At 37.5% G+C, this 72,089-nt stretch overlaps 1 protein-coding gene across 1 annotated transcript; it reads left to right on the forward strand.

The window, feature by feature from the left end:
* Nucleotides 1–22,816: 22,816 nt before the first annotated feature.
* On the forward strand, nt 22,817–30,774 carry CDX4 (caudal type homeobox 4). Its single transcript, XM_007188186.1, has 3 exons — nt 22,817–23,315; nt 29,259–29,404; nt 30,568–30,774. Exons 1-3 carry the CDS (start codon nt 22,817–22,819, stop codon nt 30,772–30,774), a joined length of 852 nt encoding a protein of 283 aa, XP_007188248.1.
* Nucleotides 30,775–72,089: the final 41,315 nt, after the last annotated feature.

The following is a 72,089-nucleotide window of genomic DNA, read 5'->3' on the forward strand; positions in this document are numbered from 1 at the left end:
GGAGAAAGCCCTCACACAGAAACAAAGACCCAACACAGCCAAAAATAAATAAATAAGTAATTTTTTTTTAAAAAAAGAGGAGACATTGCAACTGAAACCACAGAAATACAAAGGATAAAAGAGAATATTATAAACAATTATACACCAGAAGATTGAACAACCTAGAAGAAATTGATAAATTCCTAGAAAGTTATAGCTACCAAGACTAAATCATGAAGAAACACAAAATCTAAACAAACTAGTAATGAGTAACAAGATTGAATCAGTAAACAAAAACATCCCAACAAAGAAAAGCCTAGAACCAGATGGTTTCACTGCTGAATTCTTCCCAACATTTAAAGAAGAATTATATTAACCCTTTTCAAGATGTTGTGCAAAAAATGAAGTGGAGGGAACTCTTCCTAACTCATTTTATAAGGCCAGCATGACCTGATACCAAAGCCAGATAAGGACACTAAAAGAAAATTATAGGCTATAATCCCTGATGAATATAGATGCAAAAATTCTCAACAAAATAGTAACAAATAGAATTCAACATTATACTAAAAGATCCTGTACATGATCAAGTGGGATTTATCCCTGGGATGCAAGCGTGGTTCAACATACACAAATCAATAAGTGCAATACACCACATAAACAAAATGAAGGATAAAAACCATATAATCATCTCAATAGATGCAGAAAAAGCATTTGACAAAATACATCTTCCATTATTAAAAACTCTCAACATATTGGGCATGTAATGAATCTACCTCAACATAGTAAAGGCCATATATAACAAGCCCACAGTTGACATCATACTCAAAGGTGAAAGATCGAAAAACTTTTTCTTTAAGATAAGATGGTACCCACTCTCACCGCACCTATGCAGGAAAGTACTGGAATTCAGAGCCAGAACAATAGAGCAAGAAAGAGAATTAAAAGGCATCCAAATAGAAAAGGAGGAAGTAAAATTGTTTCTGTTTACAGAAGACATAATCTTGTATATGTAAAATGTACCTTACTTATAGACAATAATAAAGAAGCCACCAAAAAAACTGTTAGAACTAATGACTGAATTCAGTAAAGTTGCAGGATACAAAATCGACACACAAAACATAGGCATACTTCTATACACTAAAAACAAACTATCTGAAAGAGAAGTAAAGAATAAAATCCCATTTTCAATAGCATTAAAAACAGTAAAATGTTCAGGAATAAATTTATTCAAGGCAGTGAAAAATCTGTACAATAAAAACTATGACATTGATGAAAGAAATTGAAGAAGACACAAATAAATGGAAAGATAATCTGTGTTCATAGAATGAAAATTAATATTCTTATAATGTCCACACTATCCACAGCCATCTACATTTTCAACACAATCCCTATGTAAATTCCAATGGCATTTTTCCCAGAAATAGAAAAAACAAAAATAAAATATGTATTTAATCACAGAAGACCTCAAACAGCCAAAGCAATGCTGAGAAAGAAGAACAAAACTGGAGGCATCACACTTCCTGATTTCAAACTATGTTATAAAGCTACATTAATCAAAACTGTATAATACTGGCACAAAAATAGCTATAGAGACCAATGGAAAAGAACTGAGATCCCAGATATAAAGCCATGAATATAGAGTCAACATATTTGGGGGGAAGGGATAAGTTAGGAGGTTGGGATTAACATATACACACTACTATATATAAAATAGATAATCAACAAGGACCCACTGTATAGTACAGGGAAGTCTACTCAATATTCTGTAATGTTCTGTATATGGGAAAAGAATCTGAAAAACAATGGATATATGTATATGTACAAGTGAATCACTTCACTGTACACCTGAAACTAACACAACATTGTAAATCAAGTATACTCTAATATAAAATAAAAATTTAATTTAATTTAAAAAACCATACTTGACAAAGGAGCCAATAATACTCATGAAGAAAGAATAGTTTCTTCAATAAATAGTGATGGGAAAACTGGATATTTACATGCAAAAGAATGAAATTGGCCCCTATTTTACACCACTCACAAAAATTAATTCAAAATGGAGTAAATACTTAAATGTAAGAGCTGAAATCATAAAACTCCTAGAAAAAGTAAAGGAAAAATCTCCTTGACATTAAGTTTGGCAATTACTTATTAGGTATGACAACAAAAGCACAAACAACCAAAGCAAAAGTCAAGTGGAACTAACACATCAAACTAAAAAGCTTCTGTACAGGGAAAGAAACAATCAACAAAATGAAAAGGCAACCTACAGAATGCGAAAAAATGTTTGCAAACCATATATTGGATAAGGGATTATGTTCAAAATATATAAAGAACTCATACAACTCAATAGGAAAATAATACAAATTATCTGATTTTAAAATGGGCAGAGGAATTAAAGAGATATTTTTCCAAAGAAGACATACAAATGGCCATACATATGGCCAACAGATACATGAAAAGGTATTCAACATCACTAATCATCAAGGAAATGCAAATAAAAACCACAATGAGATAACACCTCATACCTGTTAGGGTGGCTATTATCAAAATGGCAAGAGATAAGTGTTGGTGTGGACAGGGAGAAGAAGGAATTCTTGTGTACTGTTGGTGGTACAGCCATTATGGGAAACAGCATGTCAGGTCCTCAAAAAATTAAAAATAGAATTACCATATGATTCAGCAATTCCACTTCTGGGTTTATACCCAAAGAAAATAAAATCATGATCTCAAAGCGATATCTGTACACCATGTTCATTGCAGCATTATTCACAATAACCAAGACATGGATACATCCTCATTGTCCATTGATGGAAAATGAATAAAGAAATATGTGGTATTCATACACAGTGGAATCATATTCAGCCATAAAAATGAAGGAAATCCTGCTATTTGCCACAACATAGATGAATCTTGTGGTTTTTATGCTAACTGAAATAAGCCAAACAGAGAAAGACTAATAGTATATGGTACCACTGAGGTGTGGAATATAAAAGAAAAGAAAGCTAATTTCACAGAAACACATAAAAGAATGGTGGTTGCCAGGGCCTGGGGTGAGTGGAAAATGGAATATTGTAGGTCAAAGGGTAAAAACTATCAGTTGCAATAAGAATAAGTTCTGGGGAGCTAATGTACAGCATGTGACTAAAGTTAATAATACAGTAATGTATACTTGAAAGCTGATGATCTTAAGCATTCTCACCATACAAACACACACTAAAGTTAACTATGTTAACTGTGTGCAGTGATAGATCTGTAATTATCTTGATCTTGGTAATCACTCTACAATGTATATGTATAACAAATCATCATGTTGTACATTTTTTAAATTTTATATTGGAATATGGTTGACTAACAATATTGTGTTAGTTTCAGGTGTACAGAAAAGAGATTCAGGTGAGGGATTAACCAAGATGGTGGAGTACAAGGATGTCCTCTCACTCCCTCTTGCGAGAGCACCAGAATCACAACTGGCTGCTGGACAATCATTGACAGGAAGACACTGGACTTCACCAAGGAGGATACCCCACGTCCAAGGACAGAGGAGAAGCCACAGTGAGACGGTAGGAGGGGCGCAATCAGAGTAAAATCAAATCCCATAACTGCTGGGTGGGTGACTCACAGACTGGCGAACACTTATACCACAGAAGTCCAACCACTGGAGTGAAGGTTCTGAGCCCCACGTCAGGCTTCCCAACCTGGGGATCCGGCAACGGGAGGAGGAATTCATAGAGAATCAGACTTTGAAGCCTAGTGGGATTTGATTGCAGGACTTCAACAGGACTGGGGGAAACAGAGACCCCACTCTTGGAGGGCGCACACAGAATAGTGTGCGCATTGGGACCCGGGGGAAGGAGCAGTGACCCTGGGGAAGACTGAAACAGACCTACCTGCTAGTGTTGGAGGGTCTCCTGCAGAGGAGGGGGCTGGCTCTGTTTCACCGTGGGGACAAGGACACTGGCAGCGGAGGTTCTGGGAAGTACTCCTTGGCGAGAGCCCTCCCAGAGTCTGCCATTAGCCCCACCAAAGAGCCCAGGTAGGCTCCAGTGTTGGGTTGCTTCAGGCAAAACAACCAACAGGGAGGGAACCCAGCCCCACCCATCAACAGTCAAGTGGATTAAACTTTTACTGAGCTCTGACCACCACAGCAACAGTCAGCTCTACCCACCACCAGAGCCTCCCATCAAGCCTCTTAGATAGCCTCAACCACCAGAGGGCAGACAGCAGAAGCAAGAAAAACTACAATCCTGCAGCCTGTGGACCAAAAACCACAGTTGCAGAAAGATAGCCAAGATAAAAAGGCAGAGGGCTATGTACCAGATGAAGGAACAATATAGAAACCCAGAAAAACAACTAAATGAAGTGGAGATAGGCAACCTTCCAGAAAAAGAATTCAGAATAATGATAGTGAAGATGATCCAGGATCTCGGAATAAGAATGTAGGCAAAGATCGAGAAGATGCAAGAAACGATTAACAAAGACCTAGAAGAATTAAAGAACAAACAAACAGAGATGACCAATACAATAACTGAAATGAAAACTCCACTAGAAGGAATCAATAGCAGAATAACTGAGGCAGAAGACCGGATAAGTGACCTGGAAGACAGAATGATGGAATTCATTGCTGCGGAACAGACTAAAGAAAAAAGAATGAAAAGAAATGAAGACAGCCTAACAGACCGCTGGGACAACATTAAACGCAACAACATTCGCATTATAGGGGTCCCAGAAGGAGAAGAGAGAGAGAAAGGACCAGAGAAAATATTTGAAGAGATTATAGACGAAAACTTCCCTAACATGGGAAAGGAAATAGCCTCCCAAGTCCAGGAAGTGCAGAGAGTCCCACACAGGATAAACCCAAGGAGAAACACACTGAGACACATAGTAAACAAAGTGGCAAAAATTAAAGACAAAGAAAAATTATTGAAAGCAGCAAGGGAAAAATGACAAATAACATACAAGGGACCTCCCATAAGGTTAACAGCTGATTTCTCAGCAGAAACTCTACAAGCCAGAAGGGAGTGGCGTGATATACTTAAAGTGATGAAAGGGAAGAACCTACAACCAAGATTACTCTACCCGGCAAGGATCTCATTTAGATTTGATGGAGAAATCAAAAGCTTTACAGACAAGCAAAAGCTAAGAGAATTCAGCACCACCAAACCAGCTCTACAACAAATGCTAAAGGAACTTCTCTAAGTGGGAAACACAAGAGAAGAAAATGACCTACAAAAACAAACCCAAAACAATTGAGAAAATTGTCATAGGAACATACATATCGATAATTACCTTAAACGTGAATGGATTAATTGCTCCAACCAAAAGACACAGGCTTGCTGAATGGATACAAAAACAAGAACCATATATATGCTGTCTACAAGAGACCCACTTCAGACCTAGGGACACATACAAACTGAAAGTGAGGGGATGAAAAAAGATATTCCATGCAAATGGAAATGAAAAGAAAGCTGGAGTAGCTATACTCATATCAGATAAAATAGACTTTAAAATAAAGAATGTTACAAGAGACAAGGAAGGACACTACATAATGATCAAGGGAGCAATCCAAGAAGAAGATATAACAATTATAAATATATATGCACCCAACATAGGAGCACCTCAATACATAAGGCAACTGCTAACAGCTATAAAAGAGGAAATTGACAGTAACACAATAATAGTGGGGGACTTTAACACCTCACTTACACCAATGGACAGATCATCCAATATGAAAATAAATAAGGAGAGAGAAGCTTTAAATGACACAATAGACCAGATAGATTTAATTGATATTTATAGGACGTTCCATCCAAAAACAGCAGATTACACTTTCTTCTCAAGGGCGCACAAAACATTCTCCAGGATAGATCATATCTTGGGTCACAAATCAAGCCTCAGTAAATTTAAGAAAATTGAAATAATATCAAGCATCTTTTCTGACCACAATGCTATGAGATTAGAAATGAATTACAGGGAAAAAAACGTAAAAAACACAAACAAATGGAGGCTAAACAATACGTTACTAAATAACCAAGAGATCACTAGAGAAATCAAAGAGGAAATCAAAAAATACCTAGAGACAAATGACAATGAAAACACGACGACCCGAAACCTATGGGATGCAGCAAAAGCAGTTCTAAGAGAGAAGTTTATAGCTATACAAGCCTACCTCAAGAAACAAGAAAAATCTCAAGTAAACAATCTAACCTTACATCTAAAGAAACTAGAGAAAGAAGAACAAACAAAACCCAAAGTTAGCAGAAGGGAAGACATCATAAAGATCAGAGTGGAAATAAATGAAATAGAAACAAAGAAAACAATAGCAAAGATCAATAAAACTAAAAGCTGGTTCTTTGAGAAGATAAACAAAATTGATAAGCCATTAGCCAGACTCATCAAGAAAAAGAGGGAGAGGACTCAAATCAATAAAATCAGAAATGAAAAAGGAGAAGTTACAACAGACACCGCAGAAATACAAGGCATCCTAAGAGACTACTACAAGCAACTTTATGCCAATAAAATGGACAACCTGGAAGAAATGGACAAATTTTTAGAAAGGTATAACCTTCCAAGACTGAACCAGGAAGAACCAGAAAATATGAACAGACCAATCACAGGTAATGAAATTGAAACTGTGATTAAAAATCTTCCAACAAACAAAAGTCCAGGACCAGATGGCTTCACAGGTGAATTCTATCAAACATATAGAGAAGAGCTAACACCTATCCTTCTCAAACTCTTCAAAAAAATTGCAGAGGAAGGAACACTGCCAAACTCATTCTATGAGGCCGCCATCACCCTGATACCAAAACCAGACAAAGACACTACAAAAAAAGAAAATTACAGACCAATATCACTGATGAATATAGATGCAAAAATCCTCAACAAAATACTAGCAAACAGAATCCAACAGCACATTAAAAGGATCATACACCACGATCAAGTGGGATTTATCCCAGGGATGCAAGGATTCTTCAATATACACAAATCAATCAATGTGATACACCATATTAACAAATTGAAGAATAAAAACCATATGATCATCTCTATAGATGCAGAAAAAGCTTTTGACAAAATTCAACACCCATTTATGATAAAAACTCTCCAGAAAGTGGGCATAGAGGGAACCTACCTCAACATAATAAAGGCCATATATGACAAACCCACAGCAAACATCATTCTCAACGGTGAAAAACTGAAAGCATTTCCTCTAAGATCAGGAACGAGACAAGGATGTCCACTCTCACCACTATTATTCAACATAGTTCTGGAAGTCCTAGCCACGGCAATCAGAGAAGAAAAAGAAATAAAAGGAATACAAATTGGAAAAGAAGAAGTAAAACTGTCACTGTTTGCAGATGACATGATACTATACATAGAGAATCCTAAAACTGCCACCAGAAAACTGCTAGAGCTAATTAATGAATATGGTAAAGTTGTAGGATACAAAATTAATGCACAGAAATCTCTTGCATTCCTATACACTAATGATGAAAAATCTGAAAGAGAAATTATGGAAACACTCCCATTTACCATTGCAACAAAAAGAATAAAATACCTAGGAATAAACCTACCTAGGGAGAAAAAAGACCTGTATGCAGGAAACTATAAGACACTGAGGAAAGAAATAAAAGATGATACCAACAGATGGAGAGATATACCATGTTCTTGGATTGGAAGAATCAACATTGTGAAAATGACTATACTACCCAAAGCAATCTACAGATTCAATGCAATCCCTATCAAATTACCAATGGCATTTTTTACAGAGCTAGAACAAATCATCTTAAAATTTGTATGGAGACACAAAAGACCCCAAATAGCCAAAGCAGTCTTGAGGGAAAAAAACGGAGCTGGAGGAATCAGACTCCCTGACTTCAGACTATACTAGAAAGCTACAGTAATCAAGACAATATGGTACTGGCACAAAAACAGAAACATAGGTCAATGGAACAAGGTAGAAAGCCCAGAGATAAACCCACGCACCTATGGTCAACTAATCTATGACAAAGGAGGCAAAGATATACAATGGAGAAAAGACAGTCTCTTCAATAAGTGGTGCTGGGAAAACTGGACAGTTACATGTAAAAGAATGAAATTAGAATACTCCCTAACACCATACACAAAAATAAACTCAAAATGGATTAGAGACCTAAATGTAAGACTGGACACTATAAAACTCTTAGAGGAAAACATAGGAAGAACACTCTTTGACCTAAATCACAGCAAGATCTTTTTTGATCCACCTCCTAGAGTAATGGAAATAAAAACAAAAATAAACAAATGGGACCTAATGAAACTTCAAAGCTTTTGCACAGCAAAGGAAACCATAAACAGGACGCAAAGACAACCCTCAGAATGGGAGAAAATATTTGCAAACGAATCAACGGACAAAGGATTAATCTCCAAAATATATAAACAGCTCATTCAGCTCAATATTAAAGAAACAAACACCTCAATCCAAAAATGGGCAGAAGACCTAAATAGACATTTCTCCAAAGAAGACATACAGACGGCCACGAAGCACATGAAAAGATGCTCAACATCACTAATTATTAGAGAAATGCAAATCAAAACTACAATGAGGTATCACATCACACCAGTTAGAATGGGCATCATCAGAAAATCTACAAACAACAAATGCTGGAGAGGGTGGGGAGAAAAGGGAACCCTCTTGCACTGTTGGTGGGAATGTAAATTGATACAGCCACTATGGAGAACAATATGGAGGTTCCTTAAAAAACTAAAATTAGAATTACCATATGACCCAGCAATCCTACTACTGGGCATGTACCCAAAGAAAACCGTAATTCAAAATGACACATGCACCCAAATGTTCATTGCAGCACTATTTACAATAGCCAGGTCATGGAAGCAACCTAAATGTCCATCAACAGACGAATGGATAAAGAAGTTGTGGTACATATATACAATGGAATATTACTCAGCCATAAAAAGTAACGAAATTGAGTCATTTGTTGAGACGTGGATGGATCTAGAGACTGTCATACAGAGTGAAGTAAGTCAGAAAGAGAAAAACAAATATCGTATATTAACGCATGTATGTGGAACCTAGAAAAATGGTACAGATGAGCCAGTTTGCAGGGCAGAAGTTGAGACACAGATGTAGAGAACAGACATATGGACACCAAGGGGGGAAAACCGCAGTGGGGTGGGGATGGTGGTGTGCTGAACTGGGCGATTGGGATTGACATGTATACACTGATGTGTATAAAACTGATGACTAATAAGAACCTGCAGTATAAAAAAACAAAAAAACAAAACAACTAATACTAAACTTTCATTGGCTTATTTGTATGGAAATATGTTAATATAAATGTTTCAGACATTACATCAAATTTCTAAAAATCTTATATGTTCTGGTATAATGTTATAAGTCATAATCCTAGTTATTACTTTAAAATGTATATCTCAGAAATAACTAATTTTCTTGTCAACTGCATTATTATGAACTTTCATCAGATCTTTAACCATGGTCATTTTTAAGTATTTTGTGATTTACAGACAGTTCTGAGTGTACTCTGATGCTTTTGCAAATATGTTCCTATAAAAGGGCTTCATCTTCAAGAAATTCATGGAAAAGACTCTGACAAGTACAGGTTTCTGGTAACTGACTGTACTGCTGAACTTAATGAATAAGTATTTTCAGAACTCTAATGAAAAACTGATGAATTTATAAAAGTGCTAACAAAAGATCAAGATGAAAAAAAAATTAATTACACGGGACTGAGTGAACTGATGAGGATGAGTATAATTTTTGTGACTTTCTGTTTGAATTTTAAAAAAATCCCACAAGGACTCAGAGGCAAAGAATATACAAATCAATTTTTACTGCAAAGTAAAGGAGCTGTTACAGTGGAGGATTACTGGACTGAATGTGAATATTATGACATAGTATGAGTGTGTTTCATGTTTGGTAATTGCAATCATTGTTGCTTTTGTTGTGGTCATCCATGTACAATGCCTGGTGTCAGTCTATTTATCTCTTGTAAAAATAAAATACAGTGTGTGTGTGTGAAAAAAAAAAGAAAAGAGATTCAGTTATACATATACATTGTACACTTTAAATACATGCAATTATATTTCTCAGTTATTCCACAATAAAGTTAATAAAGACAAAGTAAGCAGAAGAAAAGAAATGATAAATGTTAGAGCAGAAATCAAGGAAATTGAAAAGAGGAAAACAATAAAGAAAATCAATGAAACAAAATGCTGGTTCTTTGAAAAGATCAATAAAATCAATAAGGCTCCAACTAGGCTAACAAAGATAAAAAGAGAGAGAACACAAATTACTAATATCAAAAATGAATGAGGGGACATAACTATAGATCACATGTATGTTATAGGATAGTAAAGGAATATTATGAATAACTCTATGCCCACAAATTTGATAGCCTAGAATAAATGGACCAATTTCTTGAAAGACACAATCTGCCAAAACTCACACAAGAAGAAATAAATAATCTGAATAGGCATATATCTATTAAAGAAATTGAATCAATAATTAATAACCTTCCAAAAAAGAAGGCACCAGGCCCAGATTAGTTCATTGATGAAATCTACCAAACATTTAAGGAAGAAATTACACCAATTCTCTATAATCTCTTCCATAAGACAAATGCAAAGGCAACATTTCCTAACTCATTCTATGTGACTAACATTACCTCAAAACCAACACCAAACAAATACATTACAAGAAAAGAAAACTACATACCAATATCTCTCATGAACATAGATGCAAAAACCTTCAACAAAATATTAGCAAATTGAATCCAACAATGTATATAAAAATTATAATAAGCCATTACCAAGTGGGATTTACTCCAGGTATGCAAGGCTGGTACAGTATTGGAAAATCTATTACTGTAATTCATTACATCAACAGACTAAAGGAGGAAAATCACATGATCATATAAATAGGTAAAGAAAAAGCATTTGAAAAAATTCAACACACCTTCATGAAAAAAAAAAAAACTCTCAGCAAACTAGAAATAGAGGGGAACATCCTCAAATTGATAAAAATATATACAAAACACTACAGTTAACATCATACTTAGAAAAAAGACAACCCTCATAATGGGAGAAAATATTTGCAAATGAAGCAATTGACAAAGGGTTAATCTCCAAAATTTACAAGCAACTCATGCAACTCAATAACAAAAAAACAAAAACCCAATCCAAAAATGTGCAGAAGACCTAAATAGACATTTCTCCAAAGAAGATATACAAATTGCCAACAAACACATGAAAGGATGCTCAACATCACTAATCATTAGAGAAATGCAAATCAAAACCACAATGAGGTATCACCTCACACCAGTCAGAATGGCCATCATCAAAAAATCTACAAACAATAAATGCTGGAGAGGGTGTGGAGAAAAGGGAACACTCTTGCACTGTTGGTGGGAATGTAAATTGATACAGCCACTATGGAGAACAGCATGGAGGTTCCTTAAAAAACTAAAAATAGAACTACGTTATGACCCAGCAATCCCACTACTGGGCATATACCCTGACAAAACCATAATTCAAAAAGAGTCATGTACCACAATGTTCATTGCAGGTCTATTTACAATAACCAGGACATGGAAGCAACCTAAAAGTGTCCATCGACAGACGAATGGATAAAGAAGATGTGGCACATGTATACAATGGAATTTTACTCAGCCATAAAAAGAAACAAAATTGAGGTATTTGTAGTGAGGTGGATGGACCTAGAGTCTGTCATACCATGTGAAGTAAGTCAGAAAGAGAAAAACAAATACCATATACTAACACATACATATGGAATCTAAAAAAAAATGGTTCTGAAGAACTTAGGGGCAGGACAGGAATAAAGACACAAAGGTAGAGAATGGTCTTGAGGACATGGGGAGGGGGAAGGGTAAGCTGGGACAAAGCGAGAGAGTGGCATGGACTTATATATACTACCAAATGTAAAATAGATAGCTAGTGGGAAGCAGCCACATAGCACAGGGTGATCAGCTCAGTGCTTTGTGACCACCTAGAGGGGTGGGATAGGGAGGGTGGGAGGGAGGGAGAGGCAAGAGGGAAGAGATATGGGAACATATGTATATGTATAACTGATTCACTTTGTTACAAAGCAGAGCTAACACACCATTGTAAAGCAAATATACTCCAATAAAGATGTTAAAAAAATCATACTTAATTGTGAGATACCAGAAGCATTCCCACTAAGATCAAGAATAGGCACCAATGTACACTTCCACCACTGGTTTTCAACATCGTACTGTAAGTTCTAGCTAATGCAGGAAAACATATAAAGTGGAAAAGTTATACAAACTGGGAACAAAGAAATAAAAAGTTTTTGCAGATGAAATGATAGTCTATGTAGAAAAACTGAAATAATAATAATAACTCCTGCAACTAATGAGTGATTGTAGCAAGATTGCAGGATACAAGATTAATATACAAAACTCAGTCACTGTTGTATACACCAGCAGTAAACAAGTGGAATTTGAAATTTACAAATGTATTACCTGAATTTGGTAAAGTAGCAGGATACAAAATTAATGCACAGAAATCTCTTACATTCCTATACACTAATGATGAAAAATCTGAAAGAGAAATTAAGGAAACACTCCCACTCACCATTGCAACAAAAAGAATAAAATACCTAGGAATAGACCTACCTAAGGAGGGCAAAGACCTGTATGCAGAAAACTAAAAGACACTGATGAAAGAAATCAAAGAAGATGTAAACAGACGGAGAGATGTACCATGTTCTTGGATTGGAAGAATCAACATTGTAAAAATGACTATACTACACAAAGCAATCTACAGATTCAATGAAATTCCTATCAAACTACCAATGGCATTTTTCACAGAACTAGAACAAAAAATTTATCAGTTTGTATGGAAACACAAAAGACCCCGAATAGCAAAAGCAATCTTGAGAAAGGAAAACGGAGCTGGAGGAATCAGGCTCCCTGACTTCAGGATATACTACAAAGCTACAGTAATCAAGACAGTATGGTACTGGCACAAAAACAGAACCATAGAGGAACATGATAGAAAGCCCAGATATAAACCCACGCACCTATGATCACCTTACCTTTGACAAAGGAGGCAAGAATATACAATGGAGAAAAGACAGCCTCTTCAATAAGTGGTGCTGGGAAAACTGGACAGCTACATGTAAAAGAATGAAATTAGAACACTTCCTAACACCATACACAAAAATAAATTCAAAATGGATTAAAGACCTAAATGTAAGGCCAGACTCTATAAAACTCTTAGAGGAAAACATAGGCACAACACTCTATCACATAAATCACAGCAAGATCCTTTTTGACCCACCTCTTAGAGAAATGGAAATAAAAACAAAAATAAACAAATGGGACCTAATTAAACTTCAAAGCTTTTGCACAGCAAAGGAAACCATAAACAAGACAAAAAGACAACCCTCAGAATGGGAGACAATATTTGCAAACAAAGCAACTGACAAAGGATTAATCTCCAAATTATACAAGCAGCTCATGCAGCTCAATATCAAAGAAACAAACATCCCAATCTAAAAATGGGCAGAAGACCTAAATAGACATTTCTCCAAAGAAGATATACAGATTGCCAACAAACACATGAAAGAATGCTCAACATCACTAATCATTAGAGAAATGCAAATCAAAACCACAATGAGATATCATCTCACACCGGTCAGAATGGCCATCATCAAAAAATCTACAAACAATAAATGCTGGAGAGGGTGTGGAGAAAAGGGGACACTCTTGCACTGTTGGTGGGAATGTAAATTGATACAGCCACTATGGAGAACAGCATGGAGGTTCCTTAAAAAACTAAAAATGGAACTACCATATGACCCAGCAATCCCACTACTGGGCATATACCCTGAGAAAACCATAATTCAAAAAGAGACATGTACCACAATGTTCATTACAGCACTATTTACAGTAGCCAGGACATGGAAGCAATGTAAATGTCCATCAACAGATGAAAGGATAAAGAAGAAGTGGTACATATATACAATGGAATATTACTCAGCCATAAAAAGAAACGAAATTGAGTTATTTGTAGTGAGGTGGTGGTCTGTCATACCATGTGAAGTAAGTCAGAAAGAGAAAAACAAATACTGTATGTTAAGGCATATATATGGAATCTAAAAAAATGGTACTGATGAACCTAGTGCCATGGCAGGGATAAAGATGCAAATGTAGAGAACGTACTTGTGGACACTGGGGTAAGGGGAAGCTGGGATGAAGTGAGAGAGCAGCATTGACACTACCAAATGTAAAATAGATAGCTAGTGGAAAGCCGCTGCATAGCACAGGGAGATCAGCTCGGTGTTTTGTGAAGACCTAGAGGGGTGGGATAGGGAGGGTGGGCAGGAGGCTCAAGAGGGAGGGGTTATGGGGATATATGTATACATAGAGCTGATTCACTTTGTTGTACAGCAGAAACCAACACAATGTTGTAAAGCAATTATACTCCGATAAAGATGTTAAAAAAAGATTTAAATAAGGAAAGTACCTGAAATTGAGAAAAAAAAAATTTTTAAATAAAATAAAAATGCATTACCATTTACATTATCATCCAAAAAATTAAATTATCAGGTATAAATCTAACATAGTATGTACAAGATCTCTATGAGGACAACTACAGAACTCTCATTAAATATATCAAAGAAAAACTAAATAAATAGAGATGTATTCCATATTTACGTATAGAAACACTCAATATTGACAACATGTCACTTCTCAACTTGATCTATAGATTCAAAACAAACCCAATCAAAATCCCAGCAAGTTATTTTGTAGATAGCAACAAACTGATTCTAAAGTTTACATGCTGAGAAAAAAAGACCCTGAATACCCAAGACAATACTGAAGAAGAAAAAAGTTGGAGGACTGACACTACTCCACTTAAAAACTTATTATAAAGCTACAGAAATCAGGATAGTATGGTTTTGGTGAAAGAATAGACAAGTAGATCAATGGAACAGAACACAGAGCCTAGAAATAGAACCACATAAATATAGTCAACTGATTGTTGAAAGAGAAGCAAAAGCAATACAGCGGTGCAAAGATAAGCTTTTGAACAAATGGTACTGGAACAACTGGACATTCACATGCAAAAAATTTGAAACAGACCTTACACCCTTCACATAAATTGACTCAAAGTGAGTAATAGACCTAAATGTAAAATTGAATACTTTATAAAACATCTAGAAGATAACATAGGAGAATACTTATATGACCTTTGGTATGGCAATGACTTTTTAGATGCAACACCAAAGGTATGATCTATGAAAGAAAAACTTGCAGAAGTCTAGGTCAAGAGAATGAGGAGACAATCCACAGACTTGGAGAAAATATTTGCAAAAGACACATCTTATAAAGTACTTTTATCCAAAATATTAAAAAAACTCAACAATTAGCAAATGAACAATCCGATTTTTTAAATGGGCAAAAGATCTGAACAGATTCCTCAACAAAGAAGATATTCTAATGCCAAGTAAGCGTATGAAAGATGTTCAACATCATTTGTCATTAGGGAATTGCAAATTAAAACAAAAATGAGTTACCACAACATACCTATTAGAATGGCCAAAATCCAAAACACTGACACCAAATGCTGGCAAGGATGTGTAGCAGCTGAAACTCTCATTCACTGCCGGTAGGAATGCAAGATCGTACAGCCACTTTGGAAGACAGCTTGGCAGTTTCTTTTGAAACTAATCATGTTCTTATCATGTGATCCAGCAGTCGTGCTTCTTGGTATTTACCCAAATTAACTGAAAACTTTTATCTATACAAAACCTGCACACAGGCATTTATAACAGCTTTATTCATAATCGCCAAAACTTAGAAGCAAATAAGATGTCTTTCAGTAGGTGAATGGATAAGTAAACCTTGGTACACCCAGAGAATGGAATATTATTCAGTGATTTTAAAAAAAGAGCTACCCTGCCATGAAAGACATGGAGGAAACTTAACTGTATATTAAAGAAATTTTAATTTCTTTAATTTCTTTAATTTTCTTCTTTAAGAAGAAAATCTAAAAAGGCTACATACTGTATGATTCCAACTCTATGACATTCTGGAAAAGGCAAAACTATGGAGACAGTAAAAATATCAGTGGTTGCCAGGGGTTAGGGGCAAGGAGGGATGAATGGGCAGAGCACAGAGGATATTTAGGGCAGTGAAAGTATTCTGTAGGATACTACAATAGTGGATTCATGTCAAAACCCATAAAATGTACAATACCAAGAGTGAACCCTAATGAAAACTATAGACTTAAGTGATAATGATGCATCAAAGTAGGTTCATTGATTGTAACAAATGTACCACTGTGTAGGGGGGAAGGTTGTGGGTAGGAGGGGACCAGGGGTATACTCTCTGTACTTTCAATTTTGCTGTGAACCTAAAACTGATTTAAAAATAAATTTTATTAATTATTTTATAAATCATATATAATTCATAAAGTTATATAATTATTTAATTCATATATATATATATACCAAATATGTATATACCATTATTAGCTCACAGGCCTCAGTTTGGTTAGATGAAGGATAATGAAGTTTAGGTGTTTAGGAGAGAATGAAAATGCAGTGGAGAAATTACCCAGTGAGAGAACGAGCAAAAAATAGTAAGGTGAGATGATGTGAGAGGTATTTTCAAATGGGAGAGAATAATGAAACTGGACTGAAGGCAGGGCACAGTAAAAGCAAACCTTTTAGAGTGAAAATGCTCATTACAAAATCAAATGTCAGTCACTAATGTGACTCTATATTGGCTTCAAAGCCAACCTGTTCTGAAACAATCCCTCACAGAATGCCACCTAGAGTTATAAAAAAGGCCACACTCCATGTTTCTTTCATCAACTAGTTCACCCACCACAGTGCTTCCTGGCCCTCATAGTGCACATGTTCCTCTTTGGAACTAATCTAAATCTCTCCCATTATAGTTTGTGCCAATTTTCCTTTTCATCCTGTGTTCAGTGAATGTGGGCATAACGACTGGGCTTGTTGTTATAGAATTGTCAGGAATTCTCCAAGTCCTGATCCCTAGACCCTGCATGAACATTATGGCCATACTAGTGATTTATTGGCTGCTTCTTACTGGATGTTTGACCTTGGGCCTGTCACTAAACCTCACTGAGTCTCCATTCTCACCTCCATCCCCCCACCCACTGTAAAACAGGGCTGATACCATCTACTCCTTTTGATTGTAATGACCTTAATGGGAGTTCACACTGGAAAGGAACCAGCACTGGTTCTGGCCTAGAGTACATGTTTTGTGAACTGGGTTTCTGATTTTCTTTCCCTAAGAAGATAGCCGGGACTTGCATTTCTCTTTTTCTTTCAGAGAATCAGCCTACCCTAATCCTTTCAGACTCAGTCTGAGGCTCCTTTAATACCAGTGTTGGGTTTGTAGTCTCCTCATTTTTGATTGGCCTCTCTGCCTTCCTCCTCTCTCTTCTGTAAAACCCCTCCCTGACCTATCCTTCTTAAGTTTGGGATCTTGGCATTAAGCACTAGCCCTTGCTTGCTTCCATACGCATACCTTATCTCTCCCAGAGTTGAGGATGCCTTTGAATGCCCAAGAAGCCTGTTTCTCCACTATATTGTATTTTTGCCTCCATCTCAAAGCCCTAGACTTTCCTCATTCCTATTGTTCTCCTAACCCAGAAATGGGCAGCTTACCCTGGGGGCAGGGTGGGTACAGAGCCCTGGCCCTCCACCACTCCAACAAGTATTTGCCCTATTAACATTCCCATGAAAGAACCTTAATCTTTCTCCAAAACACTCCTTGGTCCTGACCCCACTACGATACTTTGGGGTAGGCCCAGAGCCTAGTAGTGCTCATTCTCCAGGGTGTCTGGCCTTGCAATTACAAAAGCCCATCACAATGATGAAGATGGATGGAAAAGACACAGGGCTCCTTTCTTGTCCAAGACACAAGTGCTGGCATCACTAAGGCTCCAAGGAGTTCAGGGAGGTAGGTAAGGATGGGTTGGTGGAAGGATGCTGTTTTCAGAGCCCAGAATGCGAAGCCTGAATTGAGAGCCAATAGGCAGGAAAGTCCAAACTGCTCTGAGCCTTCTCCCTAATCTCTCAATGCTGTCCATGCTTAGATGTGGACTAAGGGAAGCATGGTAGGTCCATGCCCTGTGGAAGTCTCAACCACTCTGTGGATGACAATAATAATAGCCATTTGTTGAGTATACCAATGGTGCACTGAATCCTCCCAACATCCATCTAGAGTGATTTCTATTGTCAGTCCCATTTCTCCTGTTGGAAACTGAGGCCGAGATAGGTAGAGTGCCTTGTAGAGTTCCTCAGTCGATTATGCTTGGGTTTAAATCCAAGTTCCACAGATAAACTACTAGTGTGAGACTCAGGTAAGTCTCTTCCTTATGCTCAGCCTCAGTTACCATGTCAGTAAGAAAGACTTAATCTGCATTCTTCATATCCTTCCTAGTAGTAGCGAGGGTCCAATGACTGACGACTGAAGCCAAGCTCCATAACACAGATACACTCCTTCCCCTCTCCCTGTCCCTCTGCAGAAGCTGAACCAAGCTGAAATCTGGGCCAGGGAAGTGGGAGAGGTTTGACAGTAGTGGAGAGTAGCCCTGGGCTATTCTGGCAACCCGGAGAGGCCAGACCAGGCTTAGAAAATATTTACCAGGCAGTGAGAGCCTCCCAAGCATTAAGCCTGCTAAAGAAAAGGCTTATCCAGATCCCCATAGTCCATCACGGGTGGACTGTACTGTTTATAAAGCAATCTCACATTCATTATCTCCTGCAAGCCTTACAATAACATGGTTTGTGGGGGTCAGCTCAGACCTGGCAGTGGAGGGGTGTCTAACTGAAGCCCCATTTGACCCATGCCCCTCTAAGTCTCAGAAAAACTAAGCAATCACTCCCTAGTGATGTTAAATAACCCTTGCATAGCCTGAGCCATGATCTTCAGCCTGTGGGGTTTGACTTTTCTGCAGGCCACTCTGCTTTCTGCAGTGAGGCTGCCTCTCTGATTAATCTCCAGGTTAAAAAAAAGAAATAAAGATTTCCAGTCAAATAAACTAGACTGAACCTCCATGCCAGTCCACCTCTCTCTCCTACCTTCCTACCCCCCACATTCCACTCCCATCCCCAAAAACAAACAAACAAAAACACAAAACTGAATTAATCCTGAAGCCAAGTTCTGCCAAGCACTGGACAATGTACTCACTGGCTTCTCTTCCAGACATCCCTAAAGTTGAGTCAAAATGGTGATTTCCAATCTGTTATTCCAAGGTCATTTATTGATTCAGCACACAAATATTTCTTGAGACCCTATCATGTGCATGACACTCCACTCTGCAGGGCTCAAACACACCTCCTCACACCCTTTCAATGTGCTCAAATTCCAAAAAATTCAGATAAGACCCCAAGTAACTCCAAGGTGGACAAGAATAGTATTAGTCAGTGGGGGAGGGGAGTTGATAATGGGATTCAGACAAGAGGAAGAGTGCTTTCTGAGAGTATCATAACATAGGGCTTTAGGGAGGAGGGGACATTTGAACTGAGCCTTGAAGAAGAGGGAGAATTTGAACATTTTTTATGGATAAAAACAGTCTAGACAAAGGGACTTGCATAAGCAAACATACATTTTTTAGTGGAAAGAGTGTTGATCTGGGAGTCAACAGATCTGAGTTTGAATCTCAGTTCTGTCATTCACTGCCTTAAAGAATACCTTCCCTACTCATGCCCTCAGTTTCCTCATAGGTAAGATGATAATATTGCGTTAGCTTACTTTTTTTTTTTTTTTTAAAGATATTCTTCCTTAAAAGTGCATATAGAATTTTATAGCTACTTTATTTATTTATTTATTTTTTATTTTTTTGACTGTGTTGGGTCTTCGGTTCGTGCGAGGGCTTTCTCTAGTTGCGGCAAGTGGGGGCCACTCTTCATCGCAGTGCGGGGACCGCTCTTCATCGCGGTGTGCGGGCCTTTCACTATCGCGGCCCCTCCCGTTGCGGGGCACAGGCTCCAGACGCGCAGGCTCAGTAGCTGTGGCTCACGGGCCCAGTTGCTCCGCAGCATGTGGGACCTTCCCAGACCAGGGCTCGAACCCGTGTCCCCTGAATTAGCAGGCAGATTCTCAACCACTGCGCCACCAGGGAAGCCCGCGTTAGCTTACTTTTAAAGTTCCTGCATATGCTTTCATCCTGATATAGCTTTTCAAATGTCAGGTAGACCACTTTGCCTCAGGATAGAATAGCTGAAAGACAATAATGCAAGGGTATTGGGTCTATGTTATGAAAAGGATTGAATGCTGGGCCTGGGAGCCTGAGCAGGCAAAGAAAATATAAGCCAGGCCCCAGGCCTCAGCCCTGAGGTTGTACATTTTGCCTGGTTCCAATTTAAGAACATGAACTTTGCAATCAGAGCTGCCTAGGATGGGAACCTAGCTCTATTATACACCAGTAGTTCATTTAAATACTCATGCCACCTCTCTGAGCCTCGGTTTCTTCATCTCTAAAATGGGAGTGAAAATAAGTAACTCATGAGGCTCTTGTGAAGGTTAAATGAGATCATGAGCAAAAAGTGCCTATAGGTATGTGACTTTCCTGTCCCTTAGTCCCTTCTCCCCAGTGCTTGGTTTTAATTAGTCTTTGCTGACCAATTACTTCTGTTCCTTCTTTTCCTTCTCCTTCTTCAAAGCAGGCTTCAAAACATATCCAGAATTCAACCACGTCTCTCCATCCCCAAATGCCATTCACCTGGATTATTGCAATAGCCTTTTAATTAATCAGCCTGATTCTATTTTGCCTACTTACTGTCTATTCTTAATCCAATGGCCAGAGCAATCCTTTCAAAACTTAAGTCAAATCATGTGACTCATCTGCTCAAAACCCTACAATGTCCCCCTACCTCACTTAGAGTAAAAACTTAGAAATTAAAAATGACCTACCCCATTAGCTTTTGGACCTCATCTACCTGTTAGCCACACTTTCCTTCTTGCTATTTCTTCAATAGAAGACAGACTTTTTACCTGTTGTTCCCTCTGTCTGGATCCTCTCCTCATAGCTCACTCCATCACTTCTATATTTTATTTAAATATCATTTCTAAGTAAGGTCCTCCAGACCACCACTTGTTAAGTTGCAACATCCTCCAGCATTCCCTATTCTCCTTGCTGTCTTTTTCTTCACAACATTGATTATTATCATCTGACATAACACAAAATTTCATTACTTATTAGTATTTCTCCCCTTGAGAATATAAGTTTAATAAGGTCAAAGGCTTTGTTCACTATTGATGTCTCCATGCATAGAATAGCACCTAGCATTCAATAAATATTTGTTGGGTAAATTAATGAATACAGTGGTCCTGTGCTGTGTGCCAAGCGTTAAGTTAAGCAGTTTGCATACATCATCTCAGGAAATTCTGCCTTGTAAATGCAGACACTGTTAGGATCCCTATTACACAGGGGAAAACCCTGAAACTCCCAGAAGTGAAGTGATATTCCCAAAGCCAAAGAGGGATTAGTTAATGGAGGTGCCAGGTTGTGTTGGACTTCATACAGGAGCACATTCTCTGAATAGGAGCACAGCCTGAACTAAAGGTTGTGGTAGGCTTTGGGAGGGGGAAGAGGTGAGGGAGCATGTGGGTGAGAAGGAATCCTGGAATACAAATTGGTTTTGTCGTCAGGAGGTGATCTGGCTTCTTGAAGCAAAATCTTGAGTTCACTGGCATCTACTGGCAAGTCCATGCCTTTTTTCAACAATTGGAGCTTTACAAAGGAAGTCTCCTCAAGTGTGAAAGAAAGTTGGGAGCTTCAGCTGCTCTGGACTTGAGACTGCAGGAATTTGGCTCCTTGGGATACTGACAGAAAGAGACACCCAAGCAATACTAGTGAACTGAAAGGGAAATAAAAAAGCCCACTACCCACATGGGTCTTCTCCTTCTTTCCTTCCTTTTTTCATAACCTCCTCTCTTCATCGTTCTTTAATTTGTGCATATTTGTAAAACATCCAACTTATTGTGTGCCTACTGTATGCCGGACTGTTGTAGACACGGGGGATAGAGTAGTGAACAAGAGACAAACATCCCTGCTCTGCCTTCCTAAGGTTACATTCCAGTAGATGGCAGGCCGGATTAATTGGATGTTTTACAAATGAATCTCTGTGAAATGAATCTCTGTCCTTAGAAACAAAGCTCTCCTCCTGGTGGAGGGGGCGATGAGGAGTAGGGTATCATGGGCCAGTGCCATGTGGAGTACCCGTGCCAGGGAATGTGGGCAGAGGGGATACCAAGGATGGAGACTGGGTGCGGGAAGATCAGCGTAAAGAAGCCGCGGGGTAAGGACCAAAGAGCAGGATTTGGCCCTGATTCTACACGTCTCCATCTCACTTTGGAGGGAGCTGCTCAGAAACCTCTGGAGGAGCTCCCTTCTGCCTCCAAAAGCGCAAAATTAGTGCTATGGGACCAGATGGACAAAAGCGAGAAAGATGAGATAGAAAGGCCCAGGAGCTCTGGGAGAGGGAGTGTAGAGTGAACAAGTCCCTGTGAAAGTGAAATGGCCGTTCATTTGAATGCAAATGCTATGTAAAAGCCTAAAGCCCCTTGACGTCAGCCCAGCCATTGGGGGCCCATCTATACCGGGCTACCAGTCACCTGGAAACCGTCAGGGTAGGAAACGCCGATGGAGTAGTCTGAGGGGCGCGGAGGAGCTTGCAGCACAGCTACGGCCTAACCTACTGGTTCCCTACTGCTTCTCAAAGTCGGGTTGGGGCCTTACAGGGACTTCAGGATGGCTTAGGGAGCTCCTTTCTCATACCCAAGCCACTATGTACAGAAGCTGCCTTTTGGAAAAAGAAACGGGCATGTACTCGGGCACTCTCAGGAGCCCCGCAGGAGGTGGCACAGCCGGGGCTGGCGCCACTGGGGACGGTGGGAGTCCGATGCCAGCCTCCAACTTCGCAGCGGCCCCGTCTTATGCGCACTATATGGGGTATCCCCATATGCCCGGTATGGATCCTCACGGGCCATCGCTGGGGGCCTGGGGGTCACCCTATAGTCCCCCTCGGGAAGACTGGAGCGTGTACCCCGGGCCGTCCAGTACAATGGGCACGGTGCCCATGAACGACATGACCTCGAGCCCCGCTGCCTTTGGCTCGCCGGAATACAGCAACCTGGAACCCGCAGGGGGTGGAAACAGCGGTAGCAGCCTGCCTACACCAGCCGGCGGATCACTGTTCCCCATCGACGCCTGCACCGCCGACGCCAGTTCTAACAGAAGCCGCCACAGCCCCTATGCGTGGATGCGCAAGACCGTGCAGGTGACTGGTGAGTAATCGATTCCAAAGCTCTCACACTTTTCCTTCCTTTGCTTCTCATCTACTTCTCTTGGCCTTCTGGCCCTCCTACTCCTCAGGCTTCTCCCCGGACAGCTTAGCTAAGGAGACCATTGAGTGTCTTACTGCCCAGGGCCCCAGCCCATTAGTGACGTCCTTCGCTTGTGCCTCTGTTCAAAAGCAGAGCATGGTGCTTGGAACTAAGCCGACCGTAGGGGACTTTTTCACCATTTTCTGATCGGTCAAGGGAGCAATCGGGCGGACAATGGGCATGTTGAGCCACAAGGGTCAAGATCCAACCCTGTAGTTGCCCAGATGGGAAAACAGATGCACGGGGAAGATCAGTGGGTGAATGAGGAGAGGACAGCGACGTGTCCCTGTGCTCAATCACTGCTGCTTGCCCGTTCCATTTCAAACCCTTCCCCATCTGGGCAGGCCGGCTTCCCCCTCAAAGCTGGTGGTTCTCAACTTAGGTTCACAATGCTTGGTTGGCAACAGACCCTCCAGTTTAGCCACGAAGGTCCCAATGGCAAAGCAACCTGGTCACCCTGGACTCTCAAGGAAGCTCCAGCTTCTTTCGCCCAAGCTGGCAGAGGCAAGCTGGATTCAAACCCAATGCCTTCTAACAATTTCCCTTCCGCCAATGGAAGCATAGAGGCTGTGAGAAAGCTACAGCACACCACTGGGACATAATAAGCTACTCAACCCTAACATCCCCTGGGCGTGCACGAATATCAGCCCCAACATCAATAAGATTAAAGTGATTAAAGCCCTGCTAACAGTCAGGTAGGCGTTTCGAGGTGCAGGGGCTGGATGCAGGCTTGTCACCGCACATAGGAAAGCCCAGAGATCCCAGACTAATGCCTACCCACGCTCCTGCCAGCAAGCCGGTGGGCGGCTACTGGGAGCCAGGGGCGGGGGAAGTGGGTACTCTGCTTTAATCTTGGACAGGGGGTGGAGGAGGGAGGCGGGGAGATGTTTGTTTTCAGCTCTAGTTGTTCTTTTATCACATTCTTATTATTCCAACCTATCGCTCCCTGTCATTAGAGAAAATTAGTAAAATTCAGCTCTATCACTTTCATCCCTCTGGGGAAGAAATGACATTTCAATAGCATTTGTCCACAATGATTATGTTTCTGCTCACAGTTCTGCCCTTTTTCTCTCCCTAAAAAAAGCAAAAGCAGGAGGGTGGGATGGGACCAACTTTCACCGTTAAGAGGGCTCAGCCCAGAGGAGATAGTTCCAATTGATTAGGACATTACTGGGGTAACAATCCCAAATTAAGAGTTGAGCTTAAATACTTAGCTTTAAAGTGTTTGGAAGTAAGTCTGCATATTGCTTTTTGAAATAAGAGTGAGTTGGCTGGTTAAAGAGAATAGAAAATTAGGTTAGGGTATTGTATTCCCAGGGCTGTTATTATATCTAATCTTAGGGTTGTAATTAACATCTATTCACTAAGCCCTAACCATCAGCAAAAGACACAAAAGCCAGAAAAGTAGCTGCTCCCAGTTCAGGATTATGTTTTGAAATACTTTAGAAGAGGAAAGTCTCTAGTATATTGTTTGGAAGAGAGAACAATGGGAAGAAAAGGACAAGACAAAATAAATCTTGAGTCATGAATTTTCTGTTTATGAGAGAAAATATGATGGGTTTCTCTGCTTAAAAGTCTTTCATTTGCATTTGTCAGATTCTCTCTTTTGGGTAAGTTTAGAAAGGGACTCTAAATTGCTCTGTGGTGTCTTCATCATTAGCTAACTCTTGAAACCTGGGTGTACAATGCCACCTTCACAAGATTTTCTCTCCTACTTCTATGAGAAATTCTAAATTGAATGATTTTGGTACCCCATTGACTTCTGGCAGCCTATCCTATAGATGGGGCTTTATTAAATTCAATCTCCATTTCATTTTAATGTCTTATAAAAGTACCCCTTTACGATATTCTTGTAGCTTAAGGTGCATATTTAGCAACAATTTAAGAATGTGATGAAAAGTATGGACCCTCTCCCCAGAAAAATGCGCAAAGGCACAAATGCGTATGTATACACACATGTCATTTTTTGAATAATTTTGGGAGACTCATGGATCCACTGAAGCCCTTCCATGGATCTCAGGTTATGAACCCCACAAAAAATTAAGTTGATCACCTCTTTGTATCACTCCAAACAAAAAGACACCCATTTGTATGCTTAGTACATAGCGAGTGTTAAACAAATATTTGTTAAATGAATGAATAAGTCAGATCCTCCTAAATTTTCTACTTCACTCTGTAGTATTGTAGGACAACATTTGACTTATGGCTGAGAAGAAAATAGATGAAGTACAAAATTGAAGTAACCCCTCCCTGATTATGGTAATCAAATGAAAGCTCTTTCCATCACTGACGAATGTTTTTAAAATAGCCTTAAGTTAAAGAAACAAAAATACACATATTAGGGGACCATCGGAAAACATTTCATAGTGATTATTATCGCATTTGATTTTCAGATGAGAGAAAGGGGACTGACACAGAATAAATGAATGTCCACTAAGTGATTTGATTTAAAAATGAAATATTTTTATTTCCACTTTGTTCCCTAAGTATTCTGTTCCAATACACTTCTGGTTTTAAAAATTATATGGAAAGGAACCTGATAGAAAGATTCTGGGAAAAGTTCAGTATTTTCGTATTTTAAATATTGTCAGTGCATTACAGCTAGGAATTTTTTCATTTTTTGCTTTTTTTTTACCCAGAGTTGTAACCTTGGATGAGTATTGGCAAAGTGGTAACCTAAGCAGGACTGGAGAGGGGCTTTCTTTTTAGGTGTGGGAAAGAAGAGGAGAGAAGGAAGTGACTTTGAGTAATTATGATTAACCCACTGGACAAAATACAAAACACTGAGGAAGTTATACTTAAAAGATTTTATTCAGTTAGGACCCTTCAGAAAATGAGTTACTTAATAATTCCTGAAGCTTATCATTATCTCTCTTTGTTTTGATCATTTAATTGGACAATTTTTATGAATGAATTTGGATGCAATTTTTAACTAAAAGCAGCAAAAGATTACCATCAGATGGAAAGTCATTATGATGGTGTCAATTACACTCTACTCCCTAAAGAAAGAGATTGGTTTTCATCCTCTTTACCCTCACTGTCATCATCATCATAACCCCTAGGTTTGGAGAGTGCTTTTCTGCCTAACAGTGCTTTCACAGCCAGTCTCTCAAATGAGCACATTTAGGGTGATGATAAGTCATCATATATAATGATATGTGTTTGCAAACTCTGTAGGGATACTGTCTTCTAGGTAGTGGGAACTACAGAGGTTTGTCCAAGGCTTTAGGCAGGGGGAGGCAGTGAAATCCCCACCACAGGGCTATGAAGCAGCCCTGTAATACAACTTACGGTTTGTTACTTTCTTAAATTAACCCACAATAGCGCCAGAGAAGGGGATCCCTCACCCTCAGAAATGTTGTAGTCTCTGGGAGAAGAGAATAGCTTGAACAATAAAAGCTAGTGCTCTTAGAAAAATGCTCTACTAGAAAAATGTCCAAAACCCATTCAATCAGATTTCATCATTTAAGGGAAGAGGCAATGAAAGGGGTGGAAAGAAGACAGTTTGGGAGCAGGGACACAAGAGGAGCACCAGGAAACAGGAGTTCATATCTCTTTGTTAAATGTGCAGTCAATATTTCCCCCTGATCTATGTCTTCTTGAGGTTTGAGGTCTTATCTGTCAGATTGGGGAAACAGACTCTTTTTAACACTTTGCATGGCTTTGATATGCAGCTTGGCTCTTCCTCATTCCTCCTTTCTTCAGGGGTTATATTGCCGGAAAGGGTGAGGATTTTCATGGCAAATAAAGAGGCCTGGTCTTGACTTTATTGTCCTCAGAAGAAACTGCAAGAGGGGAATTTATGACCAATGGGGGTGGGGAAGGACTGCAACCTTCCAGAGTTCTTGAAGTCTGGTTATATTTACTGATTATCAAAGAGCGGAAAACAGACACGCACAAGTTGAATTTTAACTTCTGCCTCAAGTTAGAATTTAAACACTTAGTCACTTTGGGATTAGGAAGGGTTTTAGGGAACATCTCTTCAAAGATATATTTTGATTCTAAGATTTGAGGTTCTGGAAATAAATTAAACCTCAATGTTTTCATTGTGACCTCAAATATACATTCTGCCTTTGTAACATACCAAATGCCAGACCTTTGGTTTCCTAAATTCAGAAAACCAGCTCAAGTTTGTTTTCTGTATCTGTGAGTCTGTTTCTGTTTTGCATATACATTCATTTGTATTATATTTTAGAGTCCACATGTAAGTGATATCATACAGTATTTGTCTTTCTCTGTCTGACTTATTTCACTAAGCATAATATTCCCTTGGTCTTTCCACATTGCTGCAAATGAAACTAACACAATATTGTAAATCAACTATACTTCAATTAAAAAAATTGACAACAAAAAAAAAAACACAAAAAACAAACAAAAAAGAAAACCAGCTTAAAATTTGAGCCTTTGAGACAGATTGACTGGGATTCATCGTTTTCCATTTTTAAGAGGGAAAGTTTTGTTTAGTTCTTTAGTCCATGAGTTAATCCTAAAACATATCTCTCATCTAGAATTTGTTTCTACATTCATGTCCCTTTTTTTTTCTTTCCTGGAGATGAAAGGGTGTCTGACATTTGTTTAGGGCTTGTAAATTCCAAACCAATTTGCTAGTGTTCCTGAATGTAAAGAGGGTTCAGGATGGGATCTGATGCTATGTAGCTCCTTTGTTAAGCTTGTGCTGCATCTTAACACCTCAATGGAGTTTAGGGAAACACTTTAAAGAAACCTTTGTCTTACAGATCGCTCCCCAAAACTTCACATCAAAAACAACCAGGGAAGATCAGAAGGAGTTTGCCAAAAGCCATAGAGAAAAGGAGGAAGATCCTGGAGGGGGTTAGAAAAATGGAAAAGAAAGAGAAACTTCCTAATCACCTTTGGAACATTTGAAAGGAGGAATAAAACTCTATTTGAAGGAGGGCATGAGAAATTAGTTAAACGTTGTAACACAAAGCAAATGTTTGTATATCCTTTCAAAGAATACTAGAATACCCATTTTATTCTGCTAAAGTCAACACCCCCTCTTTCTCCCATTCATTATCCACTTGGGAATAAAAATTTGTTTAAGACTCTCCCCAAAAAACTAAACTATTTTTTCTAATAAGTAATAGGGGCTATCCTAGAACAGAATCTAAGTGACAATAGATGTTTTCTTTTTAAATTACTATCCAAATGAAATTCTAGAATGTATATGTAATTAGAATGTCAGGATCACAAAACAGCTTGCCTCACTTGGGCCATTCTTATGCTGCCCAGCATGTTTAAATCAGGAATAACATTTGGCACACCGGACTGGGAGCCAAGGGTATGTGTTTGGGTCCCCACTCCTCAGCTCACCAGCACAAAGCCACTTACTTACCTACACTGAGCCTCAGGTTCCTTATCTGCAAAATGGGGATAAGACACATTCTGCGTAATTTGAAAGGGTAAGTGAGAGGTTCAATAGGAAACAATATGAATGAACTGCATAAAATATCAATATAAAAGGAAGTGCATGTATAATGAATGTTGCTACTACTGACAATGACAATGCTGTTCCCCTATGTTAGTGTGAAGGGAATGAAAATCATGGCTTAAGTGTTTGCTTTAAAATGCTTTGGTGTAACAGTATGTCAATGGTGGTGTGATAGGTGTGTTGAATATATATATATACATATATATGTAAAATAGCCACAGATGACAAAGTAATTAATGGAGAAATGGATTTATGACATATTTGGTTAAAAAAAGTACTTGTTTTATATTTGAAAGTAATAGCTAAGGGTAGGAACAATGACTATGATTCCTCCAACCAAAACAATCTCCAAAGAAGCAAAATATGATTAAATGCACTGCTTTCTCCCCTAACAGGGAAAACCAGGACAAAAGAAAAGTATCGTGTAGTTTACACAGATCATCAAAGGTTGGAGCTGGAGAAGGAATTCCACTGCAATAGATACATCACCATTCGGAGAAAATCAGAGCTGGCAGTCAACTTGGGCCTTTCTGAAAGACAGGTACACCAGAAGTACATCTAACACGTTTCATATAAGCATTTCAATAGGCTGAGGTTTTAGGGAAGTCTGTAAGTAAGAGTGGCAGCAAAACAGAAGACCAAGCCATTCTCAAAGCTCTCCTAAAGCCCACATTCATCCTACTGGACCACCTAGTTTAGTACCATTGGTTGATGGGTTTATTAATAATTGAATGTGGTGGGCACTGTGTAGGTGTGAAAGCAAGGGTGGGGACGTAGGGGGAGGAGAAGGATTAAAACTCCCATACAATTGATCAGTCAGGGCAAAACCTTGATATGGTTCCCCAAGTAGTCATAATCAATGTGTGAAGTGGAAATCTGTCAATCATGGCAATTATCTGGTTCATATCAGTCAAACTGTAACAGTAAATGAACACCAATGCTGCTACCTGAAGCAAGTTTTTCTATTACTCAGGGTAGGAATTTAATTTTCTGTGGTCTATGTAATCCTATGATTCTTGCCTCAAATTTAGCTTACTGTGGATACTCAGTAAAGATTAAATCATGGCAAGGATCAGTGGTTTCCACTCACCCAGATTTTGACATTACATAACTACCTGATTTTTTTTTTTTTACTTAGGTCTAGGAGTAATCCTGGAAATCATAAGATTCTAGAACTATAAAGTCCATTAATGTATTGCCGTATCCCAAGAAGCCTGCATTTCAACCATTTATGAAGGCACATTGGTATCCCAGCAAGAGATATAGTATTTCATCACCCTTGTTCACCCAGTTCTGTTTTAACAATCTTACTTCTTTTAATGACAGATCATAATCACCTTTGCTATTTAAATCCCTCCCTTTTTATCACCATGGCTCAGCATCTGCCATTCTATCATTATTTATTTCTACCTGCGCAACAGAGATGGTGGGTGAGGTATAATATAAAGAGCACTGCATTCAGAGTCTGAGGCCCTGGACTTGATTTCAGTTTCATCTCATGCAAGATATTTCCCTTCTCTGAGTCTCAGCCTTTTTAATACCTGTTGTTAAATGGGCATACTTCACAAGGTCATTGTGAGGCTCAATTAAGTGATGCATGTGAAAGGACTTTGTAAATACTAGAGTCCCTGAACAATATCAGCAATGACTGAAAAGTGCATTCAGTATGTTGCCCCATTAAATCCAAAGCATTTTGTGTTTCAGGTGAAAATCTGGTTTCAGAATCGCAGAGCCAAGGAGAGAAAGATGATCAAAAAGAAAATATCCCAGTTTGAGAACAGCGGAGGCTCAGTGCAAAGTGACTCTGGCTCCATCAGCCCTGGGGAACTACCTAACACTTTTTTCACCACCCCATCTGCTGTCCGTGGATTTCAGCCTATTGAGATACCGCAGGTCATAGTCTCTGAATGAAAGAAGGGCAAAGAGAAATGGAAAGTGCCTTTCCTTTAGCATTGTCTTTTTGGTCTCTAAGATATCAGCAGGGGAGTTGCAACATTATGTAATTCCTTGTAAGGCAGTATTCAGAACAAGTGGATGCGCCATGGGTTGAAGATAATTCAAGGGTCACTTACTGTTAGGAACTATCCCCAGAAAACTGTTGTGTGCTATGCTATGTCAGTCACTCAGGGAGCTTGGTGATAAGCTGTATAATTAAAAGCTACAATTGCGAGCCCTTGAACTCTATTCACAACTTCAGAAATTTGCTTGTGCACAGGCTGTAAAAAACAGTTCTGCCAGGATGCACGTTTGTGTATGTATACTTGTGTTTGTCATTTGATGCTTGGGTGTGTCTTTTGATGCTATCTTCTGGGGGTGGGGAAAAGGTTAAGCAGAAATTTATCTATCTCTAGCTAAACTTTCATGTGTTTAATTCAAAAGCTAACAGCGTTTTCATAACAAGACAAATGTTTTTAAAAACATCAGGAGGTGATTCTGAATCCATAGTCACTTGTTAATAAAAATAATAAATTTTTAAAAAGTTTTCATCCCTTGATGATACTTGTCTGGCATCAATTATCTCAGAACTTCCAAACTGCAGTGTCAGTTTCAAATCTTGCCAAAACAATGAAATCAGACTAGAATAATACAGGACAGCTTGGTTGAATCATTAGAAAGGGCAGATTTCCAACACACAGAATAAACCCTTCCCCTCTTCTGTCTCTCCACTCCATTTACTGTTAGAGTGTGAAACGGCAGTCAGATTGAACATAAGCACAAGGACAGTGTATGTTCTATAGCTTCTCTCATTGCCATCATCTTCAATCTGTTCAATTTTACCTACATTATATCATGTCAGTGCAGTGCGACCCAAGAAACTGCAGTTTACAGGTTACAAACACACAACTTAGGCTGCAGTGAATGGAGTTGTCTGGAGTTTGTGGTGTTGGTCCAGTTCACTGTTTGCATATCAAAGTGGCCAGAGGATGAACTCTGAATCATTTAAAATTAAGATGGTTTAAAAGAAATTTTGATTAAAGTAGGCAAAGGATCAGAGCACAACTTTCCTTTCCTTTTCAAAACACATCTTTGAAGTTCTTAAGAAAATAGAATCTTGAGCATAGCTACCTGTTCTTGGGTTGGGGGTAAGAAATTTATCCTCCCTCTCCTTATGAAAATCTCAGAAAGAGGGCGTCTATTCCATTACACTGCTTCCAATAAATATGGGGTGGACTACATGTTAACTGGCCAACAGGCCATCTGGATTGCTGAACATAGAAAATCAACATTAAATGAGTCCTTCCAAACTAGTAAAGGGAAAGTGGGAATTATAAGGATGAGGAAGCTAACTTCTGAGTGTACTTGTCTATGTACACTCAAAGTACACTCAGAGGTTAGCCTCTCACCCATAAAACCCCCCAAGAAAAGGTATACCTTTGGCTATAGCAGTTGGATTTCCCTGGGGGTTGTTCTTTCCTGCTGTAAACTTTTTGTTCCACAGAGAAGAAACATTTCTCTATTTTTATAGATTCTAATTCTCTAGAACCTGCTAGCAGAACCACAATATAGAGCTTTAGTTCTTAGCCTCATATTGCAGCTACATCCTCTAAGAAGACATGTTGATTCTTTCTCTGAGACCTGAGAAAAATATATACCCATGCTTTTATGGTTTTATTATGGTGGTATGTGCTGGAGGTATATAGAGAAAAAGTTAAACACAAACACTTAAAAGTTGCATTCGAAGTAGGTTTCAATAAAGAATTTTTTTTTCTGGTTGGGGGAAGAGTCAGGAATGAAAACATGCCAAATGACTGACAGTGTTCAGCTAGGGTAGTGGGATTATGCAGATTTTCTTCTTTTAATTACTTTTAAAATGTATGCTATTTTATAATAGAAGTTTCCTTAAGAAACATGCTTTCACCTCAAATCTTTCTTTAGTTTATCTTCAAGTAATTTGCAACTTTAGATCCTACTTGCAACTTATAGAAGTGTTTCAATCTCCTAGTTCCTTACTTAAGGCCTTTGATCTAGTCTTAGAGTTGTTTGTGTACAGCTGCAAAGGTAAGTCTTTGGGAGGGTCTGACTTCTTTTCAAAGGAGGAAGGAAGCAAGGCCCAAGGGATGTCTTCTACTCTTGGCTCAGATGCAGAGAATCTAGCTGTTTTCTTGGGTTGGAACACTTTAACATTACCAAACCAAGTCAAGAAGGGCAAGAGGAGACAGCAAGGGAGTTGGGTGGTGGGAGGGAGGGATATATTATAACAGGGTATGAGGAATATTGGTGTGGGGGTAGTAGACATGTTTATTATCTTAATTCTGGTGATGGTTTCATGAGTGTATACATATGTCAAAAAATCAACTTGTATACTTCAAATATATGCAGTTTATCATATGTCAGCTATGCCTTAAGAAAGCTGCAAACAAGTACAACAGAGTGGTTGCAACTGTAATAACAATACAGAAGGGAGGAACTCACTAGAGGAGTTAGTCTATGGAGATAGTCACCTTAGATAACTTAGATTCAGCGCCCAGGTGGGGATCACTTTCTTGTATACTGATGTCTGAGTGTGCTATTGAGGAGGGACACCAATAATTGATCGTCAGTGAGTCTCTCATAAAACGAGGATGGGTTTGGAGGGTAGGGAGAGGCCAAGATATGTGGACACTGAATCTTGAAGTATGAGTGTCAACTCAAGGAAAATAAGTCCCATATTGTGTTCTTTCAGGACCAATATTGTGAGTTGGTAGTAAAAGTAGCTATTCACATCTTATAGAAAAAGAAGCACTGGTCAGAGGCAGGATCAAGATGGCAGAGTAGAAAGACCCTGAGCTCACCTCCCCCCACAAACACATTAAAACTACAACTACATAAACAGCAACTCTCACGGAGAATGACCTGAAGACTAGAAGAGCGGCTCTTCTACAACCAAGGCTGTAATGAAAGATCCACACAGAGTCTGGTAGGAAGGGAGGAGAAGTGAGTTAGTCAGGACGTACATCGCTAGTGGGTGACCCAGAAGGCTCAGGATCCTCCCTGGGGAGCAAGGGGTTTAAGCCACATATTAGGCATCCCAGCCCTAGGGTCCAACACTGGGAAATCAAGCTCCGTTATCTGGTTTGAAAACCAGTGGGGCATAACGGAAAGATGTAAGAAACCAGGGCTCCACTCTTGAAGAACACACACAGATTTGCTGGCTCCCAGTCCCAGCATGGATACCATACATTGAAAAGCTGCCTGGTGCTCTTGCCAGCCTGCCAGCACTGCCTCAGCATGCCTCACATCCTGCACCAGGCTACCACTCCAGCCGCTACTGCTTTAGCACTCCTCCCTGCAAAGATGGAGGCCACTATTGCCAATGCACATGCGCTCACTGGGGAAGTAGCAGAGCTAGCTTGGGCCACAGCCTTGCCCCTAGCTAGGGTGGAGACTGCCATTGCCAGTGTGCACATACACCAGGGAAGGAGCAGAACCTGCACAGTAGTGTGGTTCCAACCCCTCTGGCCCCAACACTGCCTCTGACAAAGACACACACACCAGGGAAAAAGTGAAACCTAAGCCTTCAGGCCCCAGCCACAACTCCAATATGGCAGTGACCACCACTGAGCCTAGGAGAATCCCCAGTTCACACTTGGCTCTGTCTCTGGCCCCTCTGATTCCAGCCCTATCTCCCACTAAGGCCAGTGTACCCAGGGAGAAGATGTAGCCCATGCTCACCTCAAATCCAGCTTTCCCAATAAGCCACTAGGCACATGTAGACTGCACAGGGATGCCTTCACACAAAGACATGTCTTTAAAACCAGAATAGGTAACTATTTCACCTAATTTCATAGTGACAAACAGAGAAACTTAAACAAAATGAGAAAACAGAGAAATAGGTTTCAAATGAAAGAACAAGATAAAAGCTCAGGAAAAAACCCTAATGTAACAGAGGAAAATAATTTACCTGAAACATACTTCAAAGGAATAGTCATAAAAATGCTAAGTGAACTCAGGCAAATAATAGATGAACACAAAAAGAACTTTAACAAAGAACTAGAAAATACAAAAAAGAAGCAGTGAAAGCAGAAGAATACAATAACTGAAAAGAAAAATACACTAGAAGGAATTAAAAGCAGATTAGGTGATACAGAAGAACACATAAGTGATCCAAAAGATAGAAAAGTGGAAATCACCCAATCAGAACAGCAAAAAAGAGAAACAATTTTTTAAAAATAAGGATAGTTTAAAGGATTTCTGGGACAACATCAAGCATATTAACATTCATATTATAAGGGTACCAGAAGGAGAAGAGAGAGTGAAAGAGGCAGAAAATGTATTTGCTGAAATTATGGCTGAAAACTTCCTGAACCTGAAGAAGGAAACAGAAATCCAAGTACAGGAAGTACAGAAAGTCCCAAACAAAATGAACCCAAAGAGACCCACACAATATATATCAAAATTAAAAAGGCAGAAGTCAAAGAAGGAGTTTTAAAAGCATCAAGATAATATAGTCATATACAAGGGAACCTTCATAAGGTTATCAGCTGATTTTTCTGCAGGAACTTTGCAGGCAAGAAGGGAGTGCCATGATATATTTAAAGTGCTGAAAGGGAAAAACCTATAAACTAGGATACTCTATCCAGCAGAGTTATCATTTGGAATTGAATGAAAGATAAAGAGCTTTTCAGATAAGCAAAAACTAAAAGTGTTCATCAATACTAAACCAACCTTACAAGAAGTGTTAAAGGGTCTTCTTTAAGTGAAAAAGAGAAGGCTACAACAAAAAATAAGAAGTTATAGGAAAGGAAAAATCCCACAGGTAAAAGTAAATATGTAGTAAGTACTGTGGATCAAGCACTTAAATAAGCTAGCACAAAGGTTAAAGGACAAAAATTATAAAATCAAATGTAACTACAGTAAACAGTGGATAGACATGAATTTGTAAAATATGACATCAAAAACACAAAACATGTGGGAAGGGAGTAAAACATGTAGATCTTTTAGAATGCATTTGAACTTAAATGACTATAAGTTAAAAACAAGTAGATATACTTACAGGTCAACTATATGAACTCCATGATAACCACAAATCAAAAACCTACATTAGATACACCAAAATTAGCAAGAAAGAAACTCAAACATAACAATAAAGAAAATGATCGGAGCACAGGGAGATCAGCTCAGTGCTTTGTGACCACCTAGAGGGGTGGGATGATAGGGAGGGTGGGAGGGAGACGCAAGAGGGAGGGGATATGGGGATATATGTATACATATAGCTGATTCACTTTGCTATACAGCAGAAACTAACACAATATTGTAAAGCAATTATACTCCAATAAAGATGTTTAAAAAAAAAAAAGAAAATGATCAGGACTTCCCTGGTGGTCCAGTGGTTAAGACTGCATGCTCCCAATGCAGGAGGCCTGGGTTCAATCCCTGGTCAGGGAACTAGATCCTGCATGCCACAACTAAGTCCTGGTGTAGCCAGATAAACAAACAAACAAATAAATAAATATTTTTTTAAAAAAGAAGAAGAAAGAAAATCATCAAACTGCAAAGGAAGAAAATAAATGAAAAAGAAAAAAATAGAGGGGACGGGCAAAACAACCAAAATACAAGTAACAAACTTGCAATAAGTACATACCTATCAATAATCACTTTAAATGTCAATGTACTAAACGCTCCAATCAAAAACATAGGGTGACTGACAGTGAGGGGATGGAAAAAGATATTCTGTGCAAATGGCAATGAAAAGAAAGCTGGGGTAGCAAAACTCATATCAGACAAAGTAGACTTTAAAATAAAGTCTATAATAATAGACAAAGAAGGGCATTATATAATGATAGCAGGATTAATACAAGAAGGGGATATAATAATCATAAACATATATGTACCTAATAAAGGAGCACCCAAATAAAGAAAGCAAATGTTAACAGACATAAGTGGAGAAATTGACAATAATGCAATAATAGTAGGGAACTTTAACACCCGATTCACATCAATGGACAGATCATCTAGACCAAGGAACCAAAAGCTGGCTAAAGTGATCTTGTGGGAACTCTGAAAAAGTGAAAAATCTGCAGCTGCCAAGAATATAGCCAGGGAAGGAAAAGACACATTTGAAAAGGTAAGGAAAGGTAAGGAAATTTCATGGTGTTTCTTCTTGCCCTTGCCCCACTCCATCCCCAGCATGGTATGGTCTTGCTCTGGAGCAGGTGGCAGCACAGTTGCCAATTCCCTCCCTTGAACTGGGGAGAGTAGAGCAAATGCATGCTCAGAAAAGACCTGAGAAGACCTCAAGATTTCTGCTCATGCTGATCCCAGGGGTCAGAACACATGTTCTTAATTAGTGAAAGGTATCTGAGGCACAGATCAGTCTACAAGGCTGGAAATTCAAGTATTCGGGTATTTTCAAATACCCGAATTTCAACAAAATTTTTACAATACATACAAAGAAGCAGAAAAACATGGCCCACGCAAAGCAAGAATATTTAAGTGGCAGAAAATATCACTGAGGAGACATCAGACTTACTAGACAATTACTTTAAAATAACTTTCCTAAACATGACCAAAAAGCTAAAGAAAAACATAGACAAAAGAACTGAAGGAAATTAGGAAAACAATATATGAACAAAATGAGAATATCAACAAAGTGAGAAAAATTTAGTGAGGACATTTCTAGTGATTTTGCAGAAATAAAAAGAATTGTAAAAGAGTACTATGAACAATTGTACTCCAACAAATCAGATAACTTAAGTGAAATGGACAAGTTTGTAGGAACATATAACCTTCCAAGACTGAAACATAAAGAAATAGAAAATCTGAATACACTTATAACTAATAAGAATATTAAATCAGTAACCAAAACCTTCCAACAAAAAAGCTCTGCATCAGATGGGTTCACTGGTGAATTCTACCAAACATGTAAAGAATTAAACCAATCTTTCTCAAACTCTTCAAAAAACTAAAGGGGAAGAACACTTCCTAACTCATTCCATGAGGCCCACATTACGCTGAGCTAGTACAAGTTAAAAAATTACAGATCAATATTCCCTGTAAAGATTGATACAAAAATACTCAACAAAATACTGGCAAACTTAATTCAGCAGCATATTAACATGATTATACACCACGACCAAGTGGGATTAATTAATACAAGCATGTTTTAGCATATGAACATGTCATTATTATACACCACATTAACAGAATGAAGGGGGAAAAACATGATTATTTCAATTGCTGTAGAAAAAGCATTAGACAAAATTCAATGCCATTTTATGACAAAAGCACTCAAATCCAAAATAAAAGGAAACTTAACATAATAATATTTATGTAAAACTCACAGCTAACATTATACTAAATGGTGAATGACTGAAAGCTTCTCTTCTAAGATCAGGAATAGGAAGACTACATTCACTTTTGCCACCTTTATTCAACATGATTTAAGTTCTAGTCAGAACAATTAAGCAAGAACAAGAAATAAAAGCATCCAGTTGGAAAGAAAGAAGTTAAATTATCTCTGTTCATAAGTGACATTATCTTAAGTGCAGAAAACAATAAATATCACACACACACACAGAACTAACAAACAAATTCAGCTAAAGTTGCAAGATGCAAAATCAACCCACAAAAACTGGTTGTGTTGCTATACACTAACAATGAACAATATGAAAAGAAAATTAAGAAAACAGTTCCACCCATAACAGCATCAAAAAAGGATAAAATATTTAGAAATAAACTTAACCAAGGAGGCAGAAGACTTCAACATTGAAAACTACAAAATGTTGCTGAACTAACTGATAGAATACACAAATAAATGCAAACACAAAGGGCACACACTTCCAGTTTTAAGAAGAATAAATTCTGAGAAACTAATGTACAGTATGCTGAGTATACTTAACAATACTGCATTGTATACATGAAGGTGCTAAGAGATTAAACCTTAAAGGTTCTCACCATAACAACAACAACTAAATGATAATTATATGAAGTGAAGGATATGTTAACTAACCTTATTTTGATAAACGTTACATAATGTATATGTGTGTCAAATCATCACTTTGTACACCTTAAACTTATACAATATGTCAATTGTATCTCAATAAAGCTGGAAAAAATGTAAGTGCACCTCAAACTCATGGATCAGAAGATTTAATGTTGTTAACATGGCAATACTACACAAAATGATCTACAGATTCAATGCAATTCCTGCCAAAACTCCAATTATGTTTTTTACACAAATAGAAAAATCCATCTTAAAATTCATATGGAATCTCAAGGTATACTGAATAGCCAAAACAATCTTTAAAAAGAACATATTTGGAGGACTTACAATTCCTGATTTCAAATCTTACTACAAAGCTGTAGTAACCAAAGAGTGTGGTTTTTGACACAGGAATATTTGTTTTGTAATTCAAATGATACTATCAAGAAAAGGAAAAGAATATTCATAGGATGAGAGAAAATATTTGCAATCATGTCTCATAAGTGAGCTGTATCCAGAATATACACAGAATATTTACAGCTCAATAAAAAAGACAAATATATCAATTTAAAATTAGGCAAGAATTTGAATAGATATTTCTCTAAAGAAGATAAACAAATGGCTAATAAGTTCACAAAAAATGCTCAAATCATCAGGAATTAGGGAAAAGCAAATTGAAATTATAATAAAATACCACTTAATATCATTAGATGGATATAATTTTAAAACACAGGTAATGAAAAGCACAATGAAATGCAACTTTACACTTTCCAGGATGGCTATATTCAAAAAAGATGGTTAATAACAAGTGATGAAAATGTGAAGAAATCTGAACCTTCATACACTATTGGTGGGAAGATAAAATAGTGCAGCAGTTTTGAAAGTAGTCTTGCAGTTCCTCAAAAAGTTACAGTTACCTTTTGGCCCAGAAATTCTACTTCAAGGTATATACCCAAATGAAATGAAACATATGTCCACAAAAAGACTTGTATACATATGTTCATAACAGCATTATGCATTATAGCCAAAAGGCAGAAATAACTCAAATATCCATCAACTGATGAGTGAATGAACAAAATGTGGTATATCCATATAATGGAATACTATTTTGCCATAAAATGAAGTACTGATACATGCTAACACATGGTTGAATCTTGGAAACATTATGCTAAGTTAAAGACCTAGTCACAATCTTATAATCAGTCTCATGCTTTTGATAGATTATTCAAGATCTGCTGATAAGAAAATGCCTGGTCTGGTCCTGTTTTGCTGTTTATTTGGAGTGTAAACATATATTGATATCACCACTTCACATGGTTATCATGCTGGATTTTGCCGGGAAGAGTAATGCAGTGAGAGATGATTATGTCTGCAAAAAGAGGTATGGAAGACTGAGATCTCTTAACCTGATGTCCTCCTGCTAGAAATATGCCCACTAACGAGAAAGACTTACAAACACCTGCAGTTCCTATCTTCTTGTTCAGGAGAAGTGTGTGTATATGCATGTGTGTTGGGGATAGGATTAGGGAGAATGGGGCTATGGAGATATAGAGAAATTTTAGAGTTGATACAAGAATATGTGGTCCTTACTCTAGCTTCCTGGTTGCTTAAAAGGAACTAAACATTAATATATATATATATATATATATGCCATATTAGTTTATAAATGCTTTTAATCAAAAAGTATAAGCATAAAATAAAAATCTGAAAAATAAAAAGACCTAGTCACAAAACATCACATATTTTATTATTCCATTTATATAAAATTCCCAAATAGACAAATCAATAGGATATACAGTAGATTAATGATTGACAGGGACTGGAAGAAGGGAAATAAAGGAGTGACTGCTAATTGGTATGGGATGTCTTTTTAGGGTGATAATAATACTTTGAAATTAGATAGTGGTGACAGCTACATAGTTATGCATATACTAACAACCACAGAATTGTATGCATTAAAGGTGTGAATTTTGTAGTGTTTTAATTATATCTCAATATAAAAAAAAACTATGGCTAAAAATTTTTCCAAATATAATAAAAGATATAAACTCGTAAATCCAATATGATAAAGAAACCTCAGACACAAGAAACATTAAACAAGTCACATCATAATCAAATTCTTCAAAATCAATAATAAAAAAGAGTATATTAAAATCAACCAGAAATAGTACACAATTTATGTACAGAGGAAAAACAACAAAAAGAAAAGGATGACAAGAGATTTTTCATTCAAAGTATTGCAAGCTATTTACAATAGCCAGGACATGGAACCAACCTAAGTGTCCATTGGCAGATGAATGGATAAAGAAGATGTGGCACATATATACAATGGAATATTACTCAGCCATAGAAAGAAATGAAATTGAGTTATTTGTAGTGAGGTGGATGGAACTAGAGTCTGTCATACAGAGTGAAGTAAGTCAGAAAGAGAAAAACAAATACCGTATGCTAACACATATATATGGAATCTAAAAAAAAAAGGGTTCTGATGAACTTAGGGACAGGACAGGAATAAAGACACAGATGTAGAGAATGGACTTGAGGACACAGGGAGTGGGAAGCGTAAGCTGGGACGAAGTGAGAGAGTAGCATTGACATATATACACTATCAAATGTAAAATAGCTAGTGGGAAGCAGCCACATAGCACAGGGAGATCAGCTTGATGTTTTGTGACCACCTAGAGGGGTGGGATAGGGAAGGTGGGAGGGAGACGCAAGAGGGATGGGATATGGGGATATATTTATATGTACAGCTGATTCAATTTGTTATACAAGCAGAAACCAACACAACATTGTAAAGCAATTATATTCCAATAAAGATGTTAAAGAAAAAATATTGCAAGGAAGACAGTAGAAAACTTTGTAAAAGAAGAAAAAGGAAGAAAAAAAATTTGACCTAAAATTATCAATATCTTTCAAAAAGAAAGCCAGAGGACTTTCACTTATGGGAAGTAAAAGTAAACATACTTTTCCCTAATCCTCCCATTAACTACAAAATACTCTGGATATTATACATAAATATAAGAAGATTCTTACATGTGATGAGAAAAGGCACATTAGTAGCAACAGGATGATAATTTCACTAAGTTTTCTCTCTTCCTCAGGTATTTCAGAGTTAGAGCTGAAAAGCTCAGCAACCTGGAAATTCCACAGGGGCAGATTTTAAAAGCCCTTAAAGAAAGTTTAATCCCTCTAGTCAAAAATCAGGATAGGGCAGAGGCTGGGATCAAAATGGCAGAATAGGAGGATGTGGAACTCACTTTCCCCTACAAACTCATCAAAAATACATCTACATGTTAACAATTCTCATGGAAAACTAACTGGAAACTGGCAGAAGAACTCCTATACAACCAAAGCTGCAAGAAAGATCTCCACGTAACCAGGCAGGACAGAAAAAAAAGGCATTGAGTCAGGACCTGCACCCTTGGGAAGGATATGTGAGGAAGAGAAGGTCCACGTGGGAAGACCCTTGCCCTGGCAAGTAGCAGGCCGAGCCACAATCTGGGCATCCCAGTCCAGGGATCCTGCACAGAGGAGACAAGCCCCCAGGTCCTGCTGGGAAATCTGCTGGGACAGACAGAAGGGCTAGAGAATCCTAGACTCTACTCACAAGGAAGAGTGAGACCTGGCTTGCCAACAATCAGGACAGAGAGAGCCTTGCACTGGCAGCTACAGCCTAGCCACACTTCCCAATCCAAAGGGGTGAATAGCCTGGGCCCACTCACTCCACACCACAGCCTGGTACAAGATCTGCGCAAAGTCTCAGCCTAGCCACGCAGAAACAGACCAGTGTGCCTGAGCTGTGATCTGGGTGGAGCCATGGAGGCCATTGTCAGTGCACGCACAAGGTGGCAGGTGGCATTGTGGTGACCACTGTCAGCAAATGCATGGGGCAGTGCCACAAGACCATGCAGGGTCTGAGCTGAATTTTGGGCAGACAGGCCCTGGGAGAGGACTCATCTAACAATGCAGAGACAGCCTGAGGGGCCTGGGTGTGGTCTGGGTGGGGCAGCAGCAGACACTGTCAGCACATGCAGGAGCACACAATGGTTCCTCTCCCACTGAGAGCACCCTAGCTCTGCCCACTCCACTCCACAGCTTAACACTACATCTGGGGCAGACAGGTACTGGGAGAAGACTGCCACAGAGGCAGCCCAGATCTCAGTCAGCAATGCAACCAACTCAATTCCTGCAGCCACAAAACCCCAACCCCCAGTCCCAGCCTACTCCACACCACAGCATCCCACTAGATTGGAGATGAACACAACAGTGAAAATGATGCAAACTTCGCTACTTTTGAGCAGAACCATGAACATATACATAGTGATACATAGGTCCTCTGTGACCACATAGGCCTCACTTGCTTCAGCAATCACCTCCTTTGGGGCAGGGCAAACACTCAAGGTAAATGGAGCCTGATTGAACCCAACTCTCAGGGCTTATACTCTAACAACTGGGGAGCAGACCACACCCCTGACAGGGCAGTGACAGCCATGGAGTACAGAGAAAGCTCTGCCTCACATCCTTCACAGGCTCTAGGTACCGCAACAACAACAACACCCCCTATTAAGGGGATAACAGCCAGCACACTATGAGGAAAGACATGGCTAGGATCCATGCCAAAACCAGTCCTTGTACCAAACACAATTCAATACACACAGTCTACACAGGGATGCTCCCACATAAATACATCCCTTCAAGACCATAGTAGATAATTGTTTCCCCTACATTCATAGAGACAGAGAAAGTTAAGTAAAATGAAAAGGCGGAGGAACTACTCCCAATTAAAAGAACAAGACAGATCCCCTGAATGAATAAATAATAAAACAGAGCTCACCAGTCTACTAGACCCTGAGTTCTAAAAGATGATAATAAAAATGCTAATCAAATTAAGAAACATTATTGATAGAAATGCAGATCACTGTAACAAGGAACTAAAAAATTATTAAGATGAACTAATCAAAAATAGACAATTCAATTGCCAAGATAAAAACCAATCTAGAAGCAATGATAGCAGACTAAATGACACAGAAGAACGAAAAAGTGATCTGGAAGGTAGAATAATGGAAATCACCCAATCAGAGTAGCAGACAAAAAGACAATGAAAAAAAAAAAAGAAAGCAACATACAAGACCTATGGTATGAAATAAAACATGCCAACCTACGCATAATAGGGATTCCAGAAGGAGAAGAGAGAGGAAAGAGGATCGAAAATGTATTTGAAGACATTATGGCTGAAAATTTCCTAAAACCAAAGAAGGAAAAAGTTATGCAAGTACAGGGCAAAAGTTAAAGACAGGATTCTAAAACAGCAAGAGAAAAACAGTCAATTACAAGGGGATGCCCATAAGGCTATCAGCTGATATCTCTGCAGAAACTTTGCAGGCCAGAAGGGAGTGACATGATATATTCAAAGTCCTGAGAGGGAAAAACGTACAACCTATGATACTCTATGCAGCAAGATGATAACTTAGAACAGAAGGAGAGATAAAGAATTTCTCAGACAAGCAAAAACTAAAAGAATCCACCAGTGCTAAAAGTATCTTAAAAGAAATATTTAAAGGTCTTCTCTAAATAGAAAAAAGCAAGAATCTATAGGAAAGGAAAATCACAACAGGAAAGGCAAATATATAAAAGGATTGACGACCATTAAATAAGTCAGTACATAGATTTAAAAACAATAAAACTGTTTTGTAAAAGCGATTATAACTACAATTAACAGCAGAAGAATAAGCATGAGCACATAAAACAAAACATCAAAATCACAAAATGTGGGGGAGGGGAGTATAAAAATGCAGATCTTTTAGAAAGTGTTTGAACTTGAATGACTATCAGATAAAAGCAAGCAGATATAGTTATGGGTCAACATACATAAACTCTATGGTAACCACAAATCAAAAATATACAATAGATTCACAAAAATCAAATAGGAAAGGACTGAAGCAAGCTACAAAAAAAATCATCAACCTACAAAAGGAAAAAAAGAAGAAATGAACAAAGAAGAACTACAAAAACTACTGGAAAACAAGGATTAAAATGGCAATAAATACAAAGCTAACAATAATTACTTTAAAAGCCAATGGATCAATCAAAAGACATAGAGTAGCAGATTGGATTAAAAAACAAGAACCTGCAATATGCTGCCTACAAGAGACCCACTTCAGGGTAAAAGACACAAACAGATTGAAGGTGAGGGAATGGCAAAAAATGTTTCATGCAGATGGAAACAACAAGAAAGCAGGAGTAACAAAAACACATATCAGACAAAACTGAGTATAAAACAAAGGCCTACCACCTAAAAGAATTAGAAAAAGAAGAACAAACAAAACCCAAAGGCAACAGAAGGAAATAAATAATAAAGATCAGAGAGGAAATAAAGAAAATAGAGATTTTTAAAACACAGAAAAGATCAATAAAACCAAGAGCTGGTTTTTTAAAAAAGATAAACAAGTCAACAAACCTCTAGCCAGGCTCACCAAGTAAAACAGAGTGAGGACCCAAAAAAAATAAGAAATGAAAGAGGAGAAATAACTGATACCACCCAAGTACAAAGAAAAATCATAAGACAATAATATGAAATTATGTGCCAACAAATTGAACAACCTAGAAGTTTCTAGAAACATAGACTGTCAAAACTGAGCAAAGAAGAAACAGACAATTTGAACAGATCAATCACTAGAAGTGAAATAGAATCTGTAAAAAACAAACAAACAAAAAACTCCCTGCAAACAAAAGTCCAGGACCTGATGGCTTCACTGGGGAATTCAAGCAAATATACAAAGAATAATTTATACCTATCCTTCTGAAACCATCACAAAAGATTGAAGAGGAGGAAACATTCCCAAAGCCATGCTATGAAGCCACCACCATCCTGATACCTAAACCAGACAAAGACACTATAAAAAAAAAAAAAGAAAATTACAGGCCAGTATATTTGATGAATATAGATGCAAAAATCCTCAAGAAAATATTAGCAAACCAAATCCAACAATACATAAAAAGAATCATGGGACTTCCCTGGTGGTCCAGTGGCTGGGACTCCACTCTCCCAATGCAGGGGGCCCAGGTTTGATCCCTGGTCAGGAAACTAGATCCAACATGCTGCAACTAAGAGTTCACATGCTGCAGCTAAAGATCCCACATGCCGCAACTAAAGATCTCACATGCTACAATGAAGATCCCACATGCCACAACTAAGACCTGGCACAGCCAAATAAATAAATAAATAATTTTTTTAAAAAAAATGAATCATGCACCATGATCAAGTGGGATTCACTCCAGGGTCACAAGGATGGTTCACCATAAGCATTTCAATCAATGTGATACACCACATTAACAACAACAACAACAAAAGCACATGATCATCTCAATAGACACAGTAAAAGCATTCGAACAAAATTCAACATCCATTCAGATCAAAATTCTCATCAAAGTGGGTCTAGAGGGAGCATATCTCAACATAATGCCATTTACTTCAAACCCACAGCCAACATCATACTCAATGGTGAAAAATGGAAAGCCTTCTTACTAAATTCAGGAACAAGACAAGGATGCCCACTCTTCACCACCTTTATTCAACATAGTATTGGAAATCCTAGCCACAGCAGTCAGACAAGAAAAATAAATGAAATGTATTCAAATTGGAAGAAAAGAGGTAAAACTGTCACTATTTGCAGATGACATGATAATTTATATACAGACCCTAAAATCCCCACCCAAAAATTCTTAGAGCTAATAAATGAACCGAGAAAGGTAGCAGGATACAAAATTAATATACAGAAATCTGTTGCATTTCTTCACACTAATAATGAAATATCAGAAAGGGAAAGTAAAAAAAAAAAACTATCCTGTTTAAAATCATATCAAAAAAAATACTTAGGAATAAACTTAAACAAGGAGGTGAAAGACATATGTGCTGAAAACTATAAAATATTGATAAAGGAAATTGAAGATGATTCAAAGAAATGGAAATATATCCTGTGCTCTTGTATTGGAAGAATTAATATTGTTAAAATGGCCATACTACCCAAAGCAATCAATAGATTTAATGCAACCCCTATCAAAATACCCAGGACATTTTTCACAGAATTGGAAAAAATAATCCTAAAATTTATGTGGAACAACAAGTCCCTTAATACACCAAGCAATCCTGAGGAAAAAAAACAAAGCTGGAGGTATAACCCTTCCACTCTTCAGCCTATTCTACAAAGCTGCAGTAATCTAAACAATGTGGTATTGGTACAAAAATAGACATATAGATCAATGTAACAGACTAGAGAGCCCAGAAATAAACCCACACACCTACAGTCAATTTATCTATGACAAAGGCAGCAAGAATATACAATGGAGAAAAGACAGTCTCTTCAACAAGTGGTGCTGGGAAAGCTGGACAACTACATGTAAATCAATAAAATTAGAATACTCTCTCATACCATATACAAAAATTACCTCAAAATGGTAAAGACCTAAATATAAGACATGACACCATAAAACTCCTAGAAGAGAACATAGGCAAAACACTCTTTGACATAAATAGTAGCAATATTTCCTTAGATCAGTCTCCAAAAGTGAAAGAAATAAAAGCAAAAATAAACAATTTGGACATAATCAAACTTAAAAGTTTTTGCACAGCAAAGTAAACCATCAACAAAACAAAAAACCTATGAAATGGGAGAAAATATTCACAAACAATGCAAATGACAAGGGGTTAATATCCAAAATATACAAAAGCTCATATAACACAATATCAAAAAACAATCTGATCGGGGCTTCCCTGGTGGTGCAGTGGTTGAGGGTCTGCCTGCCAATGCAGGGGGCACGGGTTCGAGCCCTGGTCTGGGAGGATCCCACATGCCGCGGAGCGACTGGGCCCGTGAGCCACAACTGCTGAGCCTGCGCGTCTGGAGCCTGTGCCCTGCAACGGGAGGGGCCACGATAGTGAAAGGCCGCGCACCACGATGAAGAGTGACCCCCACTTGCCACAACTAGAGAAGGCCCTCGCACAGAAACGAAGACCCAACACAGCCAAAAATAAATAAATAAATAAATAAATTTATTTAAAAAAAAAAAAACAATCTGATCAAAGAATGGGCAGAAGACCTAAATAGACATTTCTCCAAAGAAGACATACAGATGGCCAACAGGCACATGAAAAGATGCTCAACATCACTAATTATTAGAGAAATGCAAATCAAAACTACAATGAAGTATCATCTCACAACAGTCAGAATGGCTATCATCAAAAAATATACAATTAATAAATGCTGGAGAGGGTGTGGAGAAAAAGGAAACCACTGACACTGTTGGTGGGAATGTAAATTGGTGCAGCCACTGTGGAAAACAGTACGGAGTTTCCTTAAAAACTAAAAATAGAGCTACCATATGATCTTGCAATTCCACTCCTGGGCATATATCTGGAAAAGATGAAAACTGTAATTTGAAAAAATACATGCACCCCAATGTTCATAGCAGCACTATTTACAATAACCAAGACATGGAAACAACCCTCATGCCCATCAATAGATTATTGGCTTAAGAAGATATTGTATATGTATACAATGGAATACTACTTAGTCATAAAAAAGTTGAAATATTGCCATTTGCAGCAACATGGATGGACCTAGAGGATATTATACTTAATGAAGTAAGTCAGACAGAGAAAGACAAATCTGTCTATCTATCTATCTATCGATCGATCGATTTATTGATCTATCGATCTATAGATATATCCGAATCACTTTGCTGTGAACCTGAAACAAACACAGTATTGTAAATCAACTATACTTCAAAAAAATAAAATATTGCCATTGGCAGCAACATGGATAAAGCTAGAAAATATACTTAGTGAAGTAAGTCAGACAGGGGAAGACAAATACTATATGATATCACTTACATGTGTAATCTAAGAAATAATACAAATGAATCTACAGTAATTCCCCTACATACGAACCTTCAAGTTGTGAACTTTCAAAGATGCGAACATGTGCTTGCATGTCCAATCATGTTAAGTTAGTTCGCGTGTCTGGCGTACACTGTCACGTGCATGCATCCCCTACAAGTGGTCGTGCTTTTGTGTACTTTACTGTACAGTACTGTATAGAGTATAGTAGTACAGTATCTTTATCTTAAGGCCAGGATATCTGGAAGCAAGCATAAAAGCAGCAGTGACATAGCTGATACTGCTAAGAAGTGCCAAGTGATAACGATGGAAACAAAAGTGAAAATAATTGAGAGAGTGGAGCAAGGTGAAAAGATGGTAGACATTGCTCGCTTGTATAACATGAATCATTCAACCAACGGCATGATTCTAAAGAACAAGGACAAGATCATGGAACATGTGAAGTCTGTTGTGCCGATGATGTCAACAATAATATCGAAGAAGCATGGAAAAGTGATGGAGGAGATGGAGAAACTTCTCAGTGTGTGGATGCAGGATCAGCATCAGCATCAAGTCCCACTCAGCTTAATGCTGATTCAAGAGAAAGCTAAAAGCCTTTACGAAGACTTGAAGAAGAAACACGGTGAAGAATCAGAGGGCTCACCTTTTAATGCCAGCCATGGCTGGTTTCATCGGTTCAAGACTAGAGCCATCCTTCACAACGTAAAAGTAAGTGGTGAGGCAGCGAGTGCAGACACAGTAGCTGCCCGGCAATTTCCTGAAATGCTTTGAGAAATTATTGATGAAGGCATGTATTTACCCAAGTAGGTTTTTAATATGGATGAGACAGGACTGTACTGGAAGAGGATGTCAGACCGAAGTTACATCAGTAAGGAGGAACAGTTGATGCCAGGCTATAAAGCAGCAAGGGATAGGATAACTCTGTTGTTTGATGGTAATGCTTTTGGCAATGTGAAGCTGAATCCTCTCTTAGTTTATCATTCAGAGAGCCTAAGAGCCCTTAAAAACATAGCCAAGGGCTCTCTTCCTGTTGTGTGGAAGAGTAACCCCAAAGCCTGGGTTACGCAGGCCATTTTCCAGGACTGGTTTGTCCACCACTTTATCCTGGAGGTAGAGAAATATTGCTTGGAAAAGGACGTCCTAGTCAACATTCTTTCACTGCTTGACAATGCTCCGGGCCGCCCCCCATTCATGGACGACATTCATCCCACCATCAAAGTAGTGCATCTGCCACCTAATACTATGTCACTCATCTAACCTATGGACCAGGGAGTTATAGCGACTTTCAAGAAATATTATTTATGTCACACTTTTCGTCAGACAGTAAAGGCGAGAGATGAATCAGGAACAACATTACAACAATTTTGGAAGGACTATAACATCTACAAGGCCATAAAAAACATTGACTTTGCTTGGTGTGAGGTTATGGCTGTCACCATGAATGGGGTTTGGAAGAACCTTTGCCTGAAGTTTGTTCATGATTTTCATGGATTTGGGAAGGTGGATGAGGAGTCCAAAGAGGTCTTCAGCAACTTAGTGACCCTCAGCAAGAAGCTGGAGCTAGATCTGCAAGAGGATGACTTCACTGAGCTCCTTGCTGTGCAACACAAGGAGTTTACTAATGAAGACCTGTTGGAATTGGAGGCCCAGAGAAAGGACGAAGAGAGACAAGAGGAAGAAGAAGTAACCAAAGAACCAAAGAGATTCAGAATGCAGGAAATGGCAAGGGGATTTTCTTTATTTGAGGAGGCACTGTTAGTTTTTGAGGCATAGGACCCGAATGTAGAATGGTACACAAAAGTTGCAGCAGCCATTCAGAATGCAATCCAGTGCTACCGTGTCGCCTATGATGAGAAAAAAAGAGCTACTACCCAGATGTTACTGGATCATTTTTTCAAGAGGGTAGATAGAATTGAATCCAGCAAGCAACCAGAACCTGGGCCATCAACATCAGGCGTGAGTGAAATTGCAGCTTGCCCTCCATCTCCTACTGCTGACGATCCTTCAGCTCTACTATCTCCCACCTCCAGTCAGTAACTCTTCTTGCCTATTTGCCCGATGCCAGCCCCTGTATGCCAGCTGTTGCACTGTACTACTGTACTTTTCAAGGTATTTAACTGTAAGATTAAATTTTTTTCTTTATTTTTTGTGTTTTTTATGTATTATTTGTGTGAAAAGTATTATAAACCTATTTCAGTACAATACTGTATAGCCGATTGTGTTAGTTGGGTACCTAGGCTAACATTGCTGGACTTACGAACAAATTGGACTTACGAACGCATTCTTGGAATGGAACACGTTCATATCTAGGGGACTTACTGTACTGAGAGATAAGTGTTGGGTAAAAGAAAAGATAGCTTTATTGAGAAAGCTGGCAGTCCTTGGCAGAAGGTGAACTCATGTGCCAAGGAACCAACTCCTCACTGCCCATCAGGGGGCAAGAGCTTTCAAAGGGGAGTTTCAGGGGTACATAGGCGAGGGGGGGTTGCTACGTGTAGAAGAGCACATTCAGCGCCAACAATCATCTTGAAATTGGTCATATGGTGGTCTGATCAGCATCATCTTGATTAAGTACAGTTAATCTTCAATTCCAGGGTTGGTTTGTTCCCATTTCCTTGAAGCCAGTTATTGCAATTGTGTAAGATGGAGCAGCTTATATCATAGCTACAGTCTGGTCATGATGTAGTTAACTTCTTCCACCTGGTGGGGGTTTCAGTATATGCAAAACAGCTCAAAGAATATGTCTCAGAATATTATTTATAGTCCTTGAATAGGAACTAAAAGTCCTTGACTTTGTTTAATGGCTAAACTATTATTATTTTGTCTTGCTTGACTATTTTCCTTTGTTTCTGCATTTTCTCATTTCTCTGATTAAATGTATTCTTTGGAACTTGAGGAAAGCTTAGGAGGCTAAAATTTCTCTACAAACAAGGGGCAGGTGGAGGGCATTGGGCCAAAGTGGAGAGGGGAAGGGTCTGTCCCATGAAGGCCCCATAGGGTCCTACTCGGTTACAAAATCATACCAACTATCATTTTCAACCACAGTGGAATGAAATTAGAAATCAATGACAAAGTAAAGCTGGAATACTTATAAATATGTGGAAATTAAACAACACACTTCTAAACAATCAGTGGGTGAAAGAAGAAATCAAAAGGGAAATCAAAAAATATCTTGAGGGAATTCTCTGGTGGTCCATTGGTTACAACTCCACGCTTTCACTGCTGAGGGCCCAGGTTCAGTCCCTTGTCAGGGAGCTGGGATCCCACAAGCTGTATGGCCAAAATAAACAAAAAATCTTGAAACATTCTGTAGGTTGCCTTTTTGTTTTGTTGAAGATTTCCTTTGCTGTGCAAAAGCTTTTAAGTTTAATTAGGTCCCATTTGTTTATTTTTGTTTTTATTTCCTTTGCTTTAGGAGACAGATCCAAAAAAAATATTGCTACAATTTATGTCAAAGAGTGTTCTGTCTGTTTCCTTCCAGAAGTTTTATGGTTTCTGGTCTTACATTTCAGTCTTTAATCCATTTTGAGTTTATTTTTGTATATGGTATTAGAAAATGCTCTAATTTCATTCTTTTACATGTAACTGTCCAGTTTTTCAGCACCACTTATTGAAGAGACTGTATTTTCTCCATGATATATCCATGCCTCCTTTATCATAGTTTAATTGACCGTTAGTGTTTGGGTTTATTTCTGGGCTCTCTATTCTGTTCCATTTATCTATGTGTCTGTTTTTGTGCCAGTAACACACTGTTTTGATTACTGTAGCTTTGTAGTATAGTCTAAAGTAAATGAGCATGATTCCTCGAGCTCTGTTCTTCTTTCTCAAGATTGTCTTGGCTATTTGGGGTCTTTTCTGTTTCCATACCAATTTTAAAATTATTTGTTCTAGTTTCATGAAAAATACCTTTGGTGTGTCGATAGGTATTGTATTAAATCTGTAGATTTCCTTGGGTAGTATGGTTATTTTAACAATAGTAATTCTTCCAATCCAAGAACACAGTATACCTTTCCATCTGTTTGTGTTGCTTCAATTTCTTTCATCAGTGTCTTATAGTTTTCCAAGTACAGGTTTATTCCTAGGTATTTTCTTCTTTTTGATGTGACGGTAAATGGGATTGTTTCCTTAATTTAAATGAAAAGAAAACCTACAGAATGGGAGAAAATATTTGCAAATAATATGACAGATAAGTGATTAATATCCAAAATATATGGACAGTTCATAAAACTCAACATCAAAAAAACAAACAACCCATTAAAGACAAACAACCCATTTAAAAATGAGCAGAAGATTTGAATAGACACTTTTCCAGAGAAGAATTACAGATGGCCAACAGGCAGAAGAAAAGATGCTCAACATGGTTAATCATCAGAGAAATGCAAATTTCTCTGATGTATTATCTCACAACCAACAGGATGGCTTCATCAAAAAGACCACAAATAACAAATGTTGGTGAGGATGTGGGGAAAAGGGAACACATGTACAGTATTGGTGGGAATGTAAATTGGAGCAGCCACTGTGAAAATCAGTGGGGGGTTCCTCAAAAACCTAAAAATAGAACTACCTTATGACCCAGAAATTCCACTTCTGGGTATATATCTGAAGAAAACAAAAACACTAATTTGAAAAGATACATCCACCCACATGCTCACTGCAGCACTATTTACAATTGCCAAGGTATGGAAGCAATGTATGTGTCAATAGATGATTGTATAAAGAAGATGTGGTACATATATACAATGGAATACTACTCAGCCATAGAGAAGAATAAAAAAATGTCATTTGCAATAACATGTATGGACATGGAGGGGTTTATACTTAACAAAATAAGTCAGACAGAGAAAGACATATACTGTATGATATCACTTATGTGTGGAATCTAAAAAATAAAACAAACTATTGAATATAAGAAAAAAGAAACAGACACAGGTATAGAGAGCTAACTAGTGGTTTCCAGGTGAGAGAGGGAAAGGAGTGTGGGCAAGTTAGTTGTAGTGGATTAAGAGGTACAATCTACTATGTATAAAATAAACAAGCTCCAAGGATACGTTGTACATCACAGAGAATATAGCTAATATTTTATAATAACTATAAACATATAACCTTTAAAAGTGTTAATCACTATGTTGTGCATCATGTAACACTGTAAATCAACTATCCTCAATAAAATACATTTTAAAAATATTGGGTTGGCCAAAAAGTTCGTTCAGTTTTTGTAAGCTCTTATGGAAAACCCGAACGAACTTTTTGGCCAACCAAATATATACACCCAACATCAAACCACAGCAACATATTAAGCAAATACTAACATATCTAAAAGGAGAAATAGACAGCAATACAATAATAGCAGGGAACTTAAATACATCACTCTTAACAATGGATGTATTTTCCATAAAGTAAATTAATAAGGAAATATTGGACTTGAACCATACTTTACACAAAATGGACTTAGATATATTCAGAGCATTCAATCCAACAGTAGCAGAATACACATTATCTCTAGTTCTGACATAACATTCTCCAGGTTAGATCATGTGTTATACCACAAAATAAGACTGAGCAAATTTAAGAACTTTGAGATCATCTGAAGTAACTTTTCCCACCAAAACGGTATAAAACTAGAAATAAAAAGAGCAGAAAAATTGAAAAATTAACAAGTATATATAAGTTAAACAACACACTCTTAACCAATGTGATGAAGAAGAAATCAAAAGGAAAATCAAAAATTATCTTGAAACAAAAGAAAATAGAAAGATAACATACCAAAACATATGGAACACAGTAAAAGCAATGCTAAGAGCCAGGCCAATACTGATTTTTTTTAAAGCTTACATTAAGAAAAAAGAAAGATCTCAAATAAACAACTTATAGGAAACATTGTACTCAATGGTAAATGATTGAAAGCCTTCTCTCTAAGATCAGGAATAAGACAAGGATGCTCATTCTCATCACTTTATTCAGGATAGACCTAGACGTTCTACTAAAAGCAATTGGGCAAGAAATATTTTTAAAAGGCATCCAACTGGGAAAGTAAGAAATAAAATTATCTGTTTGCTTTTTACATGATCTTTTATATATATATATGTATATATATATATATAATCTCAAGTATCCCACTAAAAACTTGTTAGAACTAATAAAAGAATTCAGTAAATTTGCAGGATACAAAATTAACACACAAAAATAGTTGCCTTTTATACACTAAAATGAACTATCTAAAAAGAAATAAAATCCCATTTATAATAGCATCAAAAACCAAGAAAGTGAGAGATCTCTACACCAAAACTATTAGATATTGATGAAAGAAATTAAAGAAACACAAATAAATGGAAAGATATCCCATGTTTCTGGATCAAAATAGAAACAACAATCCTAAAATTCATATGGAACCACAAAACGCCCCAAAGAGCTAAAGTAATTTTGAGAAAGAACAATGCTTAACACAATGAACACTCCCAGATTCACTGCAGCATTATTCACAACAACCAAGATTTGAAATAACCTAAGTGTTCATCAGTGGATGAGTGGATAGGAAGATAGATATAGATCTATCTATCTATCTATCTATCTATCTATCTATCTTTCTATCTATCTATAACATAGCATATTATTCAGCCATGAGAAAGAAGGAAGTCCTGCCTTCTGTAACAACATGGATGGAACCTGAGGGCATTTTATGCTAAGTGAAATAAGTCAGAGAATGACAAATACTGTATATTCTCACATAAATACAAAATATATGAAAGCTGAACTCATAGAAACAGAGAGTAAAATTGTGGTTGCCAGGTGTTGGGGGCGTGGGGGTAATGGAGAGATGTTGGTCAAAGAGTACACATTCCAAGCTATAAGACGATTAGTTCTGGGGATCTAATGTACAGCATATTGACCATAATTAAGTATACTGTATTATATATCTGAATGTTAAGAGAGTAGCTCTTAAATGTTATCTTCTTTCAAAAAGTGGAAATTATTGAAGGGGATGGAGGTGTTAACTAACATTTTTGTGGTAATCATTTTGTAATATATATATGTGTATCAAATCATCACATAGTTTGTCTTAAACTAACATATGTTATACATCAATAATATCTCAATAAATCTTTAAAAAGGAAAAGAAAAATATCTCATATAAACAATCTAATTTTATAATTCAAGGGAATATAAAAAGAAAACAAACTAAGCTCAGAGTTAGCAGATGGAAGGAAATAATAAAGCTAAGAGCAGAAATAAATGAACTAGAGACTAGAAAAATAATAGAAAAAATCAACAAAACTAAGAGCTGGAATTTTTTTTAAATAAAATTGAAAAACCTTTACCTCACTAATAAAAAAGAAGACTCAAATAAAATATATGAGAGAGGAGATATTAAAATGATACCACAGAAATAAAAAGGGTTATAAGTCAATTATATGTCACCAAGTTGGATAACCTGGAACAAATGTACAGACTCCTAGAAACATACAACCTATAAAAACTGAATAATGAAGAGATGGGAAATCTGAATGGACAGATGAGTAAATAGATTGAATCAATTAACACAAACCTCCTAACAAAGTAAAACCTGAGACAAGATGCCTTCACCAATAAATTCTATGAAATATTTAAAGAAATATGAAAATGCTCTCAAAATTTCCAAAAAAAAAACAAAAATGAAGAGGAGGGAAAACTTCCAAACTCATTTCATTATATTTTTTCAAGGAATGCTAATATATAGTTCATGATTTTAAAAGCAATATAAATTAAATTGATATGGTTCTCCTGGGCTCATTTGGTTTAAATTCAATGCTACACTGAAAAATAATAGTTTTCATTATTTTTTGTAATTTTTAATTAAAGTTTAATTGACTTATATTAATTTCTTTTGTACAACACAGTGATTCAATATTTATATAGATTATACTCAATTTAAAGTTATTATAAAATATTGGCTATATTCTCTATACAAAATATCCTTGTAGCTTGTTTATTTTAGGCATAGTAGTTTGTACCTATTTATCCTCTACCTCCAACTTGCCCCTACACCATTTCCCTTTCCACTGGTAAACACTAGTTTGTTCTCTACATCTGTGAGTGTGTTTTGATTTTGTTATATTTAATCATTTATTTTTTAGATTCCACACATAAATGATAACATACAGTATTTATCTTTCTCTTTCTGACTTACTTCACTAAGCATAATAACCTCCAGGGTCCCTCCATGTTGCTACAAATGGCAAATTTTCATTCTTTTTTATGGCTGAGCAATATTCTATTTTATACATAAACCACATTTTCTTTATCCATTCATCTGTTGAAAGACACAGGTTGCTTCCATTGCTTGGCTATTGTAAACAATGTTGTTTCGAACATAGCAGTGCATATATCTTTTCAATTAGTGTTTTCATTTTCTTCTGAAATATATGTGGGAGTGAAATTGCTGGATCACATGGTAGTTTTATTTTTAGTTTTCTGAGGAACCTCCATAATGTTTACCAAAATGGCTGCACCAGAGTACATTCCCACCAACGGTGTACTAGGATTCCCTTTTCTCCACATCATTGCCGACATTCGTTATTTGTGGAAGCTTGTCAATAGCCATTCTGACAGGTGTGGGGCAATATCTCACTGTGGTTTTGATTTGCATTTCCCTGATAAGTGATGTTGAGCATCTTTTCATGTGCCTGTTAGTCATCTGTATGTCTTCTTTGGAAAAATGTCCAATCAGGTCTTCTGCCAATTTTTTCGTTGGGGTGTTATTTTTTTTTATATTCAGTTGTATGAACTGTTTATATATTTTGGATATTAACCTCTAATCAGGCATATCATTTGCAAATATTTTCTCATATTCAGTAGGTTGTCTTCTCATTTTGTCAATGGTTTCCTTTGCTGTGCAAAAGCTTTTAAGTTTGATATAGTACTAATTGATTATTTTTGCTTTTGTTTCCCTTGCTGAGGAGACAGATCCAAATATCTATATATATATATTGTTAAGACCTATGTCAGAGATTGTACTGCCTATGCTATCTTCTAGGATTTTTATTGTTTCCAGTCTTATAATTAGTTCTTTAAACCATTTCGAGTTTATTTTTGTATATGGTGTGACAAAATATTCTAAATTTGTTCTTTTATATGTAACTGCACAGTTATCCTAAATACCACTTATTGAAGAGACTTCTTCTTTGTATATGCTTGCCTTCTTTGTTGTTGATTAATTTACCATATGTGCATGGGTTTATCTCTCTGTTCCATTGATCTGTCTTTGTGCCAGTACCATACTGTTTTGATGAATTTAGCTTTATAGCATAGTCTGAATTCAAAGAAGGTGATACCTCCAGCTTTCTACATTCTTGTCAAAATTGCTTTGGCTATTCAGGGTCTTTTGTGGTTCCATATAAATTTTAGGATTATTTGTTCTAGATCTATGCAATAAGTCATGGGTATTTTCATAGGGACTGTATTAAGTCTGTAGATTGCTTTCAATAGACATTTTAACAATATTAATTTTTGGGCTTCCCTGGTGGCGCAGTGGTTGAGAATCTGCCTGCTAATGCAGGGGACACGGGTTCGAGCCCTGGCCTGGGAAGATCCCACATGCCGCAGAGCGGCTGGGCCCGTGAGCCACAACTGCTGAGCCTGCGCGTCTGGAGCCTGTGCTCCGCAACGAGAGAGGCCCGCGCATCGCGATGAAGAGTGGCCCCCGCTTGCCACAACTGGAGAAAGCCCTCGCACAGAAACGAAGACCCAACACAGCCAAAATCAATCAATCAATCAATCAATCAAACATACGCATCTGATTCAAGATCCTCATTAAAAAAAAAAAAAAAACAATATTAATTTTTCCAGTTCATGAAAACAGGATATCTTTCCATTTCTTTATATCATCTTCAATTTCCTTCACCAGTGTTTTATAGTTTTCAGAGTATAGGTCTTTCACATTCCTTCATTAAGTTTATTCCTAGGCATTTTATTCTTTTTGATGAGATTTTAAATGGGATTGTTTTCTTGCTTTCTCTTTCTGACAGTTCATTATTAGTGTATAGAAAAGCAACAGTTTTCTGTATCTTAATCTTGTAACCTACAACTTTACCAAATTCATTTATTAGTTCTAATAGTTTTTTGCTGGGGACTTTAGGGTTTTCTATATATAGTATCATGTCATCTAAATAGTGACAGTTTTACTTCTTCCCTTCCAATTTGGATGCCTTTTATTTCTTTTTCTTGTCTGATTGCTGTGGCTAGGACTTGGAATAATATGTTAAATAGAAGTAGCAAGAGTGGACATTCTTGTCTTGTTCCTGATTTTAGAGCAAAAGCTTTCAGCTTTTTACCCTTGAATATAATGTTAGCTGTGGGTTTGTCATAAATATTTACATGTTATTATGAGATATGTTCTCTCTATACCAACTTTGATGAGAATTTTTATCATGAATGGATGTTGAATTTTGTCTAATTGTTTTTCTACATCTATTGAGATGATCATGTGATTTTTATCCTTCATTTTGTTAATGTGGTATATCACATTGATTGGTTTGCAAATATTGAACCATCCTTGCATCCCTGGAATAAATCCCAATTGATCATGGTGTATGATCCTTTTTTATATGTTGAATTTTATTTGTTCATTTTTTGTTGAGGATTTTTGCATCTATATTCATCAGACATATTGGCCTATAATTTTCTTTTTTTGTAGTGTCTGCATTTGGTACCAGGGTAATATGGCCTCATAGAATGAATTTGAGCGTGTTCCATCCTCTTCAGTTTTTTGGAATAGTTTGAGAAGGATAGGTAGTAGCTCTTCATTATATGTTTGTTCAATTCCCCTGTGAAGCTGTTTGGTCCTGGATTTGGTTTGGTGGGAGATTTTTTGATTACTGATTTAATTTTACTACTAGTGATCAGTCTAGTCAGATTATCTATTTCTTCCTGATTTAGTCTTGGAAGATTATATGTTTCTAGTCTATCCATTTCTTCTATGTTGTGCAATTTGTTGGCATGTAACTGTACACAGTATTCTCTTACAATTGTTTACATCTCTGTGATATCAGGTATAATTTCTCCTCTGTTATTTCTTATTTTGTTTATTTGGGTCCACTAATTTTTTATTAATAAGCTGGGCTAAAGGATTATCAATTTTTTTCTCCTTACAAAAACCAGCTCTAATTTCATTGATTTTGTCTACTGTTATTTTGGTCTATATTTATTTCCTCTCTAATCTTTATTATTTCCTTCCTTCTGCTTACTTTGGGTTATTTTTGTTGTTCTTCTTCTTCTTTTTGTAATTCCTTTAGATGGTAAGTTAGTTTGTTTATTTGAGTTTTTCTTGTTTCTTGATGTAGGCCTGTATAGCAATAAACATCCCTCTTAGAACTATTTTTGTGGTATTACATAGATATTGTAAATTTGCATTTTTATTTTCATTTGTCTTGAGATATTGTTTGATTTCTTCCTTGATGTCTTCACTGACCATTTTTTTTTAGTAGCATGTTGTTTAGTCTCCACATGTTTGTGTTTTTCCCATTTTTCTTCCTGTAATTTATGCCTAATTTCATACCACTGTGGTCAGAAAAAATTCTTGATATAATTTATATCCTTTTATATTTATTGAGACTTTTCTTGTTGCCTAGCATGTGATCTCTCTTGGAGAATATTCCATTTGCACTTGAAAATAATGTGTATTTTGCTGTTTTGAGATGAAATGTCCTGTTGATATCTACTAATTCCAACTGGTCTAATGTGTCATTTAAGGCCATTGTTTCCTTATTGATTTTCTATCTGGAAGATCTGTCCATTAATATAAATGAGGTGTTAATGTCCCTACTATTATTGTATTATTGTCATTTTCTCCCTTTATGTCTGTTAATATTTGCTTTATTAAATTCTCCTATATTAGGAGCATATATGTTTAGAAATGTCATATCCTCTTCTTGTTTTGATTTCATTATCATTACTTAATGTCCTTCTTTGTCTTTACTTATACACTTTGTTTTAAAGTCTGCTTGGCTGATATGAGTATTGCTACCTCAGCTTTCATGTCATTTCCATTTGCATAAAATACCTTTTACCATCTCCTCATTTTCAGTCTGTGTGAGTGTGTTTAGCTCTGAAATGAGTCTCTAGTAGGAAGAATATAGATGGGTCTTGTTTTTTACCCAATCAGGCACCCTATGTCTCTTGATGGAAGCATTTAGTCCATTGATATTTAAAGTGATTATTGATAGGTATGTACTTGCTGCCATTTTGTTACTTGTTTTCTGGTTGTTTTTGTAGTTCTTCTTTGCTCTTTTCTTCTTCTTTTAGCTACTTCCCTTGTGGTTTGATGAGTTTCCTTAGTGGTATGCTTGTGATGTTTTCTCTCTTGTTTTTGTGTCTCTGTTATAGGTTTGTTATTTGTGGTTACCAAATATATGTAACCACATGGTTCATATATGTTCATATATGTTGACCTATAACTATATCTATTTGTTTTAAACTGATAGTCATTTAAGTTCAAACACATTCTACAAGATCTATATGTTTTATTCCCCTCCCCCAAGTTTGTGTTTTTGATGTTATACTATACATCTTCATGCCTATCCCTTAACTGTTTATCGTAGTTATATTTGATTTTACAATTTTTGTCTTTTAATCTCTGTGCTCACTTATTTAAGTGGTTGATCCACAGCAATTACTATATATTGCTTTTATTAGTGTGGTCCCTCCTTTCCTACATATTCTTTCTTGTTGTAGTCTTTTCTTTTCCACTTAGAGAAGATCTTTTAACAATTCTTGTAGGGTCAGTTTAATATTGATGAACTCTTAGTTTTTGCTTGTCTGAAAAGTTCTTCATCTCTCCTTCAATTCTGACTGATAACTTTGTGTGATACTCTAACCCAAGGTAGAGTATCCTGGGTTGTAGGTTTTTTCCCTTTCAATGCTTTAAATTTATCATTCCACTCCCTTCTGACCTGCAGAATTTCTGCAGAAAAATCAGCTGATAGCCTTATAGGGGTTCCCTTGCATGCGACTTTTTTTCTCTTGTTGGCTTAAAATTCTCTTTTTTACATTAATTAATTAATTTATTTGGTTGCACTGGGTCTTAGTTGTGGCATGTGGGCTCCTTAGTTGTGGCTTGCTGGTTCCTTAGTTGTGGCATGCAAACTCTTAGTTGCAGCATGAATGTGGGATCTAGTTCCCTGACCAGGGATTGAACCCAGGCCCCCTGCATTGCGAGCTTGGAGTCTTAACCACTGAACCACCAGGGAAGTCCCTAAAATTCTCTCTTTATCTTAAACTTTTGCATTTTATTTGTGATATGTCTTTATGTGGGTCTCTTTGGGTTCATCTTTTTTGGAACTCTCTGTGTTTCCTGTACCTGGAAATCTGTTTCCTTCTTCAGCTTTGGGATGTTTTCAGCCATAATTTCATCAAATATATTTTCTACCCCTTTCTTTCTCTTATCTCCTTCTGGGACTCCTATAATGCAGACGTTAGTATGCCTCATGTTTTCCCAAAGTCCCTTCATCTATCCTCATTTTTTAAAATTTGTTTTTCTTTTTCCTGTTCTGATTGGGCGATTTCCATTTTTCTATCTTCCAGATTGCTTATGTACTATTCTGTATCACCTAGTCTGTCTGTTAATTCCTTCTAGTGTTTTTTCATTTCAGTTATTGTATTCTTCAGCCCCGACTGGTTCTTTTCTATATTTTCTAGTTCCTTGTTTAAATTCTCACTGTGTTCATCTATTCTTTGCCCAGGTTCAGTTAGCATTCTTATTACTAATGCTATTCTTATTATTCTAATGCTTTGAACTCTTTATCTAGTAAATTATTTCTCTGTGTCTCATTAGGGTTTTTTTCAGTTTTTTCTTCCTTTTTCTTTTGTTTGAAACAAATTCCTCTGTCTTCTGATTTTGTTTAACTTTCTCTGTCTCTATGAAGTTAGATGAACAGTTACCTATTCTAATCTTAAAACAGTGTCCTTATGTGGGTATGTCCCTATGCAATCTGTATGTGCCCAGTGGCTTTTGCTGTGAGAGCTGGATGTGAAGTGAGCATAGGTCCCATCTTCCCTTTGGGTGTGCTGGCAGCTACCACCTTGGTGGGAGGTAAGGCTGGAGATGGAGGGGCTAGAGCCAGAGCCAGGTGTGAACTGGGGCTTTTCCTATCCTCAATGGCCATCATCACCTTATCAGGGGGGTGGGATTGGGACCCCAAGAGCTAGAGAAGAGGCCCTGGTTCCACTCCTTCTAAGTGTGCATTCTTCCCCCAGCAATGGCACTTCCACTCTAGTGGAGAGCAGTGCCAGAAAAAGAAGGGTTGGGGTCGGTACCTGGTGCAAGCTGGGGTTTATTCTGGGATGATCCCATCAAGCCAGTCAGAGCCCCAGTCTATTTCCAATCTGCTGCCTCTACAGCTCGCCAGCAATGGCTGACCCCACCCTATTCAGAGGCAGGGCCAGGTCTGAGCGATCTCTGCTTCCTCCAAGTGCATGCACCTCCCCAGCAACAGCACTTTCACCCCAGTGGGGAACAGTGCCCAAGCAAGAGGAGCTGGAGTGGGTACCTGGTACAGGCTGCCCCACATGCTAGGAAGGTCCCAGCATGCCAGTCAGAGCCCCAAGTTGCTCCCAAGTTTTTGCCTATAGTTGCACCAGCAATGGTTACTCTCATCCTGTTCAGATGCAGTGCTGGGTCCAGGTGGCCCCATCCCTTTCATGTGTGCACTCTCCTCAGCAAGGGCAGCCTTTGCCCTAGTGTGGAGCTGCACCAGAGTAAGAGGGGCTGAAGCAGGCACCCAGTGCGAGCTGGGGTGCATGCTGGGGTGGTCACAGGAAACCAGTCAGAACCCCAGGGAATTTTCAATGTGCTTCCTCCACCTTGGTGCCAGGAGTAACCAAGTGTGTGTGTGCATACTTCATGCATGGAGTCTCGGTTTCTTACAGCCCTCCAGTAAGTCTCACTGGTTTTCAAACCAGCTAAGGAAACTCATCTTCCTGGTGTTGGACCTCAGGGCTGGGTTGCCCAATATGAGGCTCAAACACTCACTCCCCAGGCAGGATCTCTGAGCCCATGATATCTCCTTCCTCTTCTGTGTCCCCTGCTAGGGGTATGGGTCCTGACCTAATTGTTTCTCCTGACTTCCTGCCCAACTCTGTGTGGATCTTTCTTTATAGCCTTGGTTGTAGAAGGGCCTTTCTGCCTGTCTCCAGTTTGTTTTCAGTGAAAGTTGCTCCACCTATAGATGTATTTTTGATGTGTTCATGGGGGTAGGTGAGCTCAACATCCTCCTACTCTGCCATCTTGACCTCCCCTCTTCCAAACTTATTTTATGAGGCAAGAATTACCTGATACCAAAGCAAGGAAAGGACACTACAATAAAAGAAAATTACAGGCCAATATACCTTAATGAACATAAATGCAATAACCCTTGAAAAATACTAGCAATTCAAATTTACCAGCAAATCAAAAGGATCACCCAACATGACCAACTGGGATTTATCCCTCAGGTGTACAAGTGGTTCAACTGCAATATCAATAATCGTGATTCCGTATTAACAGTATGAAGGTTTAAAAGTTTATGACCTTCTTAATAGATGCAAAAAAGGCATTTTCAAAAATTCGAAATACATTTATGATTTAAAAGACTGTCAACAAATTAGTTATAGAAGGAGTGTAGGTCAAGATAATAAACATCACATATTAGAAACCCGCAGCTAACGTCATACTAAACAGTGAATGCTGAAAGCTTTTCCTCTAAGATCAAGAACAAGACGAGAGTGCCAGCTCTTGCTACTTCTGTTCAACATAGTGTTGGAAGTCCTAGACAGAAATATTAGGCAGAGAAAAAATAAAAGACATATAAATCAGAAAGGCAGAAGTAAAATTTTCTGTTTTTAAATTATCTGATCTTATATATAGAAAACCCTAACAACTTCAACAAAAACCTGTTAGAACTAATAAATAAATTCATTAAAGTTGCAGAATACAAAATCAACATACAAAAATCAGTTGTGTTGCTATACACTGACAACAAACTAGCTGAAAAAAATTACAAAAGCAATCCAATTTACTATAGCATCAAACAGAATAAAATACTTCAGAATAAATACAACCATAGAGGTGAAAAATCTGTATACTGAAAAGTACAAAACACTGATGAAAGAAATTAAAGAAGACACAAGTAAATGGAAATATATCAATATTTTGTGTTCATTGATTGGAAGAATTAATATTGTTAATATGTCCATAATACCCAAAGTGATATAAAGATTCAATTCAATCCCTATCAAAATCCCAATGACATTTTCAAAGAAACAAACAAAAAAAAAACAACCGTAAAATTCATACGGGACAATAGAACCTGAAGAGTCAGAGCAATCTTGAAAAGAAGAATAAAGTTTCAGCAATTATACTGCCTGATTTCAAAATATACTACAAAGCTATAGTAATCAAAACAGTATGGTACTGGCATAAAAACAGACATATAGAACATAGAAACAGGAAAGAGAGTCCAGAAAATAAATCTACGCATTTATGGTCCACTGATCTTTGACAAAAGTGCCAAGAACACTCAGTGGAAACAGGATAAATGGTGTTATGAAACTGGATATTCACATGCAAAAGAATGAAATTAGACACTTTTCTCATTCCATATACAGAAATCAACTCAAAGTGGATTAAAGATTTAAATGTAAGAGTCAAGACTGTAAAACTCCTAGAAAACATCATGAGAAAAATATGAATTTTTGTATTTGGCCCTGGAAAAACAGGCAACAAAAGTGAAAATAGACAAGCAAGATTGCATCAAACTAAAAACTTCTACACAATACTGGAAATAATCAACAGAGTAAAGTAAAATGTATAAGGAACTCAACTCCACAGCAAAATAACAACAACAACAATAATAATAACCCAATTTTAAAATGGGTAAAGGACCTGAATAGACATTTGTCAATTTTCCAATTTTCCTCCAGTTATTGATTTCTGGTTTCAAATCATTATGGTTGGAAAAGATACCTGATATGATTTCAATCTTCTTAAATTTGTTGACTTGTTTTGTGGTCTAACACATGATCTACTGCAAAATGTGCACATTTTAGAAGAGTGTATATTATACCGATATTGGGCAGAATGTTCTGTCCAAGAAGCTCAGAGAATACTAAGCAGGACAAATGCCAAGCAAACAAACAAAAACATCCATAGAAACATATCATATTCAAACTAGTGAAGACAAAGCAAGAGAAAATCTTGAAGGCAGCCAGACCAAAAAAACAAAAACAGACCAAAGAAAAAAAAAAAAACCTACAGAACATAAGAATTCCAGCAGAATTCTCATCAGAAATCCTGCAAACAAGAAGAAAATGGAGTGACATCTTTAAATTACTGAAAGAAAGAAACTGTCAATGCAGAATTCTATATAGTTTTAAAAAATCTTTCAAAAGTGAAAAGAAACACTTCTTAGACAAATAAAAACTGAAGAAATTTATTGCCAACATACCTACACTACAAAAATATATTTTTTAAGTTTTTCAAGCAGAAGGAATATGATATGTCAAAATTTTCCACCTAGGAAAAGAAGTGGAAGCATAGGAAATAGAATAAATGAGGGTAAAATACTTTATCACTTTTAATTGCTCTAAGTATAACTGACTATAATGCAAAAATATTAACAATGTATTAGATACTTATAGCTTATGTAAAGTGAAATATATGACAACAATCATACAAGGGAGAGAAGGAGGAACTGGAAATATATTCTTAAAATGTCTTCACACTACACATGAAGCAGTGCAATATTATTCAAAGGTGCACTTAGATTATTTCAAATGCATATTGTAAACCCAAGGCAAAACACTAAAACATTTTTACAAAGAGATATAAATAATAAATAAAAGAGATAAAATGGAAAAATAAAAATGCTGAAGTAGAGAAGGCAGATAAAGAGGGGAAAATGGATAAGAAATGCATTAAACAGGCTGTGACAACAGCATGGTGGCAGAGTGAGATGCTCTCTTTGTCTCCACCTTCCAATATACAACCAGTAAAACATCCACAACTCAACAAAGGTGCCTCTGCCCACCAACACAACAGGATGCCAAAGAGTTCCACACATCTGTATGTGTAAAGGTGGATGGACTAGAATACATAGAGGAGACAGAAATGAAGGAACAGTAGAGGTGGTGCCTGAGATCCTGGCCCTCAGCCATGGCAGCCCCAGAGAACCCCATAGAAGCAGGGGAGGCAGAGCACATGACTCCAGTACTCATATCCACAAGTAACTAGGCAGCAGTAGCAGCAGGCCCTGTAACCCCATCTCTTCAGGCAGGGAGATGACCATGATTCTGGCCCCCTGCCCTTCACAGGTGGCACCTGTGAATCCAACAACACCCAACATGGTTAGAGGCACCTGTGACCCTGGTTGCCCCCTGCAATGGTGGAGTCTGTGACTCAGGAGATACTGAAAGCAGTGGAACTGCCTGTCATCCCATGGCCTCAGGCAACAACACCAGCAACGCCAGCAACAGCGAGGCACCAATAACCCTGGAGGCACGAGCAGCAATAACAAGGATACTTGGCAACACCTCTGACAGGGTAGAAAATGCCCACTATTAAATATAATCAGAGGCAGCGCAGGTTAAGAGAAACCAAAAACTTGTACTATATTGCCACCTACTGGAAAATAAAAGAAAGGTCTTTAATTTCTAACCTGATAAATTATTAGAATCAAGTTTTAACATAAATAAATAAAAGCTTTACATGATGAAGAAAGGTGTTTGATACTTCAAATGTCAGGCTAAGGAACAACTAACTCATCAGCACCATGAAGAACCACAGTAAGAGTTATCACAAAAAGAAAATGACAATTCTCCAGAAACAAAAGATAAAGTCGTGGAATACTGTGATCTAACTGATAGAGAATTTAAAATAGCTGTCATGAAGAGACTCAACAAGATATAAGAAAATTCAGAAAGGCAATTTGATGATCTCAGGAATAAAATTAATGAACAGAAATAATGTCCTACCAAAGAGATTGAAATGTTGAAATAGAAACACACAGATATTCTGGAGCTGAGTAACACAATAATTGAGAAGAAGAATGCATTAGAAAGCATTGGAAATAGAGCATACGATAAAGAAGAGAGCATTAGTGAGCTCGAAGTTACAAATCTTGAAATGATAACAGGTAGAAGAGGAAAGAGAATTAAGACCTTTTTGAAAAATGAAATCCTATGAGAACTACCCTTTGAGGAAGGGTAACATTATGGTAATGGGTATCCCAGAATAAGAAGAGAAGAAGGGAGCAGAGAGTTTTTTGAAGAAATAATAGCTGAGAACTTCCCAAACCTGGGAAAGGAAACGAATATACAAGTCCAAGATGCTAAGAAAACACCTAATTGACTCAACATATAAAGATATTCTCGAAGACACATTATATTAAAACTGCCAAAATCCACAACAAAGAAAGTATTTTAAAAGGAGCCAGAGAAAAAAGAGATGGGAACCTACAAAGGAACCCCTGTTGGGCTATCAGCAGATTTCTCACCAGAAATTTTACAGGCCAGGAGGGAGTGGAAGGACATTCTCAAAATACTGAAAGATAAAACGTGTCAGCCAAGAACACTCTATTCGGAAAAGTCATAATTGAGATATGAAGGAGAAATAAAGGCATTCCCAGAACAACAAAAGCTGAGAGAGTTCAACACTAGACCTGCCTTACAAGAAATGTTGAAAGGAGCTATTCTACCAGAGACAAAAAGGCAAAAGTACACAAAACTTGTAGTAAGGTGATAAGTATACAGACAGAGTCAGAAAATTGCAACTCTACATCAGAATAGGTTTTTAGACCGGGGAGATCAAGATGGTGGAGTAAGAGGACATGGAGCTCACATTCCCCCATGAACACATTAAAAATATGTATACATGTGGAACAATATTCACAGAAAACTAACTGGAAACTGGCAGAAGGACTCCTGTGCAACCAAGGTTGTAAGAAAGATACACACGTAATCAGGTAGGAAGAGAAGAAGAGCTATTGGGTTGGGACCTGTGCCCCAGGTAGGGGACTCAGAGGAAAAGGGATATCACAAGGGCGGACACTCTCCCTGGGGAGTGAGAAGATCAAGCCACAGTCTGGGCATCCCAGTCCTGGGGTCTTACACATAAGAGACAAGCCCCTTAGCTACTTGGAGAACCACTGAAACGGATAGAAGGGATGGAGAAGCCTACACTGAACTCATGAGGAATGCGAGAGTACTGGCTTGCCCCCAGGCAGGGCAGAGAGAGGTCTGACTCACTGGCTGCCACCTAGACATGCAGCCCAACCTGAACTGGGCAAACGCCCCAGCACTGCTCACCCCATGCCACAACTTGGCACTGGATCTAGGGCATCCAGAACCTGGGAAAGGTTTATCTACCAAATAAAGAATTCAAAACATTGGTAATAAAAATGCTAACTAAAATAGGGAAAAGAATTGATCTAAACACAGATCAATTTTATAAGGAACTAGAAAATATAAAGAAGACTCAATCAAAAATAGATAATTCAATATCTGAGATTTAAAAAAACACTCTAAAAGCAATAAATAGCAGACTAAATGACACAGAAGAACGCATAAGTGATCTGGAAGATAGAATAATGGAAATCACCCAATCCAAACAACAGACAGAAAGACAAATGGAAAAAAAGGAAAGTAACATAAAGATCTATGGGATAACATTAAACATGTCAACAGTCACATTATAGGGGTTACAGAGGGAGAAGAAAGAGAGAAGGGGATTGAAAATGTATTTGAAGAAATTATGGCAGAAAACATCCCAAACCTAAAGAAGTAAACAGATCTCCAGGTACAGGTAGCACAGAGGGTCCCAAGCAAGATGAACACAAAGAGACCCACACACACCAAGACATATAATCAAAACGGCAAAAGTTAAAAATAAATAAATAGAAAATTCTAAAGGCAGAAAGAGAAAAACAAAGAGTCATATACAAGGGAGCCCCCATAATGTTATCAGTTGATTTCTCTGCACAAAGTTTGCAGGTCAGAAGAGAGTGGAATGATATATTAAAAGTGCTGAAAGGGGAAAATCAGCAATCAAAGATAATTTACCCAGCAAGATTATCATTTAGAATAGGAAAGAGAAAGAAACTCTCAGACAAGCAAAAACTAAAAGAATTCATCAATACTAAATCTACCCTAAAATATATGTTGAAGGGTCTTGTCTAAATGAAAAAGAAGTGAGAAACTACAGCAAAGAGAAAATCCCAGTAGGAAAAGCAAATATATAGTAAGAAATGAAAATCACTTAAATAAGACAGCACATAGATTAAAAGACAAAAAAAATTGTCAGGGCAACTAAAATGATTGGGTTGGCCAAAAAGTTCATTTGGTTAGTGAATACATTGTTCAATAAAGTTGTTAGTGAAAATGAAAAATGTGTCTTTTATTTTTACTTAAAACCGAATGAACTTTTTGGCCAATCCAATACAATAAATAGTAAAATAATAAGCAGAAAGATATAAAATATGACATCAAAAACAAAAATGTGGGGGAAGGGAGTAAAAAATGTAGACCTTTTGGAGTGTGTTTGAACTTAAATGACTATTAGTTTAAATCAAGTAGATATAACTAAAATAATAGTAGGGGACTTTAACACCCCACTTACATCAATGGACAGATCACACAGACAGAAAATCAAGAAAGCAATCATGGTCTTAAATGACACAATAGACCAGTTGGACAAATAGATATCTCCAAGAGATTATATCCAAAAATAGAAGAATACACATTATTTTCAACTACACATGGAACTTTCTCCAGGATAGATCCCATACTAGACCACAAAACAAGCCACAACAAATTTAAGAGGATAAAAATTATGTCAAGTATTTTTTCTGACCACAGTGACATGAAACAGGAAATCAACTACAGAAAGAAAAATGGGAAAAGAACAAACACATGAAGACTAAACAACATACTATTGAAAAATCAATGGGGCAATCATGAAATCAAAGAGGAATTCAGAAAATACCTAGAGACAAATGAAAATAGAAACACAACTTTCCAAAATCTATGGGATGCAGCAAAAGCATTTCTTAGAGGGACGTTCATAGGGATACAGGCCTACCTCAAGAAACAAGAAAAATCTCAAGTAAACAACCTAACTTACCACCTAAAAGAATCAGAAAAAGAACAAACAATGTCCAAACTAGCAGAAGGAAGGAAATAATTAAGATTGGAGAGGAAATGAATAAAATAGAGATTTAAAAAAACAATAGAAAAGATCAAGGAAACCAAGAGCTGTTTATTGAAAAGATAAACAAAATTGATAAACCTTTAGCCAGGCTCATGAAGAAGAAAAATGAGAGGATCCAAAATAAACAAAATAAGAAAAGAAAGAGGAGAAATACCAACTGGTATCACGATACAAAATAAACATAAGAGAATACTGTATATGCATATACTTTATATGCAAGAATAAAGTTATATGCAAACAAATTGGACAGCCTAAAAGAAATGGACAAATTTCTAGAAACATACAGCCTGCTCAGACTGAATCAAGAGGAAACAATTTCAATAAACTGATCACTAGAAGTGAAACTGAATTTTTAATGAAAACACACCCAGCAAACAAAATTCCAAGACTGGATGGCATCACATGCAAATTCTACTGAACATATAAAGAATACCTATCCTTCTCAAACTATTCCAAAACATGAAGAGTAGGGAAAACTCCCAAATTCATTCTATTAGGGCACCACAACCCTAATACCAAAACCAGACAAAGACACTATAGAAAAAGAAAATTACAGGCCAGTATCTTTGATGAATATATATGGAAATATCTTCAATAAAATATCAGCAAACTGAATCCAAAAATATATAAAAAGGATTATATACTATGATCAACTTGGATTTGTTCCAGTGTCACAGGATGGTGCAACATTCACAAATCAATCAATGTGATATACCACATTAACAAAAGAGAAGATAAAAATCACTTTCTCAATAGATGCAGAAAAATCTTGTGACAAAATTCAACATCCATTCATGATAAAAACTCTCGTCAAAGTGGGTATAGAGGGAACATACCTCAACATAATAAAGGCCATGTATGACAAACCCATAGTGAACATCATACACAATGGTGAAAAGCTGAAAGCCTGCCTGCTCAATTCAGGAACAAGACAAGGATGCCCACTTTTGTCACTTCAGTTTACCATAGTATTGAAAATGCAAGTCACAAAAATGAGACAAGTAAAAGAAATAAAAGGTATCCAAATTGTTAGGGAAGTGGTAAAACTGTCACTATTTGCAGATGACATGATACTTTATATAGAGAACACTAAAGTCTCCACCCAAAACTATTAGACCTGTTAAACGAATTCAGCAAGTTTGCTGAATTAATATACAGAAATCTGTTGGATTTCTATACACTAATAATGAAATATCAGAAAAGGAAGTAAAAACATA

Source organism: Balaenoptera acutorostrata, chromosome X, assembly GCF_949987535.1.
Source record: "Balaenoptera acutorostrata chromosome X, mBalAcu1.1, whole genome shotgun sequence".
Lineage (NCBI taxonomy): Eukaryota > Metazoa > Chordata > Mammalia > Artiodactyla > Balaenopteridae > Balaenoptera > Balaenoptera acutorostrata.

Excerpts from the sequence above, each read along its gene's own strand:
- CDX4 (XM_007188186.1), top strand. The coding sequence starts at position 22,817 with ATGTACAGAAGCTGCCTTTTGGAAAAAGAAACGGGCATGTACTCGGGC. Across the intron at positions 23,316-29,258 it reads CAAGACCGTGCAGGTGACTG|GGAAAACCAGGACAAAAGAA; the intron begins GTGAGTAATCGA and ends CTCCCCTAACAG. Across the intron at positions 29,405-30,567 it reads TGGGCCTTTCTGAAAGACAG|GTGAAAATCTGGTTTCAGAA; the intron begins GTACACCAGAAG and ends TTTGTGTTTCAG.